The 72,089-nt window shown below is 37.2% G+C and overlaps 1 protein-coding gene and 1 long non-coding RNA gene across 2 annotated transcripts in view; one reads left to right on the forward strand and one right to left on the reverse strand.

Annotated features, from left to right (window-relative positions):
• Positions 1 to 11,637: 11,637 nt before the first annotated feature.
• On the reverse strand, positions 11,638 to 43,279 carry LOC118156387 (hippocampus abundant transcript-like protein 1). The gene is made up of 12 exons (XM_035310432.1): positions 43,090 to 43,279; positions 30,830 to 30,925; positions 27,426 to 27,488; positions 24,640 to 24,767; positions 23,769 to 23,883; positions 21,804 to 22,022; positions 20,249 to 20,362; positions 19,628 to 19,699; positions 17,451 to 17,563; positions 15,531 to 15,628; positions 13,531 to 13,688; positions 11,638 to 13,241 (listed from the first exon to the last, which is right to left on the reverse strand). The coding sequence occupies exons 1-12, from the start codon at positions 43,231 to 43,233 to the stop codon at positions 13,038 to 13,040; spliced, it is 1,524 nt and encodes a 507-aa protein (XP_035166323.1). The 5' UTR covers positions 43,234 to 43,279; the 3' UTR covers positions 11,638 to 13,037.
• Positions 43,280 to 71,445: 28,166 nt separating this feature from the next.
• LOC118156774 overlaps positions 71,446 to 72,089 on the forward strand; it is an 8,636-nt gene continuing 7,992 nt past the window's right edge. Inside the window, exon 1 of the long non-coding RNA XR_004746430.1 lies at positions 71,446 to 71,455. This is a non-coding gene — a long non-coding RNA (uncharacterized LOC118156774). The remainder of the gene's footprint in view (positions 71,456 to 72,089) is intronic.

The following is a 72,089-nucleotide window of genomic DNA, read 5'->3' on the forward strand; positions in this document are numbered from 1 at the left end:
TCAACTAGGATTGGGATTCCACCAGATTCCAATAAGTCTGTGTTAATGCATCGTGTCTTGCTGCCAAGATTTACTGCACTATGATCATTTCTTATCTAGCTGTGGCTATGGGGCCTGGCCAGCTTAGACTGGGAACAAATCAAGCTCATATTGGTAGGGAGCACCAGCAGGGTCAAACTGGCTTTGTCTGTAAATGTCTGGGCAGACACATCCTTAAAATCATTCTACTTTAAGGACCTCGCAGCCTCAGGAAATAGTCCTACAGAGATTTACATGCCTACTTATTCTGACTTCAGCGGGACTACTCAACATGAATAAATACAGGCATTCGCAAATGTTTTTGATAGCCAGGATAAATAGAAGGTGAGCACTTAGATACTGAGGAAAACATCCTCAATTGTCTTGAAACTTGTACTGTCATTAAAATTCACGTGAAGAATATCCCTAGAAGAAAGGATCTGTCAGTAAAAATACAGATTTACCAAGAAGGACAGCATATGTGGTCTAAATTCAGAATCCTTTTAAATTATTATCCACTACCTGTGATGGAAGCCTTAATTTAAATTTCTTTAAAAAGGGGAGAGAATAGAGATTTCACCTTTTACCCTGCAATAGAAATTTTAAAAAGAAAAAAAAAAAAAAAAAAAAATATATATATTCCCCTTCAGCCTGCATCTGCTCTAGCAAATTGGTTTAGAGCAATGGTGGGTTTTGAAGTAGTTCCCTTAAGTATTTCTAATACACAGGCTCTTTTCTCAGAGTGGTTTTCCTGTGAACCAAACAGACTCATTAGGTCTTGTAGCAGGTCCAACACAAGACTGTCCAGTTATCCCTTAAACCTTTTACCTTTAGCTATCTCCAAACCATATATGTGATGGAGACTTTCAGCCCCAGAGACCAAGCAAAGAGTGATTCAAAATAAATCCTCTGAACCACTGCTGCAAACAGAAACAGATGTCCAGGGGAAGCCTCCAACTACTGATCCCTTTCCATTGTGCCAAATTATCTCCTAATGTAGATATAACAAAAGCTGTTGAGCAAACAACTCACAGCCAAGGTCTCTGATTTCCTTTATTCAGCGTTAACTATTTGTGCTGTTACATTTTTAGTCATCACTAACAGAAAGTAGATTTTCAAATACACAAAAAAAACATTGTTCATCAGCAGACCATTTAATTAGCCTCAGTAGTGCCAGGTACTCTGAAGCGTGTCTGTAAGCCTCCCAAGGGCTCAAGACAGCTTGCTGTCAAGCAGTGAAGTTAATTCTAGACAGGCCACTGGCATTCCAGGAAGTGCCCAGGGATGACTTTGGTTTTTGCTAACTGTCACAGTACTCCATGGAGCTTGTCTCATTTAAGCTTTCTCAGATTCTCCTTAAATATTCACAGAGGCATCCAACTGCTGGCACTTGTGGGTTTTGAAGTTATGTTTTCAGGCAGTTGCATCAGCAGCCCACTTACATTCTCTTCAAGCCCAAGGATACTTTGTAGCTTTAGCTGCTCCCTCTTGGGTGTGGTGGTCTTAGTCTTGCTGTGACCTATCTGTATGCCTCATGTTAAATTCCTTCCACGCTTTGATTTATACAAACTTGATGCTTTTCTTTGCTTGTTAAAAAATGCTACTATTGTTTGTTTTTTTTTGTATTTCCATAACCCAAAAATCTAAAAACAATGATGTAAAAATTGATCTCTTCAAGATTTATTTTGTCTTGGATGAAGAACTTCCTACACTGCTTTAGTCCTTTGCTTTTTCAGCTTCAGAATTAGTACAAATGTTTAGAATGTTTTTGGTACTTTTTACCCTGGCATAACTGATGTATGCCTTTTACTCCCGTGCCTAATTTGTCCACTGAGAGGCACTGTAGGTCTCAAGTGTCTAATTTACGTGGCTACAAGCAGCTTTAGGAAGAGTGCTTACAGGCCGACAGTCACACCTTGCCAGATGCAATGCAGTCCACGACTTCACAAATAGCAGCACATCTGTCACATATTGAATCACATTGTGCTGTGCCAGCACTCGTCAATTTGTTAATGTTTTGTGTAATCCCCTCCAGTCCTCACTCTCTACAGCATAAAAACTTGTGTGACAGATGCACATTGATTTCAACTTACAGTTTTCTCTGTCCCAAGTGCTCTAAAACCTCAGAGACTTGCTTCCCTCCTTCCATCAGTAAGTGTAATCAATATACAAATGTTTGTTTACCTTCTCTTTGTGCAAGCAGAGCTGTCCCTGATGCAGGCTTTGCTTAAGCACAGAGAGCAGGATTCCTAAATTTTCTATGGATCAGTAGCACAGTTAACTCATTTGTCTGAGATAATGGAAAGGCACTAAAACCAAATAGAAACCATAGAAACCACCATAGAAATTATCTTCTGACAGTCTACCTACTTGGTGGCACCACATGTATTTATGGACGTGCAGCAAAGCACTCTCCAGTCACCACCCACTCTACTAAAACGTTGTCAGACACAGGAGAGTTTTGAACTCACACTTCAATTCGTGGGGAGTTAGAGCAGCAAAATTCAATGCAAGATATTACAGAAGATGAAGATGATTTTATTTATCAAATGTACGTCAGACACAATGTGTTTGCAGGTGCATGCTGACAAGTACATCACTGCAACTGAGCAGTCTGGCCAGCATCGCTTGGGCAGAATGTGAAGGACAAACAACAGTGTCTGCCCAGCTCTAACCCACCCTGATTTGGTTATGGTGATTGTAACACACTGGCTAGGGGATGTTCTTTTCATAATCCTTCAGTGTAGGCAGTGCTTGGGATCCTTCACCTCTGTAACTTGTCTAACCCCTTGTAAATCTTATGCAAAATGACTGAGTCATGGTTCTTTAGTTTTCCTATGTGGATACTTTAATGCTGCAGGCTTTGACATCTTATCACTAAGATTTCAATTTTTATTTTTAATTTTTGCTATCATGACATCAGATTGAAACTATCTGCAATGTTCTGCAGCAGTTTACACGTACCATACCCTTGTGTAACTGTTTCTAAGCCTTTAGCACACTGTTGTAATGGCATTTTGAAAACATAAAACTTGATGGTTTGCGTACAAACATCTGAATATTCTTTCAGATGAATTCTTAGTTGGTTCCAGTTGTTGCTCAGTAACATTATTTTCTCAGTAACCATATTTAGCCACAGAGGTGCAGCTCCTCCTGTGTCTGACTGCTTTCAATCAAAGTTCATTGAAAACAACAACAGCTGACTCTTGTCAAAGGTATCCTATTTTTTCTATGTTTCTGCTTTCTATTCTCCATAATCAGCTCTGGCAAATACATTCTTACCACAGAGACATTGATAATTTTCAAGAGTTTTTTTTTTTTTTTTTTTTCCCCTCTCTCCTCCAGTTTGTTTAAATCCAGACTAGTATAGGCAACAGATAAACGATTCCAACTTACTAAAACTTCATACCAAAATTTGCATGGTTGATAGTGAAGTGAATATTACAAAGGCTCATTTGTTTCATGCATTTCAGTTCTCAGTGTGATGTACCTTTTACTTAAAAATGTGAGTGTATTTGCTGTGTACATCAGAAGATGGGAACATGTCCATCAACAAATTCCTTTGTAGCTTACTTATGGTTAATATTTTACAGCAAATTAAAACTGAATACACTCCTGTCTGATAAGAGGTATGAACAACAGTGACTATACTGCATTGTGCATCAGTGAGGACTTTTATTCCAACCTCAGAATGTGTGAGTGAAACTCATCTCAATTTTCACAACCAAAACTTTCAAAGAGATCAAGATGAGAATTCTTCATCCTCTCACTCTATATGTTATTGGAAACTGTCTTAAATAAGATTAGAAAACATGCTTACAACCAGTTAGTTGGTAAAGCTCTTTACAGTCCTTTGGGTTAAACGGTGATACCCAGAATAATTTTTTAGACAGTTCAGTAGCTTTTTTGCAGATATCTTATGTTCTGAAAGAGGTAAAAAGAAAGTATCAGACTAACATCCAAAAAGTATGTGTGATGTTTTTTACTCTAACATATGAAGGTCAATGCCTCACTTTAAATCAAACAGCATGAATATATCACTCCTCCAGCTAAGATTTTCTTCTATGACTAATTCCACTCAGTAATAAAGCTGTAATCTCCTTACAAAGACACCTACACCTTAAAGATTTCCTGAGACCATGACATAAAGACTAACACCATGGTAAAAAACAAGTCAAGATTTTCTGATATTTTTACTACTAACACTAGATTTTCTAGACAGCTACAACAAGCAGTGTCAGACACTTCAAGTCCCTGCTGTCAAGGGGACTAATAATCTAAATCATGGCTAGGAAGAAAATAATGCAGTCAAGGCTTAAATGACCAGCACATAAAGTACTCTAAATAGCACTGCTGCATGACCTTTCCTTAGATTTTTTTTATTTTTTTATTTATTTTATTTAAGGGAGAAAAAAAAAAAAAAAAAAAGAAGACATAAAACGTTAAACTTACATTTCCCTTATAACAAGCATCTGAACTCTCTGATTCAAGCAAGCATGGTTATTTGTTGCTGTATACAATTATGTACATAACTACTAGAAATATTCTCAAAAGTCACACAGAGAGAAATACGACAAGAATTGTCATGTCAATGGAAAAAACATACTGGAGTATGAACAAATTAATGAAAAAAAAAAAAAATGTTTCTGTTAAGCAGAAATGTATGCTACTATCATCAGCCACTGAATGACCTGACACAATCAGATGGACTCTCACAGCTTTAAAGTAAAAAGTATCTGAAGCCATGCATGTTCCTTGATGAGGATGAATGAATATTAGAAGCGTTGCAGCACGTGGGCTGACAAAGGAAAATTAATCTGTGAGATTAGGTTGAGTGTATTTCTTTGCAAGCAAAATTTTTCTTTGTTTTCAAAGACCAAGCTTGGTATACAGATTTTCCTATAAGCTTTTAATTCATATGACTTATTAGAAAAAAAAAAAAAAAGAAAAAAAAAAAGAGAGAGAGAGAGAGAGAATTTTCAGATATAACCTTGGCTAATGTGGTTTATCAATGGGTTGTCAAAATATTCTATTTCATAGTTAGCTCTTACTAGAAGGAAAACACTTTTTAGTTAAACAATTTTAAGAAAGCTTTCTTTCAACCTGTAATAATCTTCATTGTCTCAAGTTCCAGATAAAGTGTCCTCACTTCATAAGATCTTTATCAGATATGAAAATTCAGATGCTTAAAAAAGACTAGTTCAAAGTCAAGCTGTTTTCTTTCCTTTTCTCTCTTCAGTAGCCCTCATACTATTTCAAATGCACTTCTACTGCACTCATCCTACACTTTAGGTGGGTCAGAATTTCTGGTAATTGTGCTAGAAATGTGCTAAAAGTGGAAAATTTTAAGTTGAGTTTGCAGCATAAAGGAAAAAGAGACATCTTATTAAAAAAAAAAAAAAATACTGATTTTGTGGTCTCTTTTACAAACATAACTTCATTCAACACTAAATAAAAGCAAAGAAATTCTGAGATCTTTGCCCTGGGTTTCTTCCACCAAGGTAGAGATAAGTTTTTACCTTTGTGTATTTCCTAATAAAAGACCAATGCCTTAACCACTTTCTTGAGTTGCCTGTGCAGTACTTTTTTAATATTATCGCTACATTGTAGCTTGATGTTTTTTACCCAGTAGAGATGGAAGAAACAGGGCAAATGAGTTGTTTTTACTACCTTCGCTTATTGCCTGGAGTTGTTTTTCCTTTTGACAGATGCTGTGATGACAAAGTGGCACCAGCCCACTCTTGTTGAGACAGTACCCTAGGAAAATATTTTGCTCATAATATGCTGCCTGATAGTCTGCCCTTTATCACATTTTTCTTTTATTTCTTTTCTTTCACCTCAAGGAAATGAAAGTGTGTTGATGCTACTTAATTTCATGTATGGATAAATAATTTTCAGAATTATTTTGAAACACTAAAAATCAGTCTTCTATTTATCTTGCCACATCTTCTGTTTTAAAATGATTTCTATTAAAATAATTAAAGAAAATGGTTTGGTTTTGATTATCTAGTTCCATAATTATTAGAACTTTTCAGCATTCCATATTTTCCGAGATATTTTCTACAACATACCTTCACATCTGAAAAATGAAAGCTAACTCATTGGTTGGGAAAAATTTTCTTATTGTTGAGAAAAGGAAACACATTTTCTAAACACATTAAATCCTTAACCACTCAAGCTGAGATCTTAAATTAGCAGCCCTGAAAACAGCTTTTTCCTCTCAAGGACCACCCAGAGGCTTGCAAACTATCTCAGAGGTCAAAATGTGTTTCTGACAAGGATCTGCAGAACACAATTGACTTCATACAGCATAGTCAAGTGAATATTTATATTCCTCATTCTTTTTTTTGGTTTCATTTCTGTTAGAAAAAGCAATATGTAAATTTGTGTACAAAGTGTTTTATTAGCACTCAAAAGTTTAAAACTTGCTAGGATCACTGTTTGCACTGAATTAAAACCTCCCAGTGCTTTTAAGCATGAGCAAACAGCATAGGTTGGAAGCCCAGCTGGGCAGGCCTACAGAAGCTTATTGTTGCAATTATGTATAAACCAGTTACAGATGCAGCCCATTACAAAATACATTTCAGTGCTTATGTAAGCATAAAAGAGACAGTCTTCAAAAATTGGAGTGTTAAGCAATATGCAAGGATGCTTATAATTGCATGTTTCATTTGTATGTTTCATCTCAGCATTTAACACTTCAGTCTGTTACTAGAAGATTCAGATTTCAGATTTTGTTTTCCTTCACTATTTTTTCCACAGAGGTGTTTGAGTCATTGCTCTGAGAAAAGGCATTGGGTTGAAAAAAGTTGCAGCTGCATACCCTAGAGCAGACACCTCCACATATGATTAAGTTTCTTTAGTGACAAAGAATTCATCATTTCCAAAAAATGCAATATGTTTCTTCAAAGCTTAAAAATGTGCTTATATATTTTAAGCATAACTTAAGATGAAAACTGGATAGAGAAAGAAAAGAAAAATAGTTATCCTAAAAAAGATATTCTGGAGAAAAGAATACTACTACAGCTAGGTCTCAAGAGTATCGACATTTTCCATACGTGTAGGAAAATCATCTGACATTGCTGATGTTTCTTGCCCATTGCTCACTGTCAGTTTTTGTTGCATCATGTCTAAACAATGTCCTCCTGATCAAATTTTTGCTTTCAGAGTAGAGCTAACAGCACACTTTCCATTGAAGTTTGTTTCTTACACAATTATATTGATACTTAAGCATTACAACTTACTGTAATTACAATTTATTACAGCAAGGGTCACTTGAGATACAAACAACTTACGGAAATCTATAAGCCTAAATTCTCATTTGTATATGCAATCTTAAGTGTCTATTGTTTGCTGCCAACAGAACCAAGTATTATAAAAAATATCCTGGAATGAAAATAGTTAGGACTTAATTTAGCTGATTGAATTTACATTACCTGGTTCTATACTCCTCAGGGATTCAGCAAGTTATCCAGCAACTTCTTTCAATTCAAGGAAGGATTTTAATGTTCCTGCTTTTAGGAACTAATGCTGCCTATGCAATATATAAGGTAAAGTTACCCTTATACCAACACAATATATATGACAGTCTATAAGGGCCAGGGAGTAAGAATCTTAGGCCTAAAATTGTATTTTGAACCCAGCCCAACATCCTCCTTTCCCTTATTGCAAAGTATATTATTTTGCGAGGAGAGCAAGACTACTCCTTTGCACCATGAGAAAAGATATACTTTTTTTCTACTACACTTTTTCAAGAGAAGTTGTCCAGAACACAGAAACCTGGTTTCACATATTTCTTTAAACACGTGGGATTCAAGCCTTTGTCTATACTCACCAATCTTCTCATCACGGAGCTCCCAAGACACAGTACATTCTACTGAAGGTTATATGGGTGACAGGAGGAAGGGGGGGGTACAAGCAGAAAAGAGCAGCAGTCCTAAAGCACGGATTCCTTCCCTGACAAAGTGAAGCACTTGCTCTTATTGCTGTTACTGTTTAAATTTCTTTTCACCTAAAAATGAAGCTTTACTAACATTTAATACATATATTGACATTGGTACCACCGCTTGGTCTGTATGTCAGTCACACATTATAAAGTATGCCAAGAGCGGGTGCTTCACAGTATGGAGCAGCTGACAGGGGCACCCTCACTCATTTACTCACTTTCAGGATATTGAGATGTATTGCATTTCACATATGCCTAATTAAGTGGCTCCATGGATTGATGGATTGTATTTTCTCATTTTAAAGTAACTCTTACAAGTAACTTAAAATGATTCCTTCAGAGGAACTATAGATTGAAGATTACAGATTGTATTAATAATACAAGCAGGAGTAAACAAAATTGCAGAGCTGATTCTTCTACTCCTAGTAATACCTCTTGGTTATTACCTTGTAATGTGTCTGACAATGACAACCTACTCAGATTCAACAAATGCTGGATGAAATAGAACTCAAGTCATCAACAAGACTACTTGAAATACAGATTTACATCCACTCGTGTTAACGATGATCCTGTCTAAGTTTATGTTGTATTTTGAGATATTAGCTAACAGCAGTATGAAACCATCAGGATTAGCAATACAATTAAAACAAAACCAGAGCATGAAGACAACCTACTTCCTCGCCCCCCACCACCCAGTGATGTTGGAAATCATGAAATATTCAATTCATTACTTTACAAAATTTCATTAAACATAATTATAAATTTTAAGAAACTTCAGAAGAGGCTTCTAATGTAGAATACAAAAAGCCACGTACCACTGGGAACACATTTGTTCTTCATGCTTGGGTAAAAAATGGCTGAAACATTGCCCATAAAACAATATGGAACAAAATAAAATACATCGCAGAAAATACTGTTGGAAAATACACAGAAAATACTGCTGAATCTTTGAAGAAATACGTATTAGAACAAATCACAAAGTATGAGAGGTTTGCTATGAAAGAACAGGTCTCAGCTTATGGTATTTGCTAGATTGCTTAAATGTTGCAATGCATGAACTACCACTTGTTAGTGAGTCAGTAAAGGAAAGATGTACTGGAGAAAACACATTCTCAACTGCTTCATTAATAAAAATAATGTTTTTCATTAATAAAAATAATGTTTTATAGGAGAAAAAAAAAAAATGCAAGCCCCTCCATCAGCGAAGGGGCTGTTTCAACTGCAATGTATTTTTTTATTTTTTATTTTTTTTTCAGAAAGTTTACAATGAAATCCTTTCACTACATCATTCACAGACAAGCAAGTGCAGCAAATAAGTCTGAACTGGAAGTGCACAAATTGCTATCAATGTGGTTAATTTTATAAAAACAAAGCCTTTAAATATTAGAATAGTTATAATACTTTGGAACAAGAGAGACACAGTACTTAAAACAGCCATCAAACTGAAGAATGAGTACACATCTTCACAAGACGGCAAGCAAGCATTCCGAATTTGCTGACCTTTTCAGTGATGACAAGTGCTTGTCAGGACTACGGTACCTAGCAGATACCTTGTGTTGTGGTTTAACCCGGTTGGCAGCTAAACACCACACAGCCGTTTGCTCACCCTCCCCCCTCCCTCTCTGGGATGGGGGAGAGAAACGGGAAAGTGAAGCCTGTGAGTTGAGATAAAGACAGTTTATTAAGATAGAAAATAATAATGATAATAATAATAATATGTACAAACAAGTGATGCACAATGCAATTGCTCACCACCCGCTGACCGATGCCCAGCCCAACCCCGAGCAGCCAGCCCCCCCAGCCCGGCTAGCCACCCCTATATATTGTTTAGCATGACGTCAGATGGTATGGAATACCCCTTTGGCCAGTTTGGGTCAGCTGTCCTGGGTCTGTCCCCTCCCAGCTCTTGCTGCACCCCCAGCCTGCCCGCTGGCAGGACAGAGCGAGGAGCTGAAAAGTCCTTGGCATAGTGTAAGCATTGCTCTCCAGCAATTAAAACATCAGCATGTTATCAGCACTCTTCTCATCCTAATCCAAAACATAGCACCCTACCAGCTACTAGGAGGAAAAATAACTGTCCTAACTGAAACCAGGACACCTTGAAACATAAACAAACCAACAAACCAAAAAACCCTGTTGCCAAAGATTAAGTCTTAGCAAAAACTACTTTTTTTTTTTTTTTTTTTGAATAAAATAAAACTCAGTTTTATGGCAAGAGCATTTAGAAAACATTTGGAAATGCTTAGAGCATCACTTGACTTTGCTGCCAAAATCTGTGCAAGTACCACCTATAAAAACTCTCATATCTGTGCAATTGAACTTTGAAAAATAATTTTTCTAACATGTTTAAAAATTTTCCAAATGAAGAATCTGAAGTGGGTTTTGAACCCATTTGTTAAAAACACAAATCCAACACCTTCGTTAGCTTGCAAGAACAGACAACTGACACCTGGAAAGACAAACTTACTAGCAGAATTTTAACAAAAATTTCAACATAATTGGTAGATGGAATTTTAAAAACAGTATTGATTTAGTAAGAGTAACCAGCAATGCATTTTTTCTATTTGTCTCTACATATTGTTTTGTATCTTTTTCAGCAATGACAGCCATTAATACCAAGTATTGAAATAGACTGACCATAGAATAACACCTCTGCATTGCTGTATCAACATTAAACAAGATTTTCAAAACTCATGAACCGTATTCCATCAAATTACTCACTAGTGAGTAGTGGTCTATAGTGAGACCAAAGAGGTTTTTGAACCATTAAAACACTTCTAAATTGTTTACTTCATCTGTATCTCATCCTTCTTTTATTTCCATTTTTAGGTTTTACTACGTATATTACTACAGCAGTACAGGTGTATAGTTTGTTATTATGAAAGAAATTAAAAAGTAACAAAAATTTGTTATTATAAAAGGAATGCTTTTTTATTATTATTTTCAACGTCCTGAAAATTCTTTTCCCTGGGTTTATAAAACATTTGTAATGTAATGTTAAACAAATATATGCTTACTCAGAAAAAAATGTTGACTGATATAGATGGATAATCAAGTCGACACCACTGTTCTAGAAGACCACAGCCTGTGGAAGATGCACTTGCATTAGCCAGTCAGTCTGTCCAAAGCTGTTCTATATTAACAGTAAGTTGTTTGTTCTTTAAAAATTCAAATGTGATCAATTCCTGGAATACTATTAGTAATAAATTTGACAACCACTTTTAATATTAACATATCTTATTATCTCTTCAGTTTCTTGTCAGGTTTAAAACATTCTACACTGGGACACAGCAACACTTACTTGCTTGCAGTCTGGCATGCAGCAAAACTGAAAAATGCAGCATAAAAGCTTAGGCTTGAATTCCAAATATTTCAAAACAAAAAAATACCTAAGCATCATCAGAAAAAGCATCTGAAGTCTGTAGTACTGTTCAGATCAGAAGTGCCTTTTTTACTTTTTTTATTTTTCTAAGCTTACTTCCTTTCCACTCTTCCCACTTCTCTACCCCAGTGGACACCATGTCAGACACCATATGGACTTTTGAGCAAAGTATGCATGTTGCATGCACCATGCTTGAGGACAGATTCAGTGCCACAGCACTCGGATCAAACCATTTCCATTCTGAAGCAAGGAAGAAACAATAGTGAAACTAGAAGAACATACACATAGTAAATCTAGAAAGCTCAAGATTTATTATGTATTAGGAAGCTTATTAACTTAAAAACCAAACCACATAGTACAAAAGGTTTGATATCATTGCTTAATGTGGAACAAGTTTCAAAATATATTTTTTAAAAATTTTTTTCAGTCAATACACAATCCTTATAAAAAACTGTATATCTGTCAGTATCATCATTACATTTATTATACATGATTTACACAGCACCCATCTGGAAAAATTAGAACTCCTTACAAATATCTACATATATTGCATACATATAAAACATTCATAGGAGAACTTCCATGAAGTTGGGTTTAATGGTCCATTTACACTGCAGCAAAATACATATATAAATCTGTATATTTTTCATAAAATGTCTCTAAAAATTAGTATATTTGTAGCCATAACTCCTTTAAAGCATCTTTTAGAAAGGAAAATTTGATATGAATATATCCATGAGATTCAGCAGGTAAGACAGTGATATAAAGACTAAATATGATTAATAACTAAACACTAAGTAGCAGTTAAGGCAGGTGTGAAAAGAATTAATAGGAAAGATTATTTCATACGGCAGATAAAGTGACAAAATGCAATAAATATACATACTTATTGTTGTAAACTACTCTCACACCCACTGCTTTTCCTGCTTCTGAAGTCAGGAGTGTACATATTTCTGATGCTGCTCATTTTATAAGCATAATTCTATTTATTTATTTTTAAATCGGCAAAACATTAATGCAACCAGTGCTTTCAGATGCCACCTGGATTTGCTTGAACTGTGCAGAACTGATTTCTCCAGAATGTGGGTTTAAGACTTCAGTATGACCTTCGTTTATGGGTAGTGACTGCCACATTTGGTCATGCACCCTCAGAAGTCATCTCAGTTTTATCAGTGCCTTCTGGTAACTACTGGACTTCTTGTTACTAAAAAATATTTGAGAATGTCTTTGAGAAATAAAGATGTTTTCTAATAGACAGTATTTCAGATATTAGAAATATATAGATCAGTCCCTGTCACACCATGAGGACTACATGGGCCACACGTGTAGACAAAAGGCATAAGAAATGCAAAACAACCTCGGCAGTGACGGCAGAAACTGTTCTGCCTCGAGTCTGATCATATTGCATACAACTTTGGGAATTGAGCATTCAATCTTTGAGAAATATTCACATTTCTGCCCAATATAAGTATTTGATGTAGCATTTGCAGTCACATTGAATAGAATCACACATAGCTGTGACCTAATAAGCTAAACAAGCCCTCCGGCAAGTGTGGTATCAACCTGAAGTATCATAATAATGTGGTCTTCCCTTACACATGGCTACATTCCTTTTGGAGGTCCACACACATCCTACCAAGCTTGCTGATCTGCAATTCAGTGCATTAATTTGTTCCATAGTCTCCTCAGAAGTCATACACTGCTATCTTGCAGCAGTGGTTCATTGTCCTCTTCACTACTGCGGTCTAGGTTGTTGCTCAGAGTACTGCTGATGCTGTTGCTGTGTTTTCTGTTGCTGCTGGCTTTGCTGTGCTCAGGAATAAATAAGGCAACTAGAAAAGCCAGAAGAACAATACATGCTCCTACCAGGAACGGTGGACCAGGAATGATTGCTCTCTGCAGGGAAATAAGCACAACAAAGAATTCATGAAGTTTAAAGTACACTGACTTCTGTCTTAAGAACTACACCATTTAGGCTAGCGATATTGAGAGACATTTACACTGACTATAAACTGTATGCAAACCAGTTCATATGTGCTCTGCAATATGACTTCTGTGCATCTACAACTCCTCATCTGATCTGCACACCGATCAGAAAACCAGAAACATGCACAAAACAATTGCCACATGGCAGACTTACTCCACAAAATTTTATACTGCAAACTTCATGTAATTTTAAACTTACCTTATCCCTGGGATCTATCATTGTGTTTTTTTCAGAAGTCTGATCTGGTGGTAATTCATTGAGCTCCACATGAAAGAGAAAGAAAATAAAGCCATACAGTGCTGGTCCCAGGCCATTGCACAGTCCTCTTATTCCAGTTATTATTCCTTGGACAACACCTAATGAAGAAAAAAAAAAGTTTTTTGTTGTTCTTATTTTTACAATCAAGAATGTAATATTCAAATAAAACAGCTCAAAGTGTATTCTTATGGCTGTTTCAAAGTAGCACATCCTACAATTATTTCTACATGCTCACTTCTTTAATACTTTGAAAATAACTTTCTGGATTAAAGTATCATCTGTACGACCATAGCTATGTTATTGTACTTGAATTCCACTGGAATCCATTTGCGTTCTTAATTTATGTGCAAGTCTAATTTTCAGCACTGTAGTTAACCTACTCTCATCCAATGAAGGTGGCAAAGGTTAAGTTTGGTACTTGCCAAGTTTATTTTCATGTGAAATTTAGAGTAATTTATCTGCATATTAAGGAATGTTATTAGCAAAATATGCACAAACTGTAATAAATGGCTTCCCTTCTTCAGTCTAAAACCAGGATTTCAGTACCAGGTGTGGTACTGAAATTACTTGTGGTGGTAAATTCAACAATACTACAATATATTCATAATAGTATATTGCCTGCAATTTTAGCCTGAAGTATTTTGAAATGCTGATTAGAAAGCTTCATTATCAAACTTCTATAGTTATATTTTTTGTTCCAAGCTCAAAAAGTGATAAGAGATGACAGCGTAAAAGGTGTAGTATTTTGACAGTCCTAAAGACTAATATGTTATGTGGCAGTATTTTTATGATGTTAGTTGTCTGCATAACGTTTTCCTTCTTGCTGCAGAACCACAGGAAAGCAAATAGGGCAAAAATAAAGTTGTCTGAGTTCTTTCATCATAGATTGTAAGTTGACATGTAAGTTGACATGTAAGTTGAAAAATCTTTGTTGCCACTAGATGGCAAAACTTCACTCTGGACAGCATTATATGATCAAGCTATTAGCAGTAGTTTCCTCAATGTAAAATGAAAGATCAACATCTTTTAATTAAACTAATAATTTCACAACTTCAGTAGAAAACTGGTCTTCTAAATCTTTTAAATGTCTTTATTAGAAACAAAAATTGGAGCAGAAGAGGGGGCAGAATGATCAAAAAGCCACGTAAAATACTACCTTATACACCTTTCAAACCGTAGAAATCTACCTCCTAGAACTGTACCTTCTTAGTGCTTCCTGTATTAACTGCACTTACCTAATTTCAAGTTGTACAGTGTTAATGCAAGAATGATACTTATGATTTATATGTACGGAATTTTTAAAAGAGAACACTAAATTCAATTACTATGTGGCAGTGTTGTTCTATGTGACAACTCACTTAAGACGATACTTTCTGGTTTTTATTCTCCTTCCCATCAATCACAATCACATATCGTATCTTCCTCGTGTTTCTGTTTTCTCAGACCAGCTATTTAATCAAGTGCCCTTTTCTGTTCCCTGAAAATCTGAAGTATTATAGGAAAAAAGGCAAAGTTTCCTACACAGAAGAGAACACTTCCTTGTATAGGTTTATTCTAATTTTGTTTTAATGTATGTTTTTTGTTTCTGTTAATAATGTAGTACTATTAAATTAGTACTCACTATCACTATCTAAAGGTTACTTTTAACAAAAAAAAAAAGGAAAAAACACTGATATTATTTTTTGTTGTTGCTTTTGCGGTAATTTTAGAGGAAGCTAAAAGAGAACTAACTGGTTAGACACAAACTATGTATTTTGCACTGCAAATTTGATAAATGTATGTACCTGCTTCCTCTCTACATGGATTGGTAGTCTTCTACAGCTACTACCAGCAAAACTCATTACTCACCAACATATTTTACAAGTACACCTAGGTGAATATTCTGCTTTCTGGACAGGAGAGTCATTCAAAATGCTCACACAAATTCATTCAATGCTCACCTTGTTGATCTGACTCTGAATTTCGTGAAACCAGAGCACTGATTGCTGGGAATGTAATGCTTGACATGGCTGCTACAGCTCCAGCTGCCCACATCATCCTGTGTTAAGTACACAATTTGAATTAAAAGTGAGAATACCCATGTAATTACTTCCCTGTCACTTTTCTTCACTCCTCACTATATCCACCATGCAATAAGGGCCACAAGGGCACGCACATTTAAGGCTTAATGCATTTTCAGAAATGCTCTTATTGTAATACCTAAAGAGTAGTAATTATCTGGTCAGGGCCTTCTGCTTGTTCCCCTCCCATAAATTACTCTGAGCATGCTGAAATAAAAGTGCATTTAAATCTATGCTAGCTATTAAAATGGAGATGAAGGGGGTACAAATGAAGTGCTATACTGGCTTGTTGTCTCCACATGATGTACAAAGATGATTTTCATTGAGTGAAACAGTGTAACTTGTGGCATTGGGCTTACATGGCAGGGTTATGGTAGCAGGGGGGCTGCAGGTATGGCCTTGTGATAAGAGACTAAGAGCTGAGCCACATTAGCTAATAGCCAGTTCCAGCTGGCTCCAAAAGGGACCTGCTGCTGGCCAAAGCTGAGCCCATAATCAAACCTGGTTGTGCCCCTGTGACATCATATTTAAGAAAGGAAAAAAAAAAAAAAAATGTGTTAGTTGTGTTGCAGCAGCTGTGAAAAATGAGTGAAAAAATGGGAGAGAAACAGCCCTGCAGACCCCAAGGTCTCCTTGCAGGAGGGCAGGAGGTGCTCCAGGCACCAAAGCAGAAGAAGTTCCCCTGTGGCAAGGCCCATGGTAGAGCAGGCTGTACCCCTGCAACCCATGGGTCCCACAGCAGAGCTGATCTCCAATCTCCACGCTGCAGACCACAGAGAAGCCCACAACAGAGTAGGTATATCTGACCTGCCAGAAGCTGCAGCCCATAGACAGCCCATGAAAGAGCTGATTCCTAGCTAGGACCCCACGCTGGAGATGGGGAAGAGCATGCATGGCAGAGACAAAGCATTATGAACTGACTGCAACACCCATTCCTCTGTGCTGCATAGTGGGGAGGAAATAGAAGAAGGTGCATGGTTTGGGGGGGGGGGGGAGAGATGGGGAAAATGTCTTTTCAGTTTGCTTTTAGTTCTCAATGTTCTAATCTGTTATTGACAATAAATTACATTAACCTTCCCTGTGCTGAGTACATTTTGCCCATGATAGTAACTGGAAGCAATCTCTCTCTCTTTATCTCACCCAGGAGCTTTTTCATTGCATTTTTCCCCCTATTCTACCAAAGAGGAGAAATGACAGGGCACTGTGGTGGTGTTTAGCTACCTACTGTTGTTACACAGTATACAACACTTGCATAATAACTCTCTAGGAAGTGCTCTGATACATTCATGGCTCTGTTAGTAGGACAAACTTTGTAAGGAAGGAGCTGTTGCAGCTCATTATTTCAATTCATGTTACTTAGACAGTATTTCTAAGAAAAGCAGCTCTAGATAGTTTCTATGATCAAAAACAGTTACAACAGAGGAACAAAAGGGTAGAAAAAGGTAGAGGCCCACAAACTGTTTGACAGAATGAATCTATAGGAATTAGTGGAAAGAACATCCTACTTAATAGTTTGTGAGTTTAAGAAGTTTCATCCATTTGTAGACATAAAACTCAACATAGTAAAATATTACAAAGACTAATGTTTCAATAGGGCTGTTACTCTCCAATTTACAGTACATACATGGAAAACCCTATCATTACTATACATGCAAAATACTTTGGCAGTGTAATGCAAATAATCATGTTTAATTCAGAAAACATTTGAATATCCATCACGACAGAACTAACTGCAAGGGTTTCTTGTACAGATATTCTTACTGCTGTATCAGAGGTGCACATACGAAAACACACACTTACCAAGACTGAGATCCAAAACCATACCAAGCTAACTGAAGAATTTGAAAGGCAAGACCCAGGAGAACTGTATTTTTGTTCCCTATTGACCTCATCAAGATACTGAGAAACACGGTCTGCAAGAGAAATTGTTCGTCCATAATTAAAAAAAAGAAAAAAAAAAAAAAAAAAAAAAAGCTAAAATGACCTTTCAACTGCTGCGGTTCATTCACACTATTCATGCACGTACTTTCCATTTATGCAAGTCTAAAATGCAGACTACCTTAATATCAAAAGTTGATGCTACTATTCTTAACTATTACTGTGTTTCTACTTCAGAACATCCAGAAGTATATGTTTTGCCTTGTCTACCTACATAGAAACAAACACTGAAATGTTACTACAAACAGGCTTCTGTTTCTACTCCGAAAATACTATTTCCTTACAGGCTAGGGAGTTCCACAAAAAATACTGGTACCAAGTTAAGATACAGGGTGAATTTACCAGGATCAACAAATACTCAAGAATAAAAGACTGTTGGCTTAGGAAAAAAAAAAAAAAATTAAAAAAGTCTTTAGGCCAGGTTAATTACTACCTGGCTTTATAGGCAAAACCAATACGTAAATCCTGTGGATCTTCTGAGTTCACTACATGCACTAAAATTTGGCCAAGCGCTTATACTACACATTTAATTTCATATACTGCTTATTCTTTACACCATGATTACAGCCTTCTTATTTGCACATAGAAACTAATTCTAAAAGTGGACCACTGTTTTTCATCTGTTTGAAGAAGCATTACTGCTATGGGTGAAGGAAAGCCAAATTCATATACAACAGCAATAGACCCATGTCAAAAAGATGACAGTTCTCAGAAAGGCAAAATCCATATGGACAGCTTCACTCAGTTAAAAGTGCACTTCTCCTTAGCATGAGAAATTCAGCAATGCATCAGTAAAAAGCCACAAAACAGGAACCAGAAGGATTGCAAAGCACAGCACGCTTCCTCTTGCATATACATCTTACTAACACTAGTTTTCTTATTTGTTCCCATTAGTAGACACAAATACTTTGAAAATTAAGTAACAAAAGAATACGATAGTTCTATAACTACATTATCAGTTCTTTCTGAGGACAACCACCACACCAGTGCAAATCAGTACTTATGAAGCGAAGCTTGCTTATTTCAATAATCTGCATTCTTCAGAGTTTTTTTTTAAAAAAAAAAAAAGTGGAGTTTCCTCCTTCTAATACTGAAAATTATGAAGCCAAATGGCAGCCATTTTTAGCAAAATACTAAAGTATACTATAGTATTAGTAAAGTTTTAGTAAAAATGCTGGTCTGAATAAAGTATGATTAGCAAATGAGTGCACATAAAAGCATCAAAACAAAGCAAGGATTAAAATAATGACTTGTACTGATAATCAAAGACAACTGACATCAGTAGAACCAGTAAACACCGAGGAATGTGTTGTTTACAGCAAAATAAGAGGTCCGCTATGCAAGGGATGGTAACAAGGTTACAGCATATTACATGTACCATTCCCCTTTCTGTTGTCACAACAGGAAGGCAAACTATAGCCATAAAGACACACAAATGAAGAAATACACCACTGGCAGCAAGATTTACATGGATAAAGAAAAGAGACAAAATATCTCACTGAAACATTTGTTTGCTTACTATAAGGTATAGAAGACCTCCAAAAAACAGCTCACTGTTGCCAGTTAGGAGGTATGAAAGAAATATACCGAAGTCTCAAAATTCCTCAACCTCCACATTACGCCTAAATAACCTTGTACACAACACGTCGATACACGCATTTTCTTGTATGAGTTTGATAGCATGAGCCAATTGAACAGGTACAAGTAGGATGACTTGCTTAAAACAAATACCTTATTTTCCTTTCAGAAGGTCTTACATTAAATGTTGTTAAACCAGTTTCCTGCATAATTTTTATAATTTCAAGCCAGTGTTTCAGTACATTTACTGACTCACTTTTAGTTTCATTTCCAGTATTTCTGAAGAAAGCATATTTAAAGAGATATTTACACAATCTACATGAATGTAACCTTTACTGACTGTTAGATATATTGATGTTTTAGAGTATTTAAGTATATAGACAAACTTCATAGTCAGAAGACTGTTCCCCAGCATCAAGTTTTATACTATTCAACAAAATACTAAAAAGAATAAAGCTCACCTGAGCTATTATTGACAGGATGCCTACCACAGCTATAAATGCTGCAATGCTAGCAGATCCAAAACCGATAATCTAAAGAGAAGCAGAAAATGCATAAGAGAAATGCCAAACAATCCAGAACTATCAGTAGTAAACAGGTAACTTCTCAAAAGAAAATATCGATCCCTGCTTGTAATGTGAATTCTTATGGGAAGCATTCATGTTAAAGGATAACTGCTTGCAAAGAAATGCAAACAGGAAAAAAATGGGCCTTAGAAAAAAGAGTCAGAGAAAGTCAGAAAGCCATACACCTAGAGAAAGAAGTTTTCTATGACCTCCCACAGACAATAGCTCTTCAACAGGCAGGACCCCACCTCAGGACATACAAAGTGATACAGTCAGTGGGAAAAAAGGTCTGCTTGACTTTATTAACACATGCTTAAACTATGGCTGGGATTACACATCAGGAGTCAAGCTTCCAGTATCATTCAATTCTTGATTTAGCAAAAATACCCCACCTTTACTCCTTAAAGCTGTATTTTGACAAAAAGCAGTTTCCTAAGCAAAGCCTTTGATAAGAAACAGTCTTAGGCAATCCTTATTTAAACATACTTAGTAAGATGTGAAGTGACTAACATTTACCTGTCGCAAATACAGAAAAAAACTAGAATACTGGCCAGCCTCAGGCAGATAGGAAAGAAACACTGTAATGCAGATTGGGAGAACAGCAGAATCTTTTCTAACCTTCTTCAGAGACTGGAAGAAAAAGCAAAGGAAACAAGTATTATAACATGAAGTCTAATGAAAGCATAAGGAAAGCAGATGTTGGATTCATTTTTTGCAATCCATTTTTGCTCACATACACTAGTCCAAAAATCATACACAGAAGTAATTAAGCTGAAGTTTGAGTTTGAAATGGCCCCCTCTTACATAAGGTGCTTTGCACCAGAGTTTTTTTGCAGTTTCCTATTTGATTTTTGAAGCTATAGTTCCATGTCAAATTGCAAGTACTCACTGAAAACATAACACTTAGGGAAAAGCATTGCATCTAACTTATTGGTCTCTTCTCCCAAGCTCTAAGTGATAAAACAAGAGGAAGTGGTCTTAAGTAGTGCCAGGGGAGCTTTATAGGATATCCAGGGCTGGATATTAGGAAAAATTTCTTCACTGAAATGGTTGTGAAATATTGGAATATGCTGCCCAGGGAAGTAGTTGAATCACTATCCCTGGAGGTCTTCAAAGAATTTGTCACAGTTCAGGACACATGACACAGTTTAATGGTGGACTTGGCAGTGCTGGGTTAAAGCTTGGACTAAATGATCTAAGAGGTCTTTTCCAACCTAAATGATACAATGACTCATATCCATAACAATCTGTTCTGAAAGATGCTAGCAGATATTACAACCTCATTACAACTGTTTCTCTTGCCAAATTATGAGAATATTTTTCCTTCTAAATTTCTTACACCTATTTATGCATATGATTTATATTGAGTAACAAATACGTTGTAGAAAAACTATTCCTCAATTGCATTATTTCAAGCATGTCACTCATCTTTCAACATGCACAAGTTCCCAACAAGATAATTTCATTAAAATCATTCTCTCCTCCATTAGATATCAAGGCATAACACAAACTCGTCTAGCTCAGTAAGTGTGAATTGATGAACAAGTCAGTAGAAAGACTGCATTATGTGTTTTAACCCTTTTGTATATGGATATAGGAAAAAAAATATTTATAAATTTCTATGCTAAAAAATTACAATATAACCAAAAGTGCAAATCAATGGTGAGGAGATACTGAAAAAACAAGCACCACCAACAAAAAATAAATAAAACACAAAGCACAAAATGAATATGAAAAAATCTTACAATATCAGGTTTCATGATCTGTAGCAGCATAGGAGTTTAGCATTTCTCTTACCATAGAAAAGAGTGAGCTGGTAAGAGAGGTAAAGCATTTCCCTTTGAAGTTCATACCAAACATTTTCAATTCAAGAAGCATTTAATCCACAAAGTTTGGTTTATTTGGTTGTGTTTTTTTTTTATTGTAGCTAGATCTTTTTGTGCACGAGTAGAGAACGGAGACTACCATGTTGAGACTATACATGATTAACAGTCAAGTTACCAGAAAGATTAAAGATCCCTGAAGCTTACAAAACATATTTCATTAAATTATTTATTGAAGTGCATCTTACCCCAAAAGGGTCTGCTTGTTCCCATGATATAGCAGCTCCCCATGAAGCAGGTCTCATTTTTTCTGGCAGGGATTCTGGTACAACTAGCAGGATGAAACAGATGTCCGCAACAGCCACCAGTGTGGCCACTATTACAACAAGGTTATCTCCATAGCTGGCAGAGAGGTATGCTCCGATGGCAGGACTAGTTACCAAACTCGCTGCAAAGGTGGCAGATACCTATGCACAAGAATAGTTTATGAACTTGTTAAAGTAGTTATTCTGCCACTGCAGAATAATACCCAAACTTGAACCAAGATCCCTCAACCCCAGAGCACAGTTCTAAGGAAAAAAAAAAAAAAAAAAGTCAAAATTTAGTCAAAAATTACATATGACAGTGAATATAGGCCCAAATAAAAATTCTCTATCCTCCTCCACAGCCCACTGTACAAAACATATGCATTCAAAGTCCAACTTTGACTGAAACAAAAGAAGTGAGCTCTTAGAGTTTGAATAAATGGATTTTATTTTCTAAATATGAGAAATTTGATGAGCTTTCACTAAAAAGTTGCCAGCAGGTTTAATGCCTGTCTAACTGAACTTGAGCCTCACCAATCTGGGTGAAAGAGAAACACGTAGTACTTTTGTTAAAAGTATATAGCTACACCTGTACCACTGGACAGCACAGGAAACTAGCAAATCATTAGTTCTAACAACAATTTCAACAGCTGTATTGCTTCAAATTACATTGTAAAGATATGCAGCTACTAACAAATTTTTCTACATTCATATACAGTGGAACACAATAAAAATTCACAAGCACTGTAGTTAAATTTCACTACAAAGATCATAAGAAAAGTGTATTAAAAAGCTAGATTTAATTACCACTGTTTTCCAGCCTCCAAACCAAAACCACAGTGCATGTCTATTCTATAGAATAGGTAACACCAGAAGCTAGTTTAGCTTTATGCCAAGATAAAAAAAAGTCCTAAGAAAAAGCTGTAACAAACTGATTAGAAAGAGAGGTTTCCTTATGGAAATGATTGCACTTCAGTCTAATACGTTATAGAATTTTAAATTTTATTCCTCTTTACAGGCAGGCAAATAGATGCTTCAAGTACACTTATGGCCCCTTATAGATAGGAAAAAACAGGTGATAATCGATTCTAGAACTTTTAATCTCGTTTTGTGTTCTGCTACAAAAAAATATACACAAGTTCAAGAGAACTAAATCATTTGTCTTCTGAGAATTATATCTTTTTAAGGACAAAAATAAAGGGAAGCCTTAAACAGCTCAATGTACAATACTGCCAAGAATCAATGTATTAGTATCTGTATGGTTAAAACAGATGCACATAGGATTAAGGAATAAGTGAAGTTGAAAGGCTAAGGATATCTACCTACTAGTGCGCCTCCAGCTGGACAAAACCTAAACCAATACAGATACTCAGAAAAGCAAACTAACCAGGAATTATATTATTTTTGGAAAGGCTAGTCTGTATGAAGTGAACTATTTTCCTCTTCCCTTCCTAATGAAAAAGTTTATCAGTTGGTTACTAAATAGTCTGCATTATGCATTTTCACCCTCACTATTTTTATTGTTAAAAAATACCCTTCTATATTACAAAGAAATCACATACAAGTCTGAGTGGGAGAGAGATATTTTAAAACCAGCATTAAATGACTTGCACTGGCATCAGCATTTCTTATCCTGCCTGCGAAACCTAAAAGATATATTGTTCCACATGCCCTATATGCAAGTAAAGTTGTTAAATTCTTATTCTGTTCTTATGAGCACAGAACAGCATGTGAAGCAGTAAAAAAGTCTAAATTAGACTTCCCACATTCTAACAATACGTCTTGATGCACGGTTCATTCCCTTCTGTATCAACTTTATTACTTAAAGTCAAAAGACACTCTGTGCACCAAAAATACAAAGGTTATAATCTGACCTTTTTTTTTTTTCCCAAGCTTAGTGTATCTTACCAGTCCATAGGCTGTAATTCTTTCATGTTCTTGTGTTACATCAGCTACATATGCAAATATTACAGAAAACGTAACAGAAAAGATTCCAGATACCGAAATCATAGCGAAGTACCACCTAATGATTTAAAAGCAACAATTAGAAAATTTAAGCTTTAGCTTTTTTCTTTAAGTGAGATTATATCTAGTCTACGAAAAGCAATCACTCAAAACTAACTACTTAGAGCTTTACAGGAGATGAATTTTCACATTCTCAAAATTGAAGAAAGCTTAAATTATGAAAAATGAATGATCTTAGAACTCAGTTTTCTTAATCAGTTAAAGAACAAACTACCACATGTAAAGCTTTGAAAGCAAAACTCTGAACACATTATGTACAAAGTTCTTTCACTGTGCTGAATTCACAAGAAGTACAAATTAAACTGAAATCAAGTCATTTCCAGTCAGTTAGGACTTCCAAGTTTCCTAACCAGAGTTAAGGGATCTGGTTTGTAGCAATTAGAATTTACTGACCACAGAAAAGTGTAAGTTTTACTTAGCTTTAGAAATGTTTATTACAGCATCTTGTGCATCCTCAGGGGAAAAAATTACAGTTGAATTTAAAAATGAATTACCATTATCAAACTGTTTCAATTACTGTTTTAGTTATGCAAATACAGTAACCTAAATCACTTCCCATAGCTTCTACATTTAAGATCCACAGTTTTAGCACCCTTTAAACAAAAAAATCTCCACAATAATGTAATCGTGTCTTGAAAGGGAACTGGCTTAATTTTTGCCTTACTGTCCTCAGCCCACTTCCCCAAACTACTCCAATGATTGAATTTCTACTATACTACTACATAAGATCACTATTACTGTATGTATCACTTACCATGGACTTATTCTCATTAATGGAATTGGGGCACAAGTGAAGAAAACAGTAAGAAGAAGAAAAGACTTTCTTCCCCATGCATCTGATAGAGCACCTATTAGTGGAGCACTGAGAAAGGACAAAAAACCCTGTGAAAGAAGAAAAATAATTGATGATTACATTTACATTTCACTTTAACTAAAATATATTAAAAAAAGAGCCTGATGTGAAAATATGATGTGAAATTAAATGCAAAAAGGTAATTGAAATTGTATACAATTTCTTCTGCAGTCTACTTTTCTGTGATTTAGATGTTTTATGTTTCAAATTCATTGAACTTAAATGGACTGGAAAAAAAAAGAGGCATAACATTTCTCATGCTCAATTTGATTCAATATAGAGGTAACACAGATTGCCAAATCTTCTTAAAAATGTCCAAAACCTACAGTCATGCTTCACAAAGGGGACCTTCTTAGTTTCTGTCACAAGACTTCTTAGTTCTAGATGCCAAACACAAATTTCCCTCTAACTTGGACATGAACATCCTAAGGGACACCTTCAGGTAATGTAACTGTTCTCTGAAACAAACCAAACTGAGCTGTGAAAATGGAGTGATGTTTATGGCCATAATTTATCACGCGTGGGATATTGGTACTTTGCAACAACTATGAGGTTCATTTAAGCAAGGTTGACAACTTGAGACAATGGAACACCATAATGGTGGTCCAGTGACATATAACAGATTACAAATACCAGCTGTCATGGAAAAAACTAAGGATCAAATACTGGGTATTTTAAAATCTTGAATCACGGAATCACAGAACTGTAGGGGTTGGAAGGAACCTCGAAAGATCATCGGGTCCAACCCCCCTGCCAAAGCAGGTTCCTCAGAGTAGGCTGTCCAGACGGGCCTTGAATATCTCCAGAGAAGTAGACTCCAAAACCTCCCTAGGCAGCCTGTTCCAGTGCTCCATCACCCTCACCGTGAAGAAGTTCTTTCACATGTCGGTGCAGAACTTCCTGTGTTCTATCTTGCAGCCATTGCCCCATGTCCTATCCCCACAAACCACTGAGGTTAGCTACATGCTAACTACATGCAACTGGAGATCAGACAATAAGCAAAATGGGATAAACAAAATACTTGTATGTAATCCCATTTTCTCTATTGCATTAATCTAGAGTTACCACATGTGGACAACAAAACATATAAAATCCTAGAATGGAGGCCTCAGATCTGTTCTGTATTACATAGAAGAATTACTATAAGCAAAGCTTTTTATGTATTTGACTCTGCAGAACCCCCAGAAGTGATACCTTCCACCTAATTGGTCAATCCAACATTGTCATAAATCCAAACAACAATAAATACATGGTTTTGTAAACACCTCATTACTCTGAAAGTCTATTCCAGTTAAATTTATACTTAAATTCCAGAGTTGAACTAATGTGGTTCCATTTCAACATGTGCATGCAGGCTACTGTTTTAACAAAGAATTATGCCCAGTCCTCATAAACTGCTCAGATTCCAATGATTTCAGTAATAAATTGCTACAAAAATTACAAAGCCAGACCACCAAAACCTAGGAAATTTAGATGCCTTACTCAGTTAAAATTAATGTTTTTGCTCCCTGCAGATTTGGGTAAAATGCAAATACGTTTTGCCAACTAACATCCAGAACATTTTTAATGTTTCACAAACATTTTGAAGAAAATTATCAGACACTGAAGTCCGAGTTCACTGTAGTCTATCTTCCCATTTATTATACCTGTTACAGCAATACATACATTTACACCATGAGATTTATGCACTTTTCTACAGATATGCTGTGTAAAAAACAATATGAATCCTCAGCTGGTTGCTTTGAAATGATGTTCCTCATTACATTGCACTTTGTACAGTGTAAGAGATGAAAGAAAACATTATGAGTAACAAGAACTTTGTTTTGCTAAGAAGCAAACTTTTTCAGTTTGAGACATCCCTATATTCCTAGTGCATGGTTTTCTGCCATTCACTTTGTGAGATAGCAAGATAGCAAGGTCATCCTAAAGATACTGTGTTGTTACAATTTGTTGCAGAATACAAAGTTAAATAGTTTTTATCTATCATAAATCATCTTAATGATATGTGCTTTGAAGTCTCTTTTTAAGATGGTGAGTAAAGAGCCTTTCGACTTAGTTATGTTACAGAAACTTTTACAAAGTGTTTTTTTTTCTTTTTTTTTTCTTTTTTTTTGTGTGGCAACAATCTAGCACAACCACCAATAGAATGCAATGGTCTCAGACATAAGCTATGAGCTACCCTGTATCTTTTCACCATCACAGAACACACAAAATTTAACTCATAGAAGAAAGACAAGCTGGTGGGGAGGTAAGAGAAACAAAACAAAAAAATAGCTTTTATACCACACCTTAAACAAAATATCAGTGGTTTAAGTACTTCATTTTTTTAAATCTCAATGTCATCATTGGAGCTACATTGACCTGCTTTTGATATATGTCATCTAACATTAAGAAGCAGACATTAAAAACCTAATTGCATTCTTAGAAGGATCTTTAACAAGATTACAATACTACAACTGGTACATTCAAATAAGGCATCTAAACATTGAGATGTATTCTACTTGTTTCAAGATATTAACATGTAGCTGTAAATCTTGAACCAAGATAAGAAAACAACTACAAGAATGGAAAATCTGTTTAATAACTAATTACATCCTCAGTCTGCAAGATGTTCTTATGTAGAGTGCAGGGAAGACTCATAATAATAGAGGAACATAAAATTTAAATGAGTTTTTAAACAATCCTACCTTAACACCTTGAACAAGACCATTCATTAAAAACGTATGATGGGTAAATGTTTCATGTAAAACCTATAGGAGAGAAAAAAAATGCATTATTTAAATTTTGAGAGGAGAAAATTGCTTCATGGTTTAATCTGGATTTGTAAAACAGAATAGCTACAGTGAGACTTGTTAAAAAAAATGTATCTTACCCAGAACTATACTCCTACCTATCTTCATGAGAAAATATTGACAAGTTTTTCCAAGAATACATTGGCATAATTTTTTCTCTTGAAACAGACTGTATAGTAAAGCATAAATGTTTTGATTTGGGGAACTCTGCTCAGAAGAGGGGTTGATATGGGAAAAAACATCTCCATGTGGCACCCATCATGGAATTCTGACAGATAACTTCTTCAAAAAGTTATTTCTATCATTGTTACTAATTAGGAGTAAAAATGAGTTTCAGGTAACACATTCTGTCAAGAAACATAGAGCTATTTGCATAGTACCTTTTCGGGCAATTGTGAATATTGTTTCCAAATTGCATGTACCCTTTGAATCCACCCCTACCTGTCCCCCTGCAATTACATATTACACAGTCCATGCAAAGTAATTACTACAGCCCTGAGGGTGATTTTGTGACAGAAAACAAGAAAGGAAGAAAGCACAGAACCCAACTTACTGTCATGAGCGCAAAATGCAAATACTGAATAGTCATACAGCTAGAAACACAATGAACAAATAGATGCATATAAATACTATCAACAGATCTGAGTGCTTTATGCATTTTTTATGGTTGTGAGTTCATTTGAAGTGCTTTAACAGTAGCTTCAATTCAAGGGCAACCATGTTAATCTATACTAAACAGATTTGCCATAATTATGGAAGAGTTAAAAAGCCTCACATGTGCTACTGTGTGAATTTGAGAAGTTACTGCAATAACCATAGCGTATACACACGTGCACATTTAAAATTCATCTGCTGCTTTTATCTATGTTTTTTGTTTTTTTTTTTTAATTTATAGGCCAAAGCACCAATAACTATAAAATGTATATGTATATCAAGAAAATCACTAGCCTGAAAAAAACACAACACTTCAGTGTCACTGAAAAACACCAACATTATTTTTCAAAGATAACCAACTTTCTCAACCATAGGTTTCACAGATTTAACAAGGCAGTTGTTCCCACATTAACCAGTGGTCAGATAATTCTGTTCATATATACCCCTTCTTCTTTCTGGTATCATCTTCTGTTTAGGTATTGAAAACATTTTTTAACCTGTTTTCCTGTTAATCTGTTGATGCAAATGGAGAAAAAACCATTTGGTTTTTTGGTTCAAGGTAGAGATCTAGAAAGCCACTCTAGAAAGCAGATGCCCTCGTTTTTAAAAAAAAAAAAGAACTAAGGGAAGGAGAATGGGTGAGGCCACAAGAGAGAAAAAAAGAGAGAAGAAAAGGAGAGAGTGGAAGAGGAAAAGAGAAAAATCCAGGAAACTCACTGAATCAAATCTACTTCTCTGTAAAGTATTTCCCGGTATTTTTGCTAGGGGGTAAACACTGGTGTTATTGCTTCTAGCTTATGAAATTAATTTCTGTGATTTTATAGAAAAGAGAAATACAAACCTACAAACTGGAAGGGAGGAGTTCCTTACTCAAGTTCTACTGCTACTAATACCAATACACAAAATAAAAGATTATACTGAAGATCATGTATGACATGAAGAGATTAACGTGATTATGGTGATTTACTAACATAAGACTACAAGTCCAAATACAAGAGTACTGAACATAAGCTTTGGGCATTCTGTGAGCAGAATATTCTTCATGTGTTTTAACAAAGGATCTAAAGTGTTTAAGTATAATATCATGTAACAAACACTACAGCTTCACTGAAAAATCACATGTCAAAGTGAAAATGCAATCTAAAACACAAAGTTTAAGTAATCTTAGCTAAAGTGCAGCAGTTTATTTAAATAAAGTATAAGACGTCATTTTAATCTGACTAAATGATGAGAATGTGGTCGCATCCTGATTCTCCAGGTCAAAAAAAATAAAAAATAAAAAAGTAAGAGTGATCATGAGATTTGATCACTAGGCCAGACATTTCCATTTCTGCCGTTTTCTTCATTCCAGACAAACCTGCTGGAGCAGAACCAGCAAGCTGCCCATTCAAAAGTTGAATCTTGCTTACAAGAAGGTTCTACATGGCCTTCAGTACTGTTCAGAGTACTATTGATCAGCAGGCTAAGTTACTCTCCTCTGTATCATACGTGCATAATATATCAAATGAGATTTGAAATGGTTTTAATCAAACAGCATCCTATCAGAGATGATATGCTGATTAAAAATAAACAGATCAGCAAGAATATAGAACTGTGGTTTTGAACACAGAAGAAAAGTTACTATTTGCACAATATCCCTTTAAAAGAAAAGTGCCACGCTAGAGCAACTTGACGTTAAGCACTTTTCGTTTAAAAACAAAGGAAAAAAAAAGAAAAAAGGACCACCTACTAAATTTCTCCATATTTTCATGCTGGCAAGACAGGACAGCAATTTAGTGAGATACCTGCTTTATGAAAACACATTTATATGGACATTTTTATTAATAACCTATATTTTAAAAATCAGTGCATAACTTTAGGAAGGTTACACAAACACCTTTTAAAAGTGATATATTCAACACCATTTGGAGATTGGGAAAGTAGAAAGCAGTTAATAAGAAGGTCTTCAAATCCAACAAAACCCTCATGGTCATGTATTCAAATTGTTCTCTGGTATCATCTGATCAAAAAAATGGACTAAGAGACTTTTGATGATTTCTCTTAGGCAGGCCTGATTTCAATGAATAAGTAAGATCCACATCTTCAGATAAAAGGCTTCATATCCTATGACTGCTTTGGTAAAACACTCAAATTATCCATTCAATCTAGAAAATTTATCTATTCAGCTGCATTCAGAACAGATTAAATATTTTTTTTAAATCTACTTATTACATAAAAGCCTTTACATTTTACTCCAAGTTACATACTGGTACAACAACCAACCACAACAGAATACAAAGGTAACTATGAGATGTATAGTTTATTCAATTGTTATGACTGGCAGATCAATTGAACTATGAAGTCATTAAAAAAGCCAAAATCTCCACAGAGAGCCTTTCGTCAGTACACTGAGATACTCCAAAACGCAAACAAAAGCTTAGAGTAACTAGAGTTACTAAGACTTACACAATGAGTGTAGTACTGTATTTTACTAATATATTTTGACTGTCTTCTAATCTTGCTACATCTCAACTGTATTATAACACTGTTCTACAGTGAAGAATGTTCAGACTCCTGAAATTAAGTTAACAAGGTAAGTTTGAAGTGTAAAACAAATTAAAACCATGACCCCCAGGAATTAACAAATTAACTTTTATGACACTTACTGTTAACATTGGAGTTGTCAAGAGGCCCCAGGCAAAGAATTCTAGAAATATGACCACCACAGCATGGTATACACTTGGCCGACCAATACCTTGTTGCTAAAAAAAGAAAAACACACATCCGGTTCATTACATGTGCAAAGATATCTTGCAAACCTATTTTGAGTATAACCAGTTTTCAGGATGACCTACTACCAAACCCTTGGGAACAACGGTAAAATGAAGAAGGGTGAAGAAAAATTATTATGAAACTACTAAAGATGTCCAAGGAAGTTCAGAAAGTTTGCTCCCTCAAACTGTTGCTGACAAAATTATTTTCCCATTCTGACATTGTCTTGAGCCCCTCTCACTTCCAGTGTGCCTTTAGGACTTCTTCCTCTACATCAATATTCCCAACCCTTCCACAATAGTGCAACAAACTAACTCCCCCAAGCAGCAAGCAAAGAAGTTTTACAAAGATTGCATCACTGTTAGACCTAAACTATGACAACATGCATAACCAGAAGAGCACCTGTTCTTGCACTTGAAACTGTAGTATCAGAAAAAGAACAGATAGCTCTTGTAGGCTATATAAAACTACTTTCTGATGACAAATGATCAATTAATTTCATGCTTTGGAGTACCTGCAGACTAGACATCCAGGAGCCAGTTAATACGTAGCCCTGGGCTGAACCACCACAAGCACCTGCCATGGCAATTTTAACAACAAACTGTGAAGACCCCAGGACTGGATCCCCACGCAAGAGATCCAGAAGCTTTTTTTTTGGACAAACCGGACGGAACCCATGGGTAAAGCAGAATTATCAAGAACTGTTCCTGTCTTTCATTTCTATGTCCCTTGCCATAATAACTGTTTCATTAAATATCTGGGTTATAAAATTAGTTTTTCCTTTTACCCTAATACTTGTCCTGTAATAGATTGGTGGCTTTGGATTGGCTAGAAGCACTGCAAAACAAACTCCCTTGGGACTGGTATTTCTTAGAACGGAGCAGTACAGCACTCTCATCTAATACTAAAGTTACTGAAGAAACCTCTATTGCCAGGACAGTCTAATTGTTTGTATTTCTAACAATTTTTAAATCTATCAAATTTTATCAAGCTCTATAGTCACAAAGTAAAACAGATAGTATTCTTTCTAGATGTTAAGATTCAAAGTATACTTCTACACTACAGCATGTTTTAAAGCTTGAAGTTTTAAAGAAAACCGTTGTCTTTCATCTATGATATGATCATATTATTTCCTATTAGAAAGATTATCTTCAGGAAGCTTATAACTTTCAAGTATTATTAACATTTCTCCATAAATTACCATGCAGTTTTCAATTTCTAAATTGCAAAGATTTCATGGATTATGATGAAAAAAAATCTCATGTAAGAAGTCTGCAAGTACTTCTATATAACCTAATAGGATAATAATTTTAAGAATATGCTTAATACGTGTGTTTTTTGTTTGTTTGTTTTTGTTTGTTGTTGTTGTTGTTTGTTTGTTTTTGGCCAAGATGTATATCATGTGTATCAGTAAGACTAGGGCTTGTTTAAAACAGATCACACTGAAGTCTGAAGAAGCCTTCTAACAGCAGTTTCCTCTGCATAAGACAAGCACTTTTAATCTAGAGCTGGTAAGGGACTCCCCAGCCGTTCCCTTGACTTTATTTTACTCCCTCTCACTACTACAACACTAAACATGACATTGCACCAAAAAGCTGTGGTTTGCATTCAGCAAACTGTTCCAATGCAAGTGTTCCAATACTTTCAATAAAGGTTTTGTTTGTTTGTTCTTTTTTTTTTTTTTTTTTTTTTTTTTACTAATGAGAATGCTTTTATTACACACAATTTTGATCTGAGATTTACATCGTTGACCAAAATTATTTATATACATATACAAAAAACGTGACTGTTTTTTCCCCTCGGAAATCTTTTAAAAACTTTTGTGAAAATGTACTTTTATTCTATTGATACTAAAGGAGTATTTCCTGAATATTAAAATAATCAGCAAATCACTTTTGGCAGTACCATGCAGCTTACAGTTAGTTACACTGAACTACTAAAAAAATTTCCGTAGCCTTTTGGATTCAAGACATAGCCTGGAAAAGTAGAGTTGAAATCCTGAAAGCAACATGCCCTGCCAAAATGAAGTCAAGCATTCCAAATCAGATATACTTTTACCAATCTGTGAGTCACATAGACTGTAATTTATGATTTTCAGTTTTCTTTACAAAACCCTGAATGTCTAGACTAATCCAAAAACACTAGTGCAAATGACTGCAGCTAACTGCAATTGATTATGCAAACAGGAAAATTCACTGACAGTGTCAAATGGAAAAAGGCAGATACTAATTCTGATGCCCCTCTTTTCTGTAGGTTCTACAAGTTCTCATTAAAAAGCTTTTAGTTAATAGCCACGCATCAAGTTATTTACAATAGAAGAGTTTGACTGATAAGCCTGGACAACAGGAAAAAACAAACAAACAAAACACATGCAAACTCTTTATTGGTTTCAAACACAAAGAGCTCCCTAAAAACATTTCATTCTTCATTTCAAGATGAAGCTACTGCTAAAGTAATAGGTGTGGTTGACTTCTATACCGGCAAATATTTTGTAACAGGATGCAACTGCATGCAATTTACGTAAAGAAAGAACTTGAGACATACACACACAAAAATGTGAAGTACAAAGAGCTTTAGGATTCTTGAACTAGGAGACGCAGAGATAACATACTGAATTATTCACATATAAAAAGATTTAAATAGTTTGAGAAATAGTGCATGGTCTATCTACAAATTGTTTTTGTCACTACGACCACCAACTCCTCTCAACCCCTCCCTGCCAAATGTTAAAGCTCTAATGATAAAAATTAAGTGCCCCCAAGCAAGTCTTAAAATCTGTTATGAGATTATTTTCTCCCCACACAAATTTTCATATGACAGCCCAGTGTGTGGGCTGAGAAACTATGTATGAACACTATCATTGTTTTGAAATGCAGCTGCTGGTCAAGCTATTGCACTTGCATAATCAATAATGAGCAAGATATTACATAATCTCAAATGCTTTTAACTATAAAAGTTTGTTAAAGTTACAATAAAAGTTATTATAAAAATCAGGAGTGCCAGAATTTCTGACAAAATACCTACTACTTCTGATTTTACATTTTGCTTTTTCTATAATTCTGTACCTTATAACAAATTTGGAAAAACATTTTATTTCTTCTGCTTCTGTTAGTGGCAGAAGAATCCCAAACATTAATTTGAAGCCAAGAGGGAGAACTATTGGGAAACAATAACTTTTTTTTTTTAAAAAAAAAAAAAAAAAAAAAAAAAGCAGACCACAGCTGTTGAGCACAAATAAAGCCATAAGAAGATATCAAGATCCTAAATTCAGATGGTCATGGAAAGTAGGGAAAAAATGCAATACAGCACCAGTAAGAATACTTTTTCCTCAGTCGTTTTGAAGGATAGCTAGTACTGCTCACCCTAAAATAGTCCACAATATGAATTCTTATAGCCAGCTCCAGATCCTCAAGAGCACAGGCAGAGTTTGTAGCATTTATTTATTCACACTATTTTTACATAAATATTTTTCTATTAATTCTAAACAGTAATTAAACAATGAACATTGCTTGGAAAAAAGCACTTCAGCATGGAATCTCAAACATTGTTTACTATTTTACTTCTTGTATGTAATTTATTCCAGAATAAAACCAAATAAAACCACTTCTAACTCAAGTGCTCAAATCTTCCAGAGCTCTTTTTCAAGCTTTTCAAATTTGTACAATGATGATGGACACAATACCCTGCTAGCTGATTAAGAAAAAGAGTTGGTTCAATGAATATGGAGTATTTTCCCCCCCCTCACAGGGGCAGTCAAGCATCAGAACCCATTGTCCACTGAGCCAGACTTGACTTCTGCATTCTCCGTCATCAGATGGTTTCAATGCATATCTGGAAGAGCCCAAGGCAACCTGCTCTGACCTCACAGCAACTGCCATGAGGAAGAAGTTGGCCTATAGACCTGAAGTCCTTTTCCAGACTCAATTTTCTTTTTACCTCTCAGGAAGACAACAACCAAATTCAGGTTGAACTTCTGAACTGACAATTACAGGAACATTCCTCCACTCTCCTCTCCCCCTTCTCCCAAAAACATTTCACGATCAGACTGTAAGGTATCTCAGGAGACTATGTTAGTAGGTTGTTCTACACTGTGGAAGGAGAAGATTTGGCAAGCAGAATTCTCTGTTGTTCCACAGTATTTAAACCAACATTTAAGTGCATTAGTATGATGAGGTTTTTTTCGTTTGTTTTGTTTTTTATCTATAGAAGCATTCTTTCCCTACAAAAATTAACTGCTACAAGTAAATTTTTAACACGACCACCCTCACTGAACTCTAAGATGTCAATTCTCATGTTTGAAGATGCCAAAGATGTGAACTAACAAAATCGGTAAGCCATTTTCAGAAACATGCTTTCCTGTTTGAATCATTCGAACCTTGACATTCATGCTAAACTATAAAGCACACTCCCTTTCTACATGTACGTTCACTGCTATTGATTCCATTTCCCCAAGAACTTCAACAGTTCCAAGATCCATGATAAAATGCAAATGTTTCCTAGTATGCTTTACTGCATCATTATGTAGTCATTTTAGCTTTTTCTAGCATGAATATAGAATCATAAAATAACTCAGGTTGAAAGGGGACCTCAGAAGACCATCCAGTCACACCTTGCACGGGAAAAGAGAGCTTACATGAGATTACCTAGCACTACGTCATCTCAGATCTTAAAAACCTCCCGTGATGGGGATTCTACCACAGCCCTAGGGAGGTTGCTCTAGTGACTGATTGTTCTCAGTGTGCAGAATTTATTATATCAAGACAAACACTCTCCTGGTGCAGATTGTTCCACTGCCCCTTGTCTGCTCCACGTGGCTTCTTGTGAAGAGAGCGCCTCCGTCCTCTTTGTAGCCACCCTTTAAGTACTGGGATATTGTTCCCCCAGACTTTCTCTTCTTCATTGGTAGTAACACCTATCACTTTGAGCAGCCTGGTCTAGTGGAAGGTGTCCCTGACCATGGCAGGGGTTTGAAATTAGATGATCTTTAAGGTCCTTTCCAATCCAAACCATTCTATGACTCTCCTCCCCAGGGCGAAAAGACCTACCTCCTTCAGTCTCTCCTCATGGGGCAGGCTCTCCAGCCCTTTGATCATCTCCATGACCCTCCTTTGAACCCTCTCCAGTTGGCCTTTTTGAATTATGAGGGCCAGAACTAGACACAGTGCTCCAAGTGTGGCCTGACAAGTACTGTGCAGACTGGGATGATCTCTGTTTGTAGCATCCCCTGCAGATGCAGCGCAGGATTGAATTTGCCTTCATTGCTGCAGCGAACCACCTCTGGCTCTTGTTCAGCTGGTTGTACGCCAGGACCCCAGGTCTCTTTCCACACAGCTGCTCCCCAGCCACACAGATCTCACAGATCTGTACTGGGCTCTTTGGTGGTGGTGTCCCAGGGGCAGGGCCTTGCACTTGTCTCTGTTAAACGTCATACAGTTCTTGCTCACCCACCCTTCCAGCCTGTCCAGAGCACATAAATAAATCTGCCTTCTGATGTATGCAACTCACCACACAGTTTGTGAGGGTGCTTTTGATCCCATCAATCAGAGGATTTATGAAGACATTGAACAGCATGTGGCCCAATACTGATCCCTCAGGAACAGTGACAGGCTGCCAGCATGAGTAAAAACTATTGACCACCAGACTGTGAATGCAGCCTGGTAGGACAATTTCATCATCATCTTGCCTGTACCTTGCCAGCTTGTCCAATAGAAAGCTGTGGGAAATAGGTCACCACTCCGTCCCACTAAAACATGGATGCTCGTTCCTCTGTAAATTTTACCTAGGTAGTTCTCTAGGCATATTAGATGTTTACCTTGCTCTCCTCATCTTCCTAGTGTTTACTGTCTAGCTATCAGAATTATTTAGGAACCTTCTTAGTTCCAACCTGTTCACTAGAAAAGCCCCTTTTGTTAGAACTTGCAAAAATTCACTTAAATTCAAAAAAAGGACCCTGAAGATCTTGGCTGCCCTCGTCACTGAAGCAATCACCAAGTGATTATGTGCATACATACCAGTCTATGACATGAAACTTGTACAACAGTGCACAATATACCAGAGATAGCACTTTACAATCCAGTACAGCCTTTGGCATTTTAGATATGCCATGTGAGGTGGAAAACAAATCACAACTAATTTGGCTTATACCTTGCCCAAACTTGTATTTCAATTAGAAACTAAGACAAATACCTTAAGCAGATCTGTGCTGGACAGCAAGATCATGATTTAGTCTCTCAGACGAAAACTAGAGAGACTCATATTCCACAGCTTTAGAGCATCAGAAACACAACTCTGTCAAAAAAGAAGAACTCATTCAGATTTTGTAAAGGGAAATCATGCCTTGACTTTCAGGAGTTCTCAGAAGCAGCATCTATGGATAAGGATGTTTATATTAACAAGCCTTCTGAAAGTTTAAGTAAACACTGAAAGGACCTCACCAAAAGCTCTTATAAGAAAAAGAATGTGAAGCAAACTCTTAGTAGGAATGTTAAAAAGGTAAAAAATTTAAAATGAAATGGAAAAAAAGAAGTTTCCAACAGTAAAAAGAAGTTACCAGTAGAGTCCCAGCACTGTCCCATGACATAATGTAGTTCAACATATTTATAAGTGAGCTGTAAAAAGGGTGAAAGCAAAGTGACAAAGTTCACTGATAACACAATTCAGGTTAGAAAAGCTAGATGTCAGTCATGAAGAGTAGAAATTAATGTAGTCAGGAAAACAAATTAAATGGCAGATTAATTTATCCACCACAAACATGACAAAATAAAATGTAATTCCACATCCAGAATCACTTAGGAACGTGATCCCGGATAGGACAGATACATGAAAGACACCAATTTAGTGTTCAGCCGTGGTTTAAAAAATGTATTCAAAGACACGCTGTTAGGAAAAAGATTATCATCATACTACTAAACAAGTATGTGATGAGCACGGCTGATTATTCTTACTAACTAACCCTCTGCTTCTGGTATTTTAACCATTTTTATTATATCTATGTGAAGATCATTCTCCTTATCCCATGACTGCTTGTTTTGTTCAGAAGCTTTATGTAATACGTATTGGTGAACAGTGCACAAGTGGAAAAGCCCCACAGTAGGAGAAGAGAATGCTGTAATATGTTTGCCAAACTACAGCTGAAACATCTGATGAAAGGTACAGCTGGAATTTATTAAACTGGGAGTGACATGAAGGGTGTGAAAACAATTATCACTGCCTTCAGTGACAATTGATACCTTAAAAATACAAGAAATTATGTAAAGCAGGACCCAAGACATCAGGTTTAAATTGTGTGAAACTTCACACAATTTATTGTGAGAGTGTAAAATCCCTTACCACATTATTTTCGCTGCTGGAAACACATTTCTGTTTAAGTTTAGTCTGGACAAGCTAACGAAACAGGAGTTTTCTGAGAAGTGTAAAGCATGAAAACACCATTTCTGGTCCAGCATTTGAGCCTTATGCCATTGAAAGTAGAAAGAGCATCTAAGTGAAGGACTTAGTGAAGGACTAAGTGAAGGCCCTGCCATATTTTAAAAGCTAAGCTTTAGGCAGCAATACATTGTCCTAGTTTAATATTTCTTTTTGAATTAATACATAGATAGGATTTTACAAAATACCAAACTGCAAGCTGATTTTTCTGTTGTTGAGAAATTTTCTTCCTGAAGTGAAAAAAAGATGCAACACACAGAAATTTATCTAAAAAGCACAGATTGTCAGTTGGTTAATGCACGTTTCCCTATGGAACAGACAATTACCCAAGCTCGTTACCCACTGGTTAAGTCTGGATCCACACTATTAAAATACCAACTCTCATTTATACGATTACTGTCATTCTGTCTCTATTCTAGAATAATAGAAACTCTAAGCCAGAGTTTGGTAAGCACACTTACTCTTACAGGCTACCAAACTTTTCTCCAGACACAAAACCTTCCAAATTGGCCAAGAATAAAGCATTAGTAACAGCAAACTCAGAACAGCGAAGTGACCTCTGAGTAGGAATATAAGCAAGAATGATTTGTTTTTGTTAAGACAGCAGCTAGTCATGCCTGATAATGGTTCAGAATCACAGTTACTTTAAATTTTCACATCAAGTTAAATGAAAGTGACATTAATAACCTTGCTTGAGAAAGCAACGCAGCGTATCTTTAGTTATTCATTTTTAAACAGCTTATTCTGTGGGAAAAAAGTGTCCCATAAAGGACTAGATATCCAAACCGCCAATTTGAGTATTAAGTCTACTACAATCAAGAAATTTAAGGAACCAACTTACTGAACTGGGAGCTGTTTTCGTGAAGTCTCATAATATTTCATACTGCATCAGTTTCATACTTCGTTTTTTACAAAATAGTAGAAAGAAAAACGCTACCACTAAGGCAAAAAAACTGTAACTCTTTGGGTATATACCAGCCCATGTATTTGAGACAACCTCCTGAAACTCCTTCCATAATACCACTTTATTTAGACAGCATTGTACCGTATTGGCTAAAACGCTTCTATAGTGGGGTATTATTTTACTGACAACAGGTTATATAAAAATGAAGTACTAATTCTCACACTATTCATACAGAAATGTATGAGATATCTGTGTCCACAATGCAGATGGAACAGGATTGCTTCACCAGTAACAAAATGTTCTCAGCATCATTTACTTCAACTTCTGAATCCCACCAAAATCGAGGTAGTACAGCCAGCGGAAACTGATTTAATTCCAATGGAATTTACTTAAACATACTATTGTTCTTATTATTTAGAGCCAGTAACTCAATTCAAAACAAGTCATTTGCTCAGTATTTAGATTTCAGTTCTTCATCTGAAGAAAGCCAGTGCTTTCAACAGTGAGAATTTGGCTACAGATTATACAAAAAAAAAAGAATCTTATTATTCTGTCTGGAGGGGTAGAGCTTGGGCCTTGTGCAGCCCAATGGACTTGCTCATATTTTTCACGTCTTGCATCAAATTGGTAGGACAAAAGAATCAGAACGGAAATTAAAATAAAAACATCCTTCACAGACCAAAGCAGCAACTCAGTTTCATTTCTGTAGTTACTTATCATCAGCAAGCCGAAATGCAAGCTTTCGCTTTCAAATGCCAGAGCTGCACTCCAACTGGTATCAGATATCCCTGCAGTTACATCTAAAGCCATGACTTGGACCCTCATATACAAGTCTGAATAAGCTCTTTCAATAACGTGTTGGCAGAATTCATATTCTAGCAATATGACAGCCACATGAGAATCACTGGGAGGTGCAGGAAGCGCAGTAACAAAAGGAAAACAGACTATTTGTCAGAAATTGCAAAGCAGACTTTACTCTGATACAAGTATAATTGTGTTACTGCTATTCCAATGTACAGAAGGCTAGAGCCCCACATATTTCTCTCTGGTAGGAGATGCATTGCAGGAAGACAAATTCCCTTAAAGGTACTACGGGGCAAGGGGAAAGTCAAGCAATCAAAAGCTAATATCATTTTATAAGTTAAGAATTAAGAAGATAAATTTGTGAACTGAAAAAAAAAATAGCATATTTTGGTACTCAAAGGTATTTTAATCATCTAGCAACAAACATTCAATCCCTTACTATGGAATACAGGGTAGTACCTTTGTCAGGTATAGATTTACTTCCCGTTTGTTTTACTCCTCTTCAGATTTGGAGTAAGAAAACAAAGCTTTTATTTATTTATTTTTCATTTTTCTATCTCTACCTTCCATACCTTATCTTCTGTTCAAAGTTAAGTAAATTCACTTTTTTTTTTTTCCTTCTATTTACTGACATAATCCTTTGTTTTCTTTCACTACATCATCCATGCTGATAAAACCCGAACCGAAAGCAGTACTGAAAGACTGTGTTTTTTTAACTAAGAATCTAATAGCTCTCTGCTAGCATTTTGCTCCCATTGCAGCTTTGGGCTAGGTTACTGAATCATACACACATCTAGACTCCTGAACAGAAACCAGAACAGCAAATATATCATGCAAGACACCAGTTGCACTTCTTGAGTGACACCAAACTGTCTTTCAGAAAATGTAACTATTTCTAAAAATGTCACCAAAAAAATCAAATACAGAAGTGGTCTGTGTTACAAGAAACATGAAACAGTCACTTTGGAATTAGCTTACATAAAACAACTTATTTGTGTAACTACTGAATTCCATTTATTATGAATATTTTGTTTAACATCCTCACTGGGTTTAATTAAACATTAAATGTACTTCCACATCTTCATCAGATAACCCTGATGAGTAAGCGACAAAGAATATATTGATTTAAAACAGATGACTTCAGGAATAAAAATAAATAAATCTCCAGCCAAGGTAGCACATTAATTCTATAACATTAATGGTCAGCTAAAGATATTACACATTATAGCTAAAGATATTACAAATATTACTGCATGAAAAGTGGTGTGACCAGCCAAGGGAGGTAACTGTCCCTCTCTACTCTGCCTTTGTGAGGCTCCACTTGGAGTACTGCATCCAGGCCTGGGGCCCCCAGCAAAAGAAAGATGTGGAGCTATTAGAGAGAGTCCAGAGGAGGGCTACAAAGATGACGAAAGGGCTGGAGCACCTATCCTGTGAAGAAAGGCTGGGGATGCCTCATTGTGGCCTTTCAGTACTTAAAGGGATCTTAAAAAACAAGATGGAGGACTCTTTACTCAGGTAGATAATGACAGGACAAGGGGGAACGGTCTTAAACTAAAAGAGGATAGATTTGGATTAGATATTAGCAGGAAACTCTTCACTCAGAGGGTGAGGCACTGGCACAGGCTGTCCAGAACAGCTGTGGATGCCCCATCCCTGGAAGTGCTCAAGGCCAGGCTGGATGGGGCTTTGAGCAACCTGGTCTGATGGGAGGTGTCCCTGCTCATGGCTGGGGTTTTGGAGTTAAACATTTTTAATGTCCTTTCCAACCCGAGACATTCTATGTTTCTATGATTTTATTAAATGCATGCGCTTCACATTAACACAAAACATAAAGTTACTCTCTCTCCATTATCAGAGATTCTTATTCATGGGGAGAGGAGGGCAGGACAGGTGACACATGTAGCAGACACTGGCTCCCCGACATGAACTTAATATTGCTAATAAGCTGCTCTTGGCAATCAACAATGCTTTCAGATAATATTTCATAAGTAAACCAATATTAAAGACGCTACTCAGGAACAAATGAACATGATTTTAGAATCAAAACACTAGTAACTAGCAAGCTGGGCTGCAAATAAAATGTCAGTGATTCCAACTTATTGGAACAGATCTATCACAGGTCTTTGTCTAGTTTTGTATTTGTAGCCCTCCAAAAACAACATCACGTCCATCTGTCGTCTTACTGCCTGCAGCCAGGGGAGGTTTAGGCTGGATGTTAGGAAGAACTTCTTTACTGAAAGGGTTGTTAGGCACTGCAATGGGCTGCCCAGGGAAGTGGTGGAGTCACCATCCCTGGGGGTCTTTAAAAGACGTTTAGATGTAGAGCTTAGGGATATGGTTTAGTAGAGGACTTGTTAGTGTTAGGTCAGAGGTTGGAGTAGGTAGTTTTGCAGGTCTCTTCCAACCTACGTGATTCTGTGATCTTTTAGCAACCTGGATATGCACCCCCCGGGCTCCCCTACTCCCATCCTCTTCTACAGGCACACAGTCAACGGCAGAGAAGGGGTTAGATCTGCTGGCCTTGGAGCACCCTGCCTGAAAAGGAGTCACTTGTCCCCCCCACCTGTTGCAGAATGCTCTGGAGGTGTCACCTGCAATCTGCTTTTAAGGCATGTTAAGGCTTGCATGTGCAGCGAGGCTCAACACGTTTTTGCGCGAAGGCACCTCAACGCAATGGGAGGGGACGGCGCAAGAAGAGCCCGAAGTTGTTAAAACCGCACGAGAACTCCGGTTTCGGCCGGCCAGCAAGCTCCTGACCCCAGCACCTCCTCCAGCTCCAAACCACGACTCTCCGACACGCCAACTTTCCGTGACCGCACCGCCACCTGCCCGCTGGGTGCCGGAGCCGGAGGACGGGCAGGGACCTGCGGGAGGCCCGGCCTGACGCCCGACCCCGCCGCGCCCCAGCCCCGCAGAGCGGCCGGGGCCGAGCCCCCGGGGGAGGCGGGGGGTCTGGGGTCCGCCTGCTGCCACCGCCCCCCGCCGGCCTCCCCTCGGCCGCCGCGGCCCCGCACTCACCGCGCCGCAGCCGCCCGCCTTCAGGCCGGCCCGCGTCAGCAGCATGGCGCAGACACCGCCTTCCCTCGCCGCCGCCGCCGCCGCCGCCTCCTCCTCCGGCTCCCCGTCCTCCCCGGCCGGGGCTGGCGGCGGCTCGGGGCTCATCTCGCTCGCACCATCCTCCGGGAGGGGCCGGGCCCGGCCGGGACAGGACGGGGGATGGAGGCGGGGGGTGGGGGGGAGTGCAGGGCGCCCCCCCGGCCGCCTCCGCCGCGCCGCCTGGGCGGGGCGCTGCCGCCGGCCTCTCGTGACGCCGGGTCCCGGGGCCGGCCGGGCCGACCGCCTGGGCGGGGCTGCAGGGGCGGCGGGCAGGCTGACGGCCGGGGGGAGGCTCGGGCTGGTGGCTGGAGCACCTCGCTGGGCAGCCTGTTCCAAAAGCGGGTGGCGTCCAGGCTGCTTCCTTGTTTAGTCTGGAGAAGAGGAGGCTCAGGGGAGACCTTGTTGCTCTCTGCAACTGCCTGAAAGGAAGGTGTGGGGAGCTGGGGGTCGGCCTCTTCTCACAGATAACTAGTAATAGGACTGGAGGGAATGGCCTCAAGTTGCACCAGGGGAGGCTTAGATTGGAAATTAGGAGACATTCCATCTCAGAAAGAGCAGTCAGGCATTTGAATGGGTTGCCCAGGGAAGTGGTGGAATCCCCTTCCCTGGAGTGTTTAAGGAAAGGTTGGAGGTGGTGCTTAGGGACGTGGTTTAGTGGGTGACATTGGTAGTGGGGTGATGGTTGGACCAGATGATCTTGAAGGCCTTTTCCAACCTTAATGATTCTATGATTCTTGTGCTGTGTTGGACTCCAAACACTGTCATTGTCAGCGTCACTGTCAGTGTCACTGTCGGCACACCACTTTTTCATGAGTAATTGAGCTTCCTCATTTAGGTGTCACATGGCCAACCGATCAAGAATCATTTTGACACATCTTACCTCATAGCTCAGTGTGTGCACAAATGGAGATTTTGAGATAATGTAGTACTGGAAGTAAAGTTTGTTACTATAAGTAGGCCATCAAAAATCAGCACAGGAAGTGAATTGTTGGTCCAGGTTGAAGTGTTGACCTGGGAGTTCAAAAAGACTGGGCAGATTTCATCCTGCATTCCTTGCATCTCTATATACTCTTGGAGTCAAGTCATTATTTTCCGAAGTACTTCAGGTGTTCACAGGTGAATATGAAGGATTTTTTTTCCAAGACCACAACTGTTCTGTTTGCTGGAATAGTAAATGTTAATTTAAAAGGGCATTTGTGTTTATTATATATCTCTTTTCTCAGTTTTTAGAAAGCAACATATTTGCTAAATATAGCACATTTCAAAATTTGCCTTCAGTGTGTTGCACAACAATTCAACAAGCATTCTCTTTCAACACAGCAGCATGTGTTGACGTGAAAACATTCCTCAGCTTTTATGTGACCTTTCTTGAAGCTTTGTTTTTTTAAATATCAGCATTTTAATAACACTGGATACCTTGAACAAAGTACCTATGAAAAATTATTTGTTTTTATTGTATAGGAATTAGTGAGTCAACATGTATTCTTCAAAATGACTTTTCCCTGTGTAGGTTTTCATGCTTTCTTTCCACTTTCTTATTTTGCTAGCTGGGAAGCTTTTATAAAACCTTTTATTTTTTCAAGAGTGGTCACCACTACAAAATATACATAAGTTGTGTGGGGTTTTCTTTGCTGCTTTGGAGACCTGACAGTTTTTGTATCTGGCAAGAAAACCACGGGGCCTTATCCCTTACAGATTTTTTTTTATTTTTTTTTTAATTAACAGACTCCAAAATACTCGTTTTTCAAATTCAAAGCTATGAATTTATAAGCTTAGTATATCAACTTTTGTAAATTTTATCACAGGTTTCTGTCTACCTAATCAGATTCATTGACTGGTATGTAGAAAGTAACTGTTAGTATTACTTGATATTTTTGTATAATGAAGGAAGATGAGCAACTAAGTGGAATGATCAGGCAACAAGTTTAAAACAAACAAGCAAGTATTTTCCAGGCAAAATGCCCCATTCTCAAAAGTTTTGAAGGCCCGGTTGGGTGAGGCTTTCAGCAACGTTTAGTGGGAGGCATCCCAGCCCATGGCAGGGGGGGTTGGAACTTTCAGCTCCCTTCCAACCCAAACCATTCTATTCTATGATTCTAAATTGTCATTAGATTGTGGAACACATTTCTAAATAATATTTTGGTTCAAAAGTGTAAGTGGTCTAAAAGACAATTACATTATTTTGTTGAAGAAATCCCTATTAAGGGCTTTTTAGCATTAGAAAATTCCTAAGCTGATGACTGCAAGAAGGTGGGCAAGTCTATTAGAGGAAATAATCAGTCTTCTTGTGCTCACTTTTTCTACTCTTTCATTCTGTAAACATAAATTAATGTCTCAGAACCAGCATAGGTGGAAATTTAGTGTAGCTTTGCAAATTTGTTCTTGTATTTTAAGGTATGAATCTTCGCAGTGTTACACCCTCAGTCTTTGAAACAGAAGCCACAGTAGCACCATCTAAATAAATTTGCAAGTATCCAGTAGCAGGTCTGGCAGAGGTATGATTGCCCTATTTGTGCCACTGGGTGTATACTGGAGATAACTGACGATAATTTGTATGTCGATGCTGATAACCATTGCCACTGATCAAATAGATATAAGAGATTATACAATCATTTGAGCATTATTCAGAAACTGACATTCTTGCCTGGGCCCAGTGAGGCTAAGCTTGAGAAAATATTCTCTGTAAACTAAGAGAACACTGTGCACAGCTGTCTTGGCATGATGCTGATGAAAATGCTCAAAAACAACGTGAAAGCTCATCAGTGAAACAATGGTGTGTGCAAGAATTGGGCCAGGTTTTTCTGCAGAGTAGACTCTTACCATAGCTTCTGCATTCATCATGAGCTGTGTTACTGTGTATTACAGACCTGTAGCACCCTCCAGCCTCTGCTTGCTCCAAACATCGCAGTTCCTAGTGAGAAGTGTCTTGAATTGGCAAGCCAACTTTCGTTTTCAGTTTCTTCATGTTATTAAAGGAAAGAGGAAGCCGGTGGAATGTGCTTAAAATGCAGTTCAGCTGTACACAGAGCCAAAATTCATTACTGGACTGCTCAAATTCATTATTATCTAACCCCCAACATTCATTACAGTAAGATTATTTTTCACTCTTGGATCTCCTTATAACTTATTAATGTCTTATGACCACAGACAGCCTTGAGGGAAATACATGCAGTCTGAGTACTCTAGGAACCATCAACCAGCAGTACCACTTCATTGTACTTTTCTACTTAAAGCCACTTCTCATCAGTTGGATGCTTATATTTTTTTCCAGTGTTACTCTAAACTTTTTCAAACCTCATTCAGATAAAGCAGTAGATAGTATTCCTACAAGCATCAGCCCTTTGTTACTGATAAAATTATCATAATGGCAGCAAAGATAGAATACTTTAAGCAGAAGTGTGCTGTAGGCAAAACCTGGAAATCAACAAGTTTTATTTGTTGGTCTTTACACTGTTCTCAAAATCAGACTAAGAAAGAGATCAAACCCTATCAGCTGTTAAAAAGGAATCCCACTAGATGGGGGTATAGTTTCAAATGAAAAGCATTTTGTCTTGAGGACATTTTTTTTACGTTATTTTAACTTATATACTTCTATGCAGTTAGAATAAGTTCTCTTTAGAATTTTTTGAGCATTCTTACTTATTTCATACCGTTTCTACACAAGCTATTATAGGTTTATTTGAGTAAATTATTGGTGTGTTTGGGACATTGTTGTCCCTGTTCATAGATTTCAGTGGCCTAATGTCAGTTACACTTTTGCTTGGAATGATTTTTCTTTTCCACATGTAGCATTGCTGTAATACCGTTTTATATGCTACCCATATAGAATTTATAGAAAATAATATCTTTCACAAATCATTTTCATTTGTAATTAGTAGCATAGGTGGTGTCATAATCTAGAAACAGTTTGGAAGAGAGGTTTATTTATTTATTCATTTTTATAAGGGAGGACTGTGTAGACAGGGGTACACTATAGTTGATTGCAAAGGCTTCTGAAGGCAAATACAGAAAAAAATATTGAATGTAAATAATAATTTCATTCTTACGTCCTTGTTTTTTTATACTTTTAAAAGATGGTTTTCAGATCAGATTGAATTAACCATAGTGATACTGAAAGGAAGAATGCATATCCACAAATCCAGAGAAGACAAACTGAGGTTATTAAGCAAAATTAATTTTTGACATTGCCTAGTTTGTGAATATTTTAAATTTCATACTAATCTTATGGTACTGTATTTGATGTTTTTATACTTGCACAGTTTCATTCCTACATCAATTTAATTTTTATAATGCTGTCTATAACTGAATGCCTATATTGTAATGCCTACCCGTTAAGAATGGTGATAGAAATCTCAAGGGTCTTCCACACTCTAATGAAGTTAATTGAATGTGCTGCTAAACCATTTGTATTTGATTTTTATACAAATGGTACCACATGAAATTTAGCTTCTAAAATCACTGGAAAAAAAAAAAAAAAAAAAAAAAAGGATTATGTGGACAAGAAAGGGAAGAAAGGGAACACAGGGAAATTAAAAGCAATCTAGTGGTAATGCTAAATGTAGTGAGTTCCAGTAAGAGGTACTAGAAAATTAATCAACTTTTTAAAAATTACCTAAAATGTATCAAAACCTAGTTTTTGAAACATCCTTTTTTCCTTTTCCATTCCCCAGCTGTAGTATGAGAATAATTCAGATTCTAAGAATGGAATCTGTGACAATAGAACCTGTAGATAGTCATTACACTATGAATGAAAACAACAGATACAGCAAGTGAGTAGAATCTGGGATAAAGGAAAAGAGAATAATAACATAGAATAATAACCTCACTTCCAACTCACTGATTCCTGATATTTAAGCTGTTTGTTTGTTTTTTGTTTTTCCCTCAACAGAAGTGTTTTGTAGCTTGGAAGCTGTCAGAAATCCTGTCCTTTAGTACATGAAACAATAATAGTCATAACAATCAGTGGGTGTTTGTTTTCTCCTAAATTCTTCTGATAAAATAATTCAGTTCATTAATACATTTCCAAATATTCTTACTAAACTTTTTACAATGTTTTTTTTTCCATGTAGTTGAAACATTAGCAAGTGGACATGGGACTAAAAAGAGGTTGTTGGAGACCATCCAAGCATCATATGTTATATTAATTTACCTATTACCTGTCAGGTGTCTTCCAATTGCATTTCTGATTCTATATAATATATACAATGTATCTATAATGTATAATTATATGTATATAGTGTATATATGTATATACATTATATATATATTATATGTACATATTTACATATACATATATGTACATATAAATTGTGTATATATGTATATAATTATATGTATATAATGTATACAATGTATATATAATCCAGCTTTGATGAGATTTTTGTTTGTGTTGCTACACTTGTTTGACCTGCAAATAATAAATTTAGCTTTTGCTTATATTTAATGATTTTATTTCTTATGACTACACAGAGGTCCATATTCCACCAGAGGATGCTCACAGCCAAACTGAAATTAGGGGACATCTCAGAGCAGAAATGAATCGTATGTTCATACATATTCACTGGATCAGGCTGTGAGCTTTCAAAAATACACATACTAGAAGTCCAAAAGAATTTAGGGTGAGAACCTAAATATTAGGAATCTATTCCCATAGAAGCGATTCCAAGTGATTTGTACATGGAGGTTTTATGTACTGTCAGGAGGGTAAGTTACACAGCCAAATGACAATTCAAACCTTCTCATGTTCCGAACAAAGGTGTGTAAATGGTGTGTAAATGTTTCAGGCATTCACTGAAAACACAGAGAGACAAATCCTTTCTAGGGGTAGGCATCTAACTTCCCGGGACTCCCCTTCTTTAATGTGGTGGTGGTTGCAAGACATCCCTATTTTATCCAACACCTGCCAGAGAACTTAGCAAGAAGTGACCAGTTTGAGATCATTTCCGTACTCAGCCTATGCAGATTCAAATCCATTTCTTCTGCTATGTAGGCACATGTTAAGTTGTGCAACCTAATTAAGGGCAAAAAATATAAATAATTTCAGCAATACATATGACTGTCTTTCCATTTTATGGAAAGTGATGGATGTGACTTTGCAGTAGTAAATAACACTAATGTTTGGATCTGTTCCATTTATAACACCTTTGTAGATATAGCTGGATTAGATTTGTTTTATTATTATTATTTGAATTAAATTTGCTATAATGCTGTATTCAGTGATGTTGTTTAGAGCCTTTTTTTCAGTTTTCCAATACTAATGGATATTATTTCCCTTCTCTGAATACAGAAATAGTTACGTTGTCACTGTAGAACAATTCCATGCATTGCATGCTGCTGTATATTTCTATTCTTCATGGACTGCTTCTTCAGTAGCAATTTATGTGTTAGTTCTTATCCTAGTCACTTGTAGTCACGTGTGGTATCTTAAATACCTCTTTAACTAAAAAAAAAAAAAAAAAAAAAAAAAAAAAAGGCATTATTAAGTTCTTGTAAATAAAAATATTAAATTCAACTTCTCTCTCTGTCTTTCTCTACTGGAATGTTCAGCCAGCATATTTCAATGATTTCTACATGTCAACAAGGGAGATATTATTAATCTTTTCTAGCTGGCAAAGTGTTCATAGATTTGTTTCTTACTTTGGATTTACACATATTTCACAATAATTTGACAGATGTTCAGGATGTAGATAGTATTATCGCCACAGAAATGGTGAAATGTTACTGAGACCAAGATTCAGACATTTTTAAAAGCATTTTTAAATTACATTATTTTTATATTCTGCTATTTCACCATCACTGTGAATTAGAAATCCTGCTAACAGGGAAAACAGCAGTGGGGCCAATATAAAATAGATGGCTTCTCTGCTGCTCTGTACAGCTATAGCACCCAGCCCTGGTACCTGCTGCCCACCTGTGTCTCTGTGCAGCTCTCTGAGTTATACACTGATACTCTATGTATGCATATTTAAATATATGTGTATCTCACACATATGTATATACACTCATATACAAATGTACATAAATTAAATATAAGGAAATAACTATAATAAGGAAAAGTCTTGAAAGGTTTCCAAAAAAAAGACAGCACAACCCACCACACTCCACTGTCTCCCTCCACGCTCTCCCCTCCCTGCCCTTGCGTATCTGGGCAGGCAGCATCACCAGCTCCCCACAGCACAGCCAATGCCAACGTTCTGCTGGCTGTGACCACCAGGGCTGATGCCCACTTAGTACTGCATCACTGTGACATGGTTATTATCTTCCACTATTCAATAGAAGAAAAAAATAAATCTATCACTACCAAGTCCACTGCTAAAGCATGTTCCTGAATATCATGTCCAACCTGTCACTTCAACACCTGCAGGGATGGCAAATGTACCACTTCACTAGGCAGCCCGGTCCAATGTTAGATCACCCTTTCTGTGAATAATTTCTTCCTTGTATACAATCTAAACTTCCCCTGGCACAACTTCAAGCTATTTCTTCACATACTATCACTTGTCATCTGAGAAAATGGACCAACACCCTCCTCATCGCAGCTTCCATTCAGGTAGTTGTGGAGAGTGATGAGGTCTCCCCTCAGCTTCCTTTTCTCCAGCTTAAACAGCCCCCAGTTCCCTCAGCCTCTATAAGGGATGTGTCTTGTTTTCTAGGCCCTTCACCAGCTCTCTGGCTCCTCTCTCAGCGTGTTCCAGAACTCAATACTTTTCTCGTAGTCAGGGGCCCAAAACTGAACACCGTACTCAAGGTATGGTCTCAACAGTGCTGAGTATAGAAGGGACAATTACTCCCCTAATCATGCTGGCCAAACTATTTCTGATGCAGGCCAGGATACTCTTGGTTTTCTTGGCCACCACGGCACACTGCTGCCCCATATTCATCTGGCTGTCAGACAGCATTCCCAGGTATTTCTCTGCTGGTCAACTCTCCAGCTACTCTTCCCGCTGCCTATATCGCTGCATGGGGTTGTTTTGACCAAAGGGCAGGACTGAGCACTTACCTTTGTTGAATACAGTTGGACATAGCCCATCAATCCAGCCTATACAGATTCCTCTGCAGTGTCTTCCTATCCACAAGGAGGTCAACACTCCCACCCAACTTAGTGTCATCTGCAAACTTACTGAGAGTACACTCAATCCCCTCATCAGTATCATTGATAAAAATATTAAATGAAACTGACCCCAATACTGAGACCTGGTGAACACCATCTATGAACAGTTGCCAAATGGATTTAACTCCATTCACAATGACCCTTTGGGCCCAGCCATCCAACCAGATTTTACCCAGTGAACAGGACATCTGTCCAAGCCATGAGCAGCCAGTTTTTCCAGGAGAATGCTGTGGAAAAGATTATCAAATGCTCTGCTATAGTCCGAGTAAGCAACATCCACAGCCTTCCTCTAAGTGGGTTATTTTGTCATAGAAGAAGGTCAGGTTAGCCAAGCAGGATGTGTCTTTGATGAACCCATGCTGACTGGGTCTGATGACCCGGTTGTCCGGTATGTGCCATGTGATGGCACTCAGGACAACCTTTTCCATGACCTTCCCTGTAACTGAGGTCAGACGGATGGGCCTGTAATTCCCTGGATCCTCCTTCCTGCCTTACTTGTAGATGGGTTTCTTCACATTCACCAACCTCCAGTCGACTGGTATATCTACAGTTAGCCAAGACTGCTGGTAAATTATTGAAAGTGTCTTGCTAAGCACTTCCACCAAATCTTTCAGCACCCTTGGGTGGGTCCCACCTGGCCCTATAGATCTGTGTGCATTCAAGTGGTGTAGTAGATGGCTAACCATTTCCCCTTGGATTACAATGGCTTCATTCTGCTACCTGTCTCAGTCTTCCTAAAATACAGGCTGGGTGTTTTGAAGGCAATTGGTTTTGCTAAGAAAGACTGAAGCAAATTCCATACTGTTAGAACAGTGTGCTGTTCCTGCCAGATATCTAGCATATAGCTTGCTTTTTTTATAATCCCTTTAAAATTATATAATTCAGTTCTGGATTTTTCTGCAACAATGTTGCAGAGAAACTTGACATGTTTTGGAGAGGACAGGAAGGAAGGATGGTGAGTTAGGAGCTCAAGAAAATTTTCTTCCCAGTCAACAGATAATCCATTCCTTCTAGAAGCATCCATGTCACCAGACATAGCATGTGTTATTTTCTAAACACAAAATAAATTATTGCAATAATACCAAGGTGAAACTATATGGAAAATATAGAACCATCGAATTATAGAATGGTTTGGGTTGGAAGGGTCCTTAAAGGTCACCTTGTTCCACCCCTCCTCCCATAAGCAAGGACACCTCCCACTAGACCAGGTTGCTCAAAACCCCATCCTACTTGGCCTTGAACACTTCCAGGGATGAGGTATGTATCACTACATTCCCTTCTAAAGAGTCCCTCCCCAGCTTTCCTGTAGGCCCCCTTTAGGTACTGGAAGGCCACCATAAGGTCAACTTGAAGCCTTCTCTTCACCAGGCTGAACAACCCCAAATCCCTCATCCGGTTTTCATGAAAGGTGCTCCAGCCCTCTGATCATCCTCATGGCCCTCCTCTGGACTTGCTCCAACAGATCTGTGTCCTTCTTATGTTTGGGACCCCAGAGCTGAATGCAGCACAGCAGGTGGGTGTTCTGGTCTTGCTGGGATGGAGTCACCTTTCCCTGCAGCAGCCCATGCAGCGCTGTGCTCTGCACTTGTAGCTATAACAGCACTGGTATCACACCGGTGTTTGGCTATTGCTGAGCAATGCTGGCACAGCAGCAAGATTCCCACCAAGCGCCCCAAAGACAGTAGGCTGGGGGTGGGCAAATGATGGGGATGGGATATCACCAGGGAAGCTGACCTAAACCGACCAAAAGAATATTCCATGCCATATGATGTCACACCGAACAACAAAAGGTGGGGAAGGGGAAGGAGAGAAGGAGGTCTTGTTATGAAGATGTCTGTCCCCCCAAATGACTGATACATGTATTGAAGCCCTGCTTCCCAGGGTGCAGCTGAACAATGCTCATTGGAAGTAGAGTTGTGTTTTTTGTTTGTTTGTTTGTTTGTTGTTGTTGTTGTTGTTGTTTTCCTTTTTTTTTTTTTTTTGCTTCCCTCTGAGCTTCCATATGGCCTTTGCTTGCCATTGGGGTTTTGCTTTGTTTTCCCCTCTTTCTTTTCATTTTAATTAAATTACCCTTATCAACCCATGTGCCTTTTTTTCTTTCCAGTATATTTTCTTCTTCCCCCCTCTTCTTTTGAGGAGTGGGAGTGCGAGGGGCTGTGGTGGAGTTTAGCTGCCTAGCAGGGTAAAGCCATCACAGTGGGGTCTCAAAAGAGCAGAGGGTGAGAATCACCTTCCTTGACCTGCTAGATATTCTTATTTTGATGCAGTTCAGGATATGATTGGCTTTCTCTACTGTAAATGCACATTGCCAGCTCCTCTTCAGTTTTTCAAGCAACACCCAAGTCCTTCTCCTCAGGGCTGCTCTCAATCTATTCTCCACCCATACAGTACCTGTACTTGGGACTGACCCAGCCCAGATGCAGAACTTTGCAGTTGGCCATGCTTCATGAGGTTTGCACAGGCCCATCTCTCAATCCTGTCCAGGTCCCCTGGATAGATAGCATCCCTTCCCTCTAGCATGCCGACTGCACCACACAGCTCAGTGTCATCAGCACTGTGGAGAGTGCACTCAATCCCACTGTCAGTGTCATTGACAATGATGTTAAACAGCACCAGTTCTAATACCAACCCTTGAGAAATGCCACTCATCAATGGTCTCTATTGGATACCAAGCTGTTGAATGCAGCTCTTTGAGTGCAACCATCCAGCCAGTTTCTCATTCACCAAGTGACTCATCCATCAAATTCTTGTATCTCCAGTTTAGAGACAAAAATGTTGTGTGGGACAATGTAAAATGCTTAGCACAAATCCAGGTAGATTATGTTTGTTGCCCTTCCCTTATCATCCAATACTGTAACCCCATCATAGTAGGCCACCAAATTTTTCAGGCATAATCTGCCCTTACTGAAGACTTGTTGGTTGTCTCCAGTCACCTCCTTATTTTCCATGTGTCTTAGTGGAAATTTACCATGTAAATTATTTATATAACATTCTTATTCATTAACAGTCACTCCCACTGCTATGACTTTGGAGAGTATACCACAGGTGGGGGCTTGTACTAGAGAAGGACTGCCTGTGTTGTATTAATGCCTATGAGAGGTAAATTGCAACTCTTCAGGCCAAGATGCTTAAAGGAAAGTTTGTGTAATTCTGTGATCCGCAGCTGCAGGATATGGATAACTTCCCACTTTTGACTAGCCGTTGTGTAAGCGAATTGCGGTTTGATTTGACTTTAATTTGTGTACAACCATAACAGCGATATGCATGAATACTCAAAAGTGTTTTTTTCATTCATTAGCTTCAGAGCTATCTGTACAGCGATAAAGACTTTGTTACAGACATTTCTATTAATAGCCATGAAGTGGATTATATGCAAATATTATAGTTAATAATCAACAACACTGTTGCTTGTGAACTGAATAAGGTGTTATGCATATTATCTTTTTATTTTATAGGAATACATTCAGGGATAGACATTAAATTAGGTTTTCTACTCAAAACTGTTTGAGGGTACTTCTTTGCTAGGTACTTTGCTACTAAGTATATGAAAATATGATAACCAATTAAAACAAACTTAGGTAAATGTCCTTTTAAAAACTGTAAAATATGTCATTGCTAATGAATAGCAGGTCTTACTCATGAATTATTAGTGTAATCAGAGAAGAATTCCTGGAAGCATGCAGGCATTTCAAAAGTTAGATTCCAGATGAATTATAAAAACTATTTGGATTGAATGTTTTTCTCTGCAGCTTGATGTAAAATTACCTTATAGCAGGGGAAGGGACTAGGGAAAAAGCAACTGAACATTATCACTTTCTCTTACTGTATTGATATTTCAATTTCTATGGCAATTAGAAAAGGGTTTCTCAATATAACAACACTATATTGTAAAATGTAGGATGCACTATAGCTCCAGTTAATGTTGATTGGAGAGACATGTCTGTCTGTTCATCAACTCAATAGAGTTGCTGAAGTAATGTCTGTAATTCACTCAAAATGCAAGAACAGCAGAGAGCCTTGCAGGTGGAATCCAAGAGATGAATGTAGTTCAGTGAAACTTTGTATATCTGACTGAAGAATCACTTTTCTTTGGGAAAATGATCATTCATGCTTTATCATTTTATCCTTTCCATATAGACATATCTCCACAGATGCTTAGTAGAGAGGAAATAAAAACAGTCATGAGTACACTTCACAAAACACACAGACAGTAGGATCATTACATGTATTTTTACATACATGTATTATACATATAAATATATATGATATACATCTATTTTGATACATATATACATTGGCAATACCACAAAGCTGTTCAAAATTTAAATGCTAGATCAGCGTGCTCCATTCAATGACACATTTTTAAATAGAAAATATTGCTTCCAACCAGCCTAGGTTTGTTTTACCTTAAAATCTAAATATGGCAATGAAAAGTGCTTACATTTTAGTGTAATCATACATTGCACTCCAATCTGGAATACTAGGATCATGGGAAATCAACAATAAAAGACAAATGAGACCTATTAAAACTGTGCCCAAATAAAATAATAATAATAATAACAATAATAAGCTAGTTTATTATTTAGTTATATTAATTTATTTAATTAGTTTAAGGATATCCAGGTCCAGAACCTGACAGTCTCTTGCACCACTTACTTTAGAAGTTTTGTAAAAGACTCATATTAGGCAGTAATTTGTCAGAATAACAAAGTAAGACAATTATATTTCCTACCCACTGTAAGAGTTTCAAAAGCTTTATATCTGTCACTTAAAACTAATTGTTTATGTCCTTTTCAAAATAATTCTGGTTTTGTTGTTTTTGTTGGGGGGGGGGGAGGGAGGAAGGCCACGGAATCACAGAATTGAAGGGGTTAGAAGGGACCTCCAGAGATCATTGGGTCCAACCCCTCTGCCAAAGCAGGCTCCCTATAGCAGGTTGCCTAGGCAGGCGTCCAGACAAGTTTTGATTATCTCCAGAGAAGGAGACTCCACAATCCCCCTGGGCAGCCTGTTCCAGTGCTCTGTCACCCTCACCATGAAGAAGTTCTTTCGCATGTCAGTGCAAAACTTCCTGTACTCCATTTTGTGGCCCTTGCCCCTTGTTGTGTCCCCACTAACCACTGAAAAGAGGTTGGCCAAATCTCACTGTCTCCCACACTTAAGGTATTTGTAATCATTGATAATATCTCTTTTCAGTCTTCTCAAGGCTGAACAGACCCAGGTCTCTCAGCCTTTCCTCATAGGAAAGATGCTCCAGGCCCCATATCATCTTTGTGGCCCTCCGCTGCACTCTTTCCAGGAGATCCCTGTCTTTTTTGTACTGGGGAGCTCAGAACTGGACAGAGTACTCCAGGTGAGGCCTGACCAGGGCAGAGTAGAGGGGAAGGATCACCTCCCTTGACCTGCTGGCCACGCTCCTTTTAATGCACACCAGGATCCCATTAGCCCTCTTGGCCACCAGGGCACACTGCTGGCTCATGGTCAACCTGTCGTCCATCAGGACCTCCAGGTCATTCTCCGCAGAGCTCCTCTCCAGCAGGTTGTCCCCCAGCCTGTACTGATACTTCTGGTTGTTCCTTCCCAGGTGCAGGACTCTACACTTGCTCTTATTAAACTGCATTTGGTTTCTTCCTGCCCAGCTCTCCAGCCTGTCCGGGTCTCACTGAATGGCAGCACAGCCTTCTGGCATGTTTTCCACTCCTCCCGGCTTTGTGTCGTCAGCGTACTTGCTGAGGATGGACACTATTCCCTCATCAAGGTTGTCAATGAAGATGTTGAACAAGACCGGACCCAGCACCGACCCCTGGGGAACACCGCTAGTCACAGGTCTCCAGCCAGACTGTGTGCCGTCGATCACCACCCTCTGAGCTTGGCCAGTCAGCCAGTTCTCAACCCACCTTTGTTTCCACTCCTCTATCCCACATTTTCTCAGCTTTGCTAGCAGGATGTCGTGGGAGACAGTACCAAAAGCCTTTGTTGTGTTTTGTTTTGTCTTTTTTTTTTTTTTTTTTTTGCTTAAGGGAGTACTGTATCAGTTCTAGTGGTTAACTGATTCATTAAAACAGCACATTGTATAACAAACACTACACTCGTATTTGAAAATTAAGGAGATTTGACAACATCAGAGATCAAGATACTGATATGCCTACCAAGACAGTGGTGGTGTGTAATAAGTGTTTACACATTGTGTAATAAGACGTATTAACTAGCATGCTATCCAAAACTGTAAAGGCTGATTATCCAATAGTGATTACCTTAAAGGGAATAGCCATATTTTTCAGCTGTGCTGGGTGACCACAGCTTCCTTTGATATCACCAGAGAAAAAGGCAAGTCAATGCCTTCCATCACATTCAACTCTAATAAGTGCCATACATACACAGGACCCCTTAAGACAGTGCTGTTGGTGGAAGCCCTCTTTACATTAAAGGCCTAAAATTCTGAAAATATAGTTATTGATTTAATTAAAATTCCTTTATAGTCATGTATCATTTCATTAAAGATAAGACACAGGTGTTCAATGAATATCATTATTAAGGAACATATTTATTCAGATCATCATATACAGTCTACCATGTCCATGGGTTGATAACAAAAATAAAGCCCATTATTATGATCTTGGAGTGATTCACTGGGAGGATTTACAGAAACAGGGCACCTATTTGTAAGTCATAATGTTGTATGGTTTCATTCTGAAGAAGGGATTAGTGTCAAGGAGAATGGATACACAGACCACGTGGGAAATCTTACTCACTCATAGCAGTGCTTAAAAAAATAAGAAATAAAAAAAAATGGACCACTGTTTAAGGTCTAAAAACTCATTTGGCCTATTTTCCTTGAGAGACCAGTTAGAAGAAAGTTTCACTTGGTTCTTGTGTCTTCAATAATTCTCTAAGTAAATAACATGTTCAGCAATGCTTCAGGTGTGCAGCACTGCTGTGTCAGCAGTGTTGACACAGTTACCATGTTTCCAATGCACTCACACTTCTATCATTGTGCTAGAGCATTTGCATGTGTTTACATCTCAGATCCAGTATGGTCCAACAGGAACAAAATAGTGTGGTGAAAATTGCCACATTATCAAAATATGTCTCCATGTGGTTGAGATCTAGGTTTGGACAAATAAGGGACAATTTCAATTAGTATTATTCTGTAATTTAAAACTGCCTCTGCTTTATATACATATATTCTGCATTGTCTGCTGGTTTAAGTAGAAATTAATGAGAAAAAACACCTACATTAAAATACTGAATAATCTTTGTCAGCAGGAAGTGGAAGGTTAATTGACTTAATAACTAAAATGCAAGAGTTGACACTTAAGAAGAAAAAAAAAAAAAGAAAGAAAAAAAAAAAGAAAGATGGCATTTGATCTTTATAAAAACAGATCTTACTCAACTTAAGCTGAATTTACTTGCTAGAGGTGAGCGATGGAAATCAAAACTCAGCCTTAACTGCAGTGGGGATACTGACTGATGCTATATTGTAAAAAACACTTCACCATCTAGCCCCATAAGGATACAGTTCAACAGTTTGCTGTTGCTTGTATAATTTAACAAATGATATAAAAAATACAGTCCGTTAGAAATACTGACAAAGTCCAAGAAGACAGAAGACAGGGCTTTTTTACTTAAACCTAAAACTGCTCAACAGACAGAAAATCTGGATATAAAGAATTAAAACGTATACAGCTACAAACCAGATCTGTTTTCTACTGGAAATTCAGCTAGCATTTTCCTCACTCAGTTATGTCTATCTGTTGCTTGTGCCACTGTTCCTCTGCTTCTCTGGTGTGAAAATGAAGGTTACTGAGACATATCCTGGCTTCAAACTTCATACCAAGGCAGCAAAACCAACATCTTTTTTGTGTGTGTATATCCCTGACCTTATGTGTCACATATGTCACCAAGTGAGGAAAAATTCAGTTATTGTTTTTTTGTTTGTTTGTTTTTGTTTGGTTTGTTGCTTGGTTGGTTTGTTTGTCTTTTATATACTCTTACTTAAATAAAAGAATATGAACTATAGCAGTCATTTAAGCTGTTTATAGGAGCCTAGAGGCTGAAGCATTCACAGCACTTTTCTTTGAATGATGGATTCATATATTGTCAAACATTGTAAAGTAGTGTTCAATGGCTTACTGCAACTGGGACAGTCATAGCTATTACCATGGCTTGCCCCTTAATGCAGATTTCCCAAGGGGGTGTTCCATTGTGAAAGTAACTAGCTCCAGTTTTCAGTTTGTAATGCATTATAATACAAATATCTTGCAAAGGTATATCTTCAAGTTTTTAATGGAACATTACGATTAATACCATTTTGTAATCTGCTTGTTATTTTGAATTCCCCTTTCAGTTTGAAGAAAATGGTCCTAGAAATATACACCAGACAAAAGCTCTCAATAATAGCTAGTGATTAACAAAGTAGCTCTTTAAAGAGCCAACTTAATTAATGAAAGTTAATGTGTATGCTCACAGTATATGGTATAGGTATATCTATATAAGTTACAGGTAAAAATAAATTGTGAGTTCTGATGGTAACACCTATTAAAGTCTCTTTTTATTTTCAGAAAGTTAAACATTAAAAACATCTGCCTCCAGAGCATGTTAAGCTTTAGCAGAATCAGCTGTTTTACACCTATGCATATATTTATTTAGAATTCCCCTTGGGTGATTACTTGGCTCTCCTTTATCATTCCTTTTTACCTTTATTTTTATTTTTAATATATCTTTAAAGCCTTGGACATTACCTTTAGAGTTTCAGAAAAGCTTAAGTATAAAGCAGTCCTTGAACTGCTAGGGCAAGTGTATTTTACAGTAAATTTAGAAGCTTTTTGCCTTTTACAGAGATCTGGAGTTCTCTATAATTTTCCAGAGATATAAGGGGACAGAAAGGAAAGCAGCAGTTTTGCAAAACTTGATTCCCTCCTCTATTTGCAGTTTACATACAGACAATCATCCATTTCACTTAGAAGTACTCTTCTTCACAGTCCTCCATGACAAAAGATGGAGAGGGGCAAAAAAGATCAGATGATTGTGTGTGTTACCACTTTAAAAAATAAAAATAAACTAAATATTTAAAATTAAAATTAAAATTAAAATAAATGAAGTACTCTGTTCCCAAAGTGAGAACAACTTTGGATCCTTTCCTTCTTCAACAATAAAGGAACAATTAAAAATGACTTTTATTTCTGTTTTCAAGTTAAATGGCAGCTTTAGTATTCACAGTAGGAAGTCACATGCCCATTTGACACATAAAAAGTTTGTGAAGGATTCCCTTTTTCTTTAGAGATTTTGGGCTTGTGCTCTCTCTGCTAGAATGATAGATGTGCATTTAATGTCACAGTAGACCTGGCTTGCCTCCAAAGACTCGGAGGATCCAAATAATTGAACTCTTTGTTTCCAACAAACCAATATAATTTGTAGGCTGCACCCTCAAGACTTCGCTTCAAATCATTAGTCCCCAATAGAAGCATAAGCCAACATCTCCTGAAATTTACAGAGGCATAGCTTTAATTGCAATCAACCGGACACTTCATAGTTTGCATGAGAAGGCCAGTATGGACCTCTCTAAGAATCTGTATGGGGTTTGTAGTTACTTCCTTGACCTCCACCTACAATAGGTCTAAATATGTATTCCTACTCCAGCCTAAAAACAGACGCTAACTCTATTTTCAGTCTCTTTTGGGAAACTCATTAGAACATCTGCAGTGTCATTTAGCCCAACAACCGTTAAGTCACAAGTTATTCACAAGGCAATAGAAGATAATCCATAAGAATATTGCATTCAGAGAAATTTCAAGTGCCTTAAGGGAAACTTAAGGGTCAATTTGTGACTGCCATGAGTATCCTCTGGCATCCCAAGTGTCACATTTTTTATCTTGATACTCTACAATTAGTTATTGGCTTTGTTGTTGTTGTTGTTGTTTTCTTATATAGAGATTGTATATAAAATATATATATAATATATATAATGTATATAATATATATATTTATATTAATAACTTTTTATTTACACACATGATACAGCAGCACTCAGCTCTCTTGCCAGCTGATTAAACAGTAGAGGTGTGCAGTTATGTGAGTGCATTTTTAAAAGTCTGAATTATCTATAGACTAAAAACCTTGAAGAACACTGGTCTAAGGGAATAAAATTTAAATAGTGTGGTGCAAGGTTCCTAGCCTTGAATAAGTTAATGCATTGGGCTTAATTGGCAAGGTTTTGCAGGAAGCTGCATGGGTTGGCCTCTGTGAGCAGTGCCCAGAAGCTGAGCCATTAGGTAAGTGTCAGTTCCAGACAGCTTCAAAAGGGACCCACCACAGTGCAGAGACAAGCCAGGGAGCAATGCTTGTTAGGCCTCTGAGAAAGTGAATTTAAGACAGGAAAAACCTGCTGTGCAACAGCAACTGGGAGAGAGGAGTGAGAAAATGGAAGATGAACAGTCCTGTCTACACCCAGGGGAGTGCAGCAGGAGGCAGGAGGTGCTCCAGGCAGGCAGCAGCAGTTCCCCTGCGGCCTGTGCAGGGAGAGGCCCCTGGGGGAGCAGGCTGTCCCCCTGCAGCCCATGGGTCCCACATGGAGCAGATCTCCACGCTGCAGCCTGTCGAGAAGCCCCCAGAAGAGCAGGTGGTTGTGGCATGGAGGAGGCTGTGACCCATGGAGAGACCCCAGTGGAGCAGGCCCTGGGCTGGAGCTGCAGCCCATGGAGAGGAGCCCACGCAGGAGCAGGGGTCTGGGGGAAGCTGCTGCCCATGGGGAACCTGTGCTGGAGCAGTTTGCTCCTGGGGAATGGATGGACCCTGTGGTGCAGAGCTGTGTGGGAGCTGTTCCTGAAGAGCTGCTGCCTGTGGGCAGCCCCCACAGGCTCAATTTGGGAAGGACAGCATCCTTGGAAGGGACCCCACAGGGAGCTGGGGCAGAGAGGGACCGTGAAGGAGTGGTCAAAGGAAGGAGGAGATGAAGTGTTAGGGACTGACCACAGCCCCCATTCCCCATCCCCCTGCACTGCTTGTGTGGTGGACGTAGAATACTGTAGATGGGGGGAAGGTGTTTTAATTTGCTTTTAGTTTCTCACTCTTCTGGTCTGTTATTAACTCGCAATAAATAGCATTCATCTTTACTGTGCTGAATCTGTTTTGCTTGTAACTGGTAAGTGATCTCCCTGTCCTTAGCTCAACTCACAAGCTCTTTTCACATTTTCTCCCCATCGTTTTAAAGATGGAGTGTGAGACAGTAGAATGATTGTGCTTGGCTACCTACTGGTGTTAAAACACCACAGTTAGGGATAGTTGCTCTTGTCTAATAATGTTGATATATTGCTATTAAATTCTGTAGTGCAGCATGCTCCAATAAAGTGAAGCAGGGTATTTTCTAGTGCAACTGTCTCTAATCTAGAGAAAGTTCTCCTCTCAGTGTCAGGCTTCTCAGGAAACATGCATCAATAGAACTCCATATGGTTGAGTGAGGTAAACATTCTGACTGCTAAGTGGAAACACACCACATAAAACATCCCACAGCAAAAGATCACATTTGTTAACAATTTTGAAATCATTTGTAAGGTTCCTTAACATTACCCTTAATTTATGCCGTTGTCTTCACTGACTCTTGCACAGGCTTTACCCATACGGAGACAATTAGGGCACTGTAGAGAAATGCATTCTTACAGAAAAAAAAAATAAAATAAAATAAAATAAAAAATAAAAATTAAAAAAAATATTTAAAAAGAAACTTTCAGACATCAGAACATTTTGGCACTTTGGAGAGCCCTAAAGATCTTTGAACTTTTCCTCCTGCAGAAAAGATCATCCTTTTTAGAGATGAATAAAGTAAGAAACAGAACTGTTTTAGTGTTGTTGTTGTTGTTGTTTTGTTTTGTTTTGCTGGCAGTGGTTTTTCTTTTCCAAGTTTATGGTTAGATAAGGCACAGAAGTTTGGAGCCTTTATTCTCAACATGAATAGTGCATATGTCGTTGTAATATGTATCCTCATAAATAGAAGAATTGTAGTAAGTTCTTGGAACTTGGGACTGTTTTCTACTTTCAAAAATTTCCTATTTTGTTGCTTGGAATTGATTTTATATGGTGCAACCAAAAAAAACAAAAGCAAAAAAACAGCTAAGCAGTTACATGTCAGGGAGTCCTTAACCAAGAGACATGTGGAAGGACTGACAGGAAAACTACTGACATCATTGTATTTTGAAATCACCTGTTTCTGAAACATATATTTATAGTCTTAATATAATTGAATATATTAATAGTCACATTAATAATCTTGTATAATAAAGTAACCATCTGGATATTTGCTCCCTCTACTTTTGTATGTCTAATTGTACATCATTATTTTAGAGGCATATGCTTTAGACAGAAAATACGTCAGATATTATATATAGCTTTCAAAACCAGTATATGCTTTTGAAATGCTAAAATGACATATGCATGTTTTAAACAGTATGCCTATAGAAAAATCAACTATGCTTAATCAGGAAAAAGTATGTAGCAGTTAGGTATGTGCAATATGTACACAGAAAAGCAGCATGGTGTTCCTTAACAAGAAAAGATTAGCAAAAATCTCTGTAAATAAGATGTACTTAAATATATCTATCACACCAAAGCACTGAATATGAAATCTTAGTGTCAGGAAGATGATGTAAAGTATTCGGAATGGTATTTGTAGAAAAAAGAAAATAGTCAACAATTGCTATAAAAATTCGAAGAAAACAAACAAACAAAAAATCTATGGAAACACAACTAGAATCCAAATCTCTGTATTAGGTGAAGTGAAGAAAGAATGACATGGTTCCACTTCAAGAGCAATAATGAACGAACGCATCAACGTGGTTTTTGGTTTCCAGGTTTTAAATCTAATCTATAGAATAATTTTCTTCAGTTACACTGACAGATTTCCTTTTTGGGGGGTTAAAAAGTACTACTTCCCTTAATTGAGAATTCCTTTCTATTATTTTTCTGTGTTTTATTTTGTTTTGTTTTGTTTTGTTTTGTTTTTCTCTTAACTTGGAAATAAAAGGCATTTCATATGTTTCCTTATTAAAAAAAATGCCATGAACAAGCTGCCTAGGGTGTTCGCACTGTTTAAAGATATATCATAAGCACAAAACAACACATTTTTTTTCATTTATTCAGCAATGAGGTGCAAATATGTACTTTAATTCTAAAATTAAAGCATTGCTTTTTCTCGAACACTTCTGAAGTTTATAAAATTATTTGAGGACTTTATAATATACTGAAGAATAAAATTGAAGTTTTAGATGCAACCAATGTTAGGGCAGAAATTTTCATCAGATGAAGTTTATTTTGCCTGAATCCAAGAAATATTTTACATACATGATTTTCTGTGAAGGATAAATGTGAAAACATGGTGGATTTTATAGATGTTCTATTCATTAACTTGGGAAACTGGTTTATGAACCAATCGATCAATGTTTAGTGTACATTTCAGTGTAGTAGAAGGAAAGTTGTATATATTTGCAGGGTGTTCAGTGCAGGAGGCTGAAGATTATCTTCCAGGAAGCTACATCTTAGCTCTTAGTAAATACAAAAGTTCAAAGTGAATGCTATTTATAAATTTTCTAAGGCAATGGCAAATGCAAAGGACTGTTTTTTTGTTGTTTTTGTTTGTTTGTTTGTTTGTTTGTTTTGGTTTTGTTTGTTTGTTTGTTTGTTTGTTTTGTTTTTTGTTTGTTTGTTTGTTTATATGTATATATATTTATTTAATATAAACTGGCTGTGAGAATTCCCATGCATTCAGCTTGTGCCCTAGTAGAACTACCTGTATCCTTATCACCTCCCAAAATATCAAAGCTATAAAGCTATAATAAATGTTATAGTAAATGTCAACACATCAATATATATCATAACATCTTATATATTATAACATCACCTATCTAGTCGATCAAGGGAAACCGGATGATGTAATCCTTTTGGATTTCAGTAAAGCTTCCACACAGTTTGCCATAGTATTCAGCTGGACAAAATGTCCTGCATACAGATAGACAAACACATCATAGGATGGGTGAACATTTGGCTGACGGGCAGGGCTCATAGGGTTGTGGTAAATGCGGCTGCATCAGGCTGGTGGATGGTCACTAGTGGTGTAACCCAGGGCTCCATTTTAGGGCCAGTTCTCTTAAATGTTTTTATGAATTAATGTGGATGTAGGACTAGAAGGTGTTTTGAGTGAATTTGCTGATACCAAACTGGGAGGAGTTGTTGACTCTGTTGAGGGTGAAAAGGCCTTGCAGAGAGATCTGGACAGATTGGAGAGCTGAACAATCACCAGCCACATGAAGTTTAACAAAAGCAAGTGCCGGGTCCTGCACCTGGGATGCAGCAGCCCCAGCTATACTTACAGACTGGGTGACGAGACGCTGGAGAGCAGCTCCGCAGAAAGGGATCTGGGGGTCATGGTTGACAGCAAGTTGAATATGAGCCAGCAGTGTGCCCTGGCAGCCAGGAGGGCCAACCATAGCCTGGGGTGCATCAAGCATGTCATTGGTAGTCGGTCAAGGGAAGTGATTGTCCTGCTCTACTCTGCGCTGGAGCTGCCTCACCTCAAGTACTGTGTGCAGTTCTGGGCACCACAGTACAAAAAGGACGTGAAACTATTGGAGAGTGTCCAGAGAAGGGATCCAAAGATGGTGAAGGGCCTAGAGAGGAAGACATATGAGGAGCAGCTGAGGTCACTTGGCCTGTTCAGCCTGGAAAAGAGGAGATTGACGGGAGACCTCATCACCTCATAGTCTACAGCTTCGTCAATAGGGGGAGTGGAGGGGCAGGAACTGATCTGTTCTCTTTTGTGACCAGTTATAGGACCCACGGGAATGGTGTCAAGCTGCGGCAGGGGAGGTTAAGGCTAGACATAAGGAAGAGGTTCTTCACAGTGAGGGTGGTCACACACTGGAACAGCCTTCCCAGGGAATTAGTCACTGCAACAAGCCTGTCAGAGTTTAAGAAGTGTTTGGACTGTGCTCTTAGTCATATGGTCTGAATTTTTGGAATTTTTGGTTAGATGATTCCTATGATCTTATACTTTTATATATTATTTAATTCTTGTAATGTATTACAGACCACATTAAAAAAACAAAACAAAACAAAACAAAACAAAACAAAAACTACCTTAGAATATCATGGCTTCACAAATATGAAAGCTTAACAAAATCTTTTTTGCATTCTGAAAGTATATCATACTATAGATTTTTTTTTCCATTAAGTGAATTCTATCAGGTTACTGGACTTTAGTTAGCTCTACAGAAAGTGAGTTTCTTAGTGGTTTAACAGAATGAAGATAAGAACAGGTTAACTTTCCTTACTGGTTTAGCTGTTGCTATAAGTCTAGAGCTTACTTTCCCAAGCCACACAGAGACCTAGCTGGAATGTAACTTATTTAAGAATGCCTCTTCATGTCTGCTTACTTCATTCACTGGAAACAGCTTAGCACAGTGGGGGAGGTTCCTTGCTGAGAGCTTTCCAAATAAAAGGCAAATTCTGTGCCAAATATCAGTTCTCAGTGTACAAATTTCAGGTCCCACTTCAAGCTTAATAGTTCCACAGAGGAACAGTTTGAACTGGCGAGCAAAACACAAGCACAGCACAGGTCCTTTCAACAGTATCATTTTCAAAGTTCATATATAAACAGTAATTTTAATAAATACACCTTTAAAAGTATTTCCTGATATTGTGCATAGAGGTTGGTGAAAGAAATATCTTCAGAATTTCCAAAGTATTGCTCCATCAACAACAGGGAAAACTCAATAGATTCTGAAGTATCCCTTTCCTTTCATCCCTGAAAAAAATAAAAAAATAAAAATAAAAAATAAAAAAAAAAAATCTGAGATACCAAGAATATGGAATCCAGTGACAGGACATTTCCATAGGATATGAGATACTCTGGCATAACATGTCTGTGAATTAGAGTGGTCCATGGCTGAGGTACCCACCCACATACTAGACTATGAATATATTCACTCTCTTTTTTCCTCTCTCTCATAATCTATTTTCAGATCAATTTATATAAAAGGAGTAACTGTAGTAGCAAAGATCATGAGATATATCCTAAAACTTTTCTATTTTTTGAAAATAAATAAATAGATAATAAAGGTTAAAAAGAATAAATAAATAGTAAATAAATAAATAAATGGTAGGTAGGTAGTAAATAAATAATAAATAAATAATAAGGTCTTCTAGTCAGTTTATGGACCTGTGATGTGAAAGAGCTAGCTTCAAGTTCCAAACTCAAGCAGGCAGGGTTAAGTTCTGAATGTTAATGCCTAGCTTCTCCCTTCCCTCCAAACAAACATCAAGAGAAGTACATGAGCTAATTATAAATGGCAAATACAAAACAAATGAGGAAAACTGACATGTTTTGATTTAATGGGAAATGGAAAGGCAAAACTCTAGCAGGCAAAGTGACATTGAATCAGACAACTTATATGAAAAGATGCGTATACATTATGTATTGTTTCTTCTATATCACACCTATGGGTAATTTCCATCTCCAACAGATGCTCCGGTGGCTGTTGTAGGTCTGACTTAAGAAAGGGAAAGAAAGCTCACTGTATATGTGTGTTGCTGAGTGGGCAGTCACAAGACAGACAGTGGAATATTCATCATTGAAGCAATTGTGAAGATGGAATAGAAAGTGAAGAGCCAGAGGGCAAAATCAGTGTTTTTGTATGAAGTGCTTTGTATGTGAATGGGACAGAGCATGAGAAATTTTTGAACTAATCTAAGTTCCAAACAGCTACAGATAAGTTTTTTCTTCTCAGTTATCCTGTTTTCTTGATATATGAATAACATGTTATCACATATAGCAGGGTAAGAGCTCCTAAGTCTAGGCTACTTCCAGTTACCATGACAATTACTAACATTGGTTGTGTTTGCTTCTTTGTGACTATGAGAAGCAATAAAATTTTCCAGTTTTTTATGGTGTTTATTTTATATCACACAAACAGTTTGAGAACACATTTTTAGCAATTGAGCAGTACAAATGCTTAGGTTGACAGAAAACCTCTCACACACTGGGAGATTCTGTGATACTATGAATGCAGCTTACAGACTTCTGGCACAGCCAAGAGGATTGTGCAGTTTTACCTACTTACTTATTTCCTTATTTATTTATTTTGGTTGACTGTGTATGTCCTTTCCAGGGAACTGCACCTCTTCCAGAAATTTATGTTCTCTAATGTTGAGACAGATTTAAATCTGTGCTTCACATTGATGAGAAAATATTTCTTGAGTTTGATCTTGGGTAGATGAGTAGACAGAACATGATTAACTTAATTTATGTTGTTGTTTTTTTTGGCTTTACAGTTCCTTCTAATTACTACTTATATGCCTTCAGGTTTTTACGTATATCTTTGAGTATAAGAATTTTGTTAACATTGTTCATGCAAGGTGACATTTTGTGCATTTCGTTTTGATCATTTGCTTTTCTTTCCTTTTTTTTTTAATGATTTTTTATTCTGAGATGAACAGCATGAGTAAAATCTATCACTTCTAAAGAGGTGACATAAAATTATGAAGTTCAATCAGCTTGATGCATGACTTGTCACTGTGCTTGTTTATGAAAAATAACTATGGGATTAAATTCAGATCTCAGACTGTATTCAATGTAGGTCCAAAAACCTGCATTGCTGAAGAAGAACTCCATGATCATTTGCTGGGATTCTAGAAATAACCATTCTTGTACCAACACTGCCCTGACCAGGTAGAGTATAGACTCCTCTTTTTATTGTATACAAAATGTTTGTCTCTGACATGAACTGTGGAGTTTAAAAGTCAGAGATAAGCACATGGGAAGTCACTGCATTTGCTTGATACAAGCTTATTGCCACCATTATTAAAGAACAGATAATGTTGTGGGAGGGGGTTGTTTGTTGTTTTTATTTATTTTAAGCAAAAGACCATACCTATGGGCTTGAATTTTCCGGTGTTCTGTAAGATACAATCATATGGATTGTCTTAGATGTGCTTATCTAAAACTTGCCTCTTTTGCTTCTCTCCAGACCTAATTCAAGGCTAGATCTGTATAAGGAACTAAACCAAAAGATTTTAAATTTTCATGTTTTCATTCATTAACATGTCTGCCCCAATCTTACGATTTAATATTGCTAAAAGATATCTTTAGATTCTTTTCCAGAGAGCTGAATCTTCTGGCTGAAGCTTGCTATCCAAACTCTTGTAGTCATAATTGCTCCACTTGTCTTTTGGTCTTCCCTAGCATTTAGCTTCTAACACAACATCGCAGTATCATCTGTACTGCTCTGTCTGTTTCACTTTACTCTTTTGGTTTTGCATCTGGTTTCCTTTGCTTCATTGTGCCAAGAAGAATCTTCTTTACTGTTTTTCCCAGGCCCTTTGCAGCTTTTTTTTTTCTTTTTGTCTCGTTTGTCAGTTAATACTATCTTTAACAACTCATTTCTTGCTTTGTCATTTAATTAATGTCTCAGCTGCTCTCCCAGTTTTTGCTCTTTATGCTTACTCTTCCTAGCCTGATCCAGAAAATATTAGGCTTTTCCCCTCAGTGATTCCATTAGACCTCTGGAGGTAAGTGTATTGCAAATAAATAGTTATGAATAAATGTCAAGATAAGTTGTTATGGAATACTTAATGCATGTGTAGAAAAATATTAACACATTTGTAGTCACACATTCAAATACACTCAACTGCTTCCTGTCTTTCCATTATCCCTTTTTTCCCACCCCTCCTTCCTACCACATACACATACAATTGTACAGTTGGATAACTTCTGTTGTTGTTTAAATATTGATTATATTGGATATAACCATTATTTTCTTAAGGTTGTTAAAGTCCTGACAATTCCTTGTCAGCAATTAATATATGTGCTGTCATAGAGAGTCCTAATTGTTTATTAGAATTCACAGCCTTTGCAGAGGGTGCCAGTTATGTTTTGAATCAATTGTTCTGCTGTTACTATGACTTTTAGTGTAAAATTACAGACTATACCTTAGTATTTTAGTTGAATCCCACTGAAAACCATTAGTTCAGAATGTGGTAAGAGGTTAGTTATGAATTATTTTAGGACTACCATAGTTGAGAGTAAGGAATTATTTAATTGCAAGTTTCAAAGTAAAATGGACTCACAAATTATGAAGTAATTTTCAACCAATTTCAGCTTCAAGATGAAATTCAAGCTTTAAGCAGCACACATGGCATAATTATTTACTTTTTTTCCAAATTTCCCATTGGAAAGCTGTCTTTTTTTTTTCTTTTTCTTTTTCTTTTTTTTTTTTTTTTGACATTTATACACACAGAAACAAAGCCTTCTTATATTTAGACAATGGCATGATAATTCAGCATGTGCACTTATGAATCATTTAGTGGAAACAAATAGGGGACACCTGTGCTACTAAAATAAGCCTTATTTTAAAAGTCAATAAACTGACATATTCTATAGAATATTATCATATTCTAACAAACTATTTAACAAACTGAATTCAAAATAGCAAATTATTTGATGGTTTTACATGAACTGGATGAATAAGACTAACAGAAGGAAAAAAAAATATTCTGTAAATATTTCTGCATTTTAATTAACTAGAAATATTTAATTGTCATTCAAAAATGATCATGACTAAGAAAACTCAAAGAAGAAATTCTGAATGCAGGAATAAGAAATAACACTTGTTATTAATATTCTGCAAAGTGCTTCTTATCATAAGAAATGCGTAAGTGATGAATATGCAGCTGCTATAAAATCATAAAAAAGACAGTACAACAACACAAAAAAAGTAGTGTTTTAAAAGGTAAAAATCTTCATTCATTCCTCAAACAGGCTCCTTGCTGGTTTTCTTTCAGAGTGAGGCTTTTGTACAGTTTAAAATTAAAGACTAAACCCCAGTAAACTTGATAAAAATATGTACAATTTAATGCTGCTAAGCCTGCAATTCAGCTGGAGAAATGCTGAAAAAAAATATTGTCCATCATCTATTGCCTGGAAGAGCTGAGAGAAATTCTTCAGACTCTGAAGGAAATCTGAAATGAAGATGAAATTTGTGGTCTTTTCAGTGGTGTTTTGTTGTTGTTGTTGTTGTTGTTGTTGTTGTTGTTGTTGTTGTTGTTTGGAAGCCTTATCAAGACGTTTGGAGTCTTGATTTCATTTTCTTGGCATGTCAATAGATGTAGCAGAATGTTAGATAACCATTTTTAAAAGTTTCATTAAAAATCATTATTTTAAAATTTTATTTAAGGGAATTTGAGAACTTGAAAGCAATGTGATTTTCTGATTTATCTAGCATAAGGACAGTATCTGGACATTATTATAGCTAAAGACCTACTTGTTTCAACAGGGTCATACTCATTGCAAGACCTTTCCTTTGTACACTACAGTGAAGGTATACTAGCTAGCAGCTAGAGTCTTCCAAAACAAAGTTTTGGAAAATGGTAATAATAACTGTTTGCAAATTTTCCCTCTTTGGAGAAACCAAGCTATTGCCAGTAACAAAAGGCAATTACTTAACTAATGCTTGCTTTCCAGCTTTTTCTCACTTTCCAACATTGGCAGAATTGAGCTGGACAGCTCACAGGAAATTAAACTGTTGCTGCTGTTTTCTGTCTTCTGCCATCTAACAGTTCATGACGTGAGTGAGGGTCCTGACCTGTAGTTTGAGGATTATACTCTATAGAAGTAAGTTAATCATCATTACGATGATTAAAATCATAACCCAAAAAGTTTGTTTCTTTCAGTTAACTACATGAATTTTAAACCTTTCCTGCACACACAACTGTGCATACACGCATGCGCATGTGTATGCACCTGTGAGAACACGCTTTCACACATACAGAA

The sequence above is a fragment of the Oxyura jamaicensis genome, chromosome Z (assembly GCF_011077185.1).
Source record: "Oxyura jamaicensis isolate SHBP4307 breed ruddy duck chromosome Z, BPBGC_Ojam_1.0, whole genome shotgun sequence".
NCBI classification, from domain to species: Eukaryota; Metazoa; Chordata; class Aves; order Anseriformes; family Anatidae; genus Oxyura; species Oxyura jamaicensis.

Excerpts from the sequence above, each read along its gene's own strand:
- LOC118156387 (XM_035310432.1), bottom strand. The coding sequence starts at position 43,233 with ATGAGCCCCGAGCCGCCGCCAGCCCCGGCCGGGGAGGACGGGGAGCCG. Across the intron at positions 24,768-27,425 it reads GTCTTGTTCAAGGTGTTAAG|GGTTTTTTGTCCTTTCTCAG; the intron begins GTAGGATTGTTT and ends CTTCTTTCACAG. Across the intron at positions 19,700-20,248 it reads TTTTTCTGTATTTGCGACAG|ATTATCGGTTTTGGATCTGC; the intron begins GTAAATGTTAGT and ends GCTTCTCTTTAG.